We start from the raw sequence: 72,089 nt of genomic DNA, 5'->3' as shown, positions 1-72,089 counted from the left end.
CGCACCAGCATGGCACATGTATACATATGTAACTTACCTGCACATTGCGCACATGTACCATAAAACCTAAAGTATAATAATAATAATAATAATAATAAAAGAAAAAAAAATAAAAATAAAAATAAAAAATAAAAAATAAAAAAAAAATAAAAAGAAACTAGTATCCCATAAAGGGGGCATTATGAGAGATACTAGATAAGTAAGATTGAAAGCTTTTGAACTGGAGATGTTTCTCCTTGAAATTTATTTTCAGTAAGATCTTCTGATGGATGCTTCAAATTTTGTGAAACAGTGTATGCACATGAATCCTTCAAGACACTCTGTCCACCTTCATACATTGTACACTTCTTCAAGTTTTCTTCCACATCCAATATCCACAAGCATGACAAAAAACAAAACAAACAAACTCTTACATAAATCCTGCATATCAAGAAAGAAAATAAATGCTCCTTTAGTTCAAAGGATTAAATGAAAATAAATATTGATAATAATAATGCCTGGTGTAAACAGAAATATATAATACTAGACAAAAATGAAAAAAAGACAAATATACAGATTTGAATCAGAATATACTTTTATATTAACATAATTTTGAGAATATTATTACACTATTATTACTATATTAATAAAGTCTATTCATGTTACCTGCAAACCACCATTTTTATTATTTTTATTTATAATTGGTACACAATAATTATACATATTTATGTGGTTCCGTATAATGTTTCAGTGTTTCAATGCATGTATACATTTTTTAATGTCAAACCAGGGTAATTACCATATCCATCCCATTAAACATTTGTCATTTCTTTTTGGTAATAGCATTGAAAATTTTCTCCTCTAGCTATGTGGAAATATGCACTACATTGTTATTAGCTACAGTCATCCTACTGAGTCATAAGATACCAGAACTTGTACTTCCTGTTTAACTGTAACTTTGTGCCCATTGACCAACTTCTCCAGGTACTGCCCTCCCTTCTACTCTCCTCAACTTCTGGTAACCATTCTACTCTCTTCCTCTATGAAATCAACTTTTTCAGATGCTACATGTGGGTGTGATCATGTAGTGCTTATCTTTTTGTGCCTAGCTTATTCCACATAACATAATATCCTCCAGGTTCATCCATATTTCTGCAAATGACAGTATTTAATTGTTTTATGACTGAATGGTATTTCATTGTATATGTATACCACATTTGCTATATCCATTCATATGTAGTTGAGCACTTAGGTTGATTCTATATATCATTGAGTGGTGCTGCAGTAAACATGGGACTTTGGTATAGGTTTGCATAGACCTGCTCACCTCAAAACAACATCTCTTTGACATACTGATTTCAAATCTTTGGATATATATTCATACATGAAATTGCTGGACTATGTGGCATTTTGAATTTTTGAGGAAACACCATATTGTTTTTTCATAGTGGCTGTACTAATTTACATTCCCACAAACAATGCATAAGAGTTTTCCTTTCCCCACATCCTCACCAGCATTTGTTATTTTCTTTACGGTAGCCATTCTAGTTGTTGTGAGGTGATATCTTGTTGTGCTTTTAATTTGCATTTTCTTGATGATTAGTGATGTTGAACATTATATGTTGGCCATTTGTATGTCTTCTTTGGAGAAATGTCTATTCAAGTCTTTTGTCCATTTTTTAATTGGATTTTTTGGTTTCGTGCTATTGAGTGGTTTGAATTCCTTACGTATTCTGGATATTGTCCTTTTGTCAAATGGACAGGATACAAACAAATACCTTTTTCCATTCTGTAAGTTATCACTCCACTCTATTAATTGTTTCCTTTGCTGTGAAGGAGCTTTTTAGTTTTATGTAATCCCATTTTGTCTATTTTGCTTTTGTTTCCTGTGCTTTTGTGTTCTTATTCAAAAAAATTATTGTCCAGGCCAATTTTATAAATCATTTTTCTATGACTTTTTCTAGTGATTTTATAGCTTTGGGTCTTACATTTAAATTTTTAATTCATTTTGAGTTGATTTTTGTTTATAGTGAAAGAACGGGGCCTAGTTTCATAATTCTGAATGTGGCTACTAAGTTTTGCCAGTATCATTTATTGAAGACACTATCCTTTCCCCAATGTGTGATCTTGGCATTTCATTAAAAATCATTTGACTGTAATATATGCATTTATTTTTGAGTTTTCTCTTCTGTTCTATTAATCTATTTGTCTGTTTTTATGCCAGTACCATGCTGTTTTTGGTAACTATAGCTTGGCAGTATATTTTTGAAGTCGGGTAGTGTGATACCTCCAGCTTTGTTCTTTTTTGCTCAAGATTACTTTGGCTATCTGTGGTCTTTTGCATTTCATATGAATTTTAATTATTTATATTTCTGTGAAAAATGTCACTGGTATTTTTATAGGAATTGCATTGACTCTGCAGATCACTTTGAGTAATAGGGACATTTTAATAATATTAATTCTTCTAATCCATAAACATGGGATTTTTTCCATTTAATTGTGCCCTCTTCAATTTTTTTCATCAATGTTTCATTGTTTTTAGGGTAGAGATCATTTACCTCCATGGTTGACTTTATTTCCAGGTATTTTATTATTTTTTGTAGCTATTGTAAATGGAATTGCTTTCTTGATTTCTTTATCCAAGAGTTCACTATTGGCATATTAAAAACACTATAGATTTTTGTATGTTGATTTTGTATCCTGCAACTTTACTGAATTCATTTATTATTTTTTGATGGAGTTTTAAGTGTTTCTCTCTCTATATATATATGATCATAACATCTGAAAACATGGACAATTTGACTTGCTCCTTCTCAATTTGGATGCCTTTAATTTCCTCCTCTTGGCTAACTTCTCTGGTTAGAACTTTCAGTATTATGTTGAATAAAAGTGGTGAAAGTGGGCATCCTTTTCATATTCCATATCTTAGAGGAAAAGGTCTCAATATTTCCCGATTTAGTATGGTGTTAGCTGTATATTTGTCATATATGGCCTTTGTTGTGTTGAGATATGTTCCTAATATACTCAATTTGTTCAGGATTTTTATCATAAATATTAATGAATTTTATTAAATGACTTCTTAGCACGTATTAAAATGATCATATGGTTCTTGACCTTGATTCTGTTAATGTGATGTATCACATGTATTAATTTGTATATGTTGAACCATCCTTGCATTCCTGAAAGGAACACACATGATCGTGGTGAATGATCTCTTTAATGTGTTGATGAATTTAATTTGCTGGTATTTTGTTGGGGATTATTGTATCTATGTTTATCAACATTTATTTTTAAAATTATAAAACATATCCCATTGTTTAGAAATCCCTCGTTACTAATCATTGTTTCTGTAGTCTATAAGTTATACTTACCATCACTAATACTTTCTTGTTTTTATAAAAATGGTGTTTATCTTTTTCATGTCTGATGGTTTTTGTGAGTTAAAACACATGAGGATTGAACAGACAATAACTTGTTTCATATTTCAGAAGCTAAAATCTATTTGTAATTACAGATAGAAGCTGTCTGTATGCATACTTACAACTTTCTTCTGCTGCCTACTTAAAATTTCTTTGCTTAACACATTTGTTTCCCCAATTATTGTTTCTTGTATGCATTCTCCATGTAAATTAACTCTTCTTGAGTCACATAATTTTGAAACTGTTCCATACTTACTAGTTTCTGAATGTCATGCTGTGATTCCTTCTGACTACCTAACTTTAACTTAACAAATTATAATTTTCTGACTAGAAGTTCTTTTGATAATTCATTGTCATCTATTACTTTACTCACTACAAAATGTCAACTTTCTCATAACTGATTTGCTGACATTTTCAATAGATCCATTAATTTTTTGTTGACACATTTCAATCAATTTTGGAGAAAATTGTTTAAAACATATACTTTGTATCTTTGTCTACTTATCTCAGTTTTATTAATTTTGCTTTTATATATTGTTAATTCTGTGTCTAGATTCAGACAGATTGATTAATAGATGAATAGACAGATAGATGATAGAGAAAATGAACTATCCCTATTATGAACTTAAAAAAAGATAAGAAAGGATACTATTACATTTAACTGTACTACTTCTAAAATCAGAACACTTGACTTGGAATCCAGACTTTACCATTTATTAGCTGCATGATTGGGCATGCCCATTACACCCTTGGGGGCCTCAGTTCCCATCTCTGTAAAATGGGATGAATGTAATAACAGTGTTTATCTCAGAGCTTTGTTATAGATATTGAAAGACTTAATACTTAGAGCATTACATGGGCTTACTAAGCTCTCAATAAATGTTAATAATATTATTATAGATTATTATTCTTTGACACTTTTACAGCTTTGTGCCCACAATTCTATTTTTGGTATAAGTATCACCTGTTTTCATTTTGTTAGCAATTGCATAGCACATTTTTTTCATTTTCTTTGTATTCAATATTCCATTTTGGCTTCAGGCAAGTCTCTATAGATAGCACAGTTCAGAATAATTTTGAAGTTACATTTATTTTCTAGTTCTGTTATTTCTGTGGTTAACTGTTGTTATCATCAATACTTGAAATTATCTTTCTACCAGACTAGAAATAAAGTTTTCTAATCTGGTAATAATCACCAGATAATTATTTGGTATTTTGGTTCCATGTTACCTTTATATAATTAGATAATTGGGAAATAACAATGTTTTACTATTTTTCCCCTTTCCATTTCTCCTTGAGTCTGACTTCTTACTCTAATTACATTTTGTCTGTATAATATATTCTCTGGTAAATTTTTCAGAAAAAGTTCAGTAACTTTAAAGCATTCTGAGTTTTTGTTATGTCTAAAATATTTACTTGGTTTTCATATATAATTGGGCATAGACACCTATATTCAAAATTATTTTTCTTCACAAATGTGCAAGCATCTCTCCTCTATCCTTTAGTATTCAATCCTGCTTTGAGAAGTTTGATGTTAAACGGATCCTCATTCCTTTGTAAATAATCTAGTTTATTTTCTGGAGAAACTTTTAGTTTTCTATTTTTATTGTGATGCCCTGAAACCTCACTATAAAATGTTTCAGTGTGTGAGTATTGAACACTTCTGCACCACTGTGGTAGGCTATATTTTCAGATGGTTTCCATTGTGATCCTTTCATGGAAAGAGAGATTTTGCAGATGTAATTAAAGTTATGAATCAAGCGATTTTCAAATAGGGAAATAATCTGGGAGGATGGAAAGTCTTATGTTAGCAGAACTGGAAGTTAGAGATTTAAAGCGTGAAAGATATTTGACAATGGAAGCCCTTTATTGCTGCACTAGAGGTGACCATGTGGCAAGTACCTGAGAGTGGATACCATGAGCTAAATCAATCCCCAACCCAGAGTGGACTTCAGTCCTACAAGGATAATGAGCTTAATTCTACCAAAAACTTGAATAATCTTAGAAGGAAATTCTTCCCCAGAAGCTGCAGATAAAAGCCTAGCTTGATTTTGGAACTGTAAGACCCTAAGCAAAGAACCTGGTTAAGTCCATGTGTACTTCTTACCTACAGAACTGTGAACTAATAAATAGGTGATGTTTTAATTCACTGCATTTATAGTCATGTGTTATACACAATAAGAAATAACAAACGCACAATGCATCCTCTTGGTACGTATGTTAGCTATCTCTTATGCCCTATTCTTAGTCAATGTTTAGTCCTATCATTGTTGTGGCAATCAGATTTGCATAGATATAACCTCACAGCTCCTTTTCTCAACTACTTGCCTCTTACTTTCAGAATCAGGCTACCTCTGAAACTGGTGTTGCACGCTTATGGAAACAGGCTTAGTAGTCATTCATGTGCAACCTGGGGGTAAAAGGGACTTATAAGGCACCCTTGATTATTGGGGCAGGAGGCAGAAGTAAAATGTTCTTAACTTTTATTATCTAGTGATTAATCTATGATATGCTCTGTGGCTTATTAAAAGATCCCTACAGGATGGTCTCAGTTGCACAGATTTTTGACCACTCAACAATGTATCCTTTTATTGATTCATTATCAGTTACCTAGTCCAGATCTCTGGAACCATTGACCAAAATCAACAACCTTTAGGAACCCCCTACTTTCAGAGTCTAATTTCAGCTAAGGCAGTGGGAAATGAGCAATGACTCCTTTCCATGCCTCCTTTAGGCACTGGTTTCTTTCTTTTGGGAATACAGAATAATCTCATTTTATTATATTCATTGACATTTTGGAACTGCCATTATTTTATATATTTCAATCATAGTATTTGAGTATTTAGTATTAGAAGCGGCTAAATATCTGTCAGCTCAGATTTTTTGTACCCACATGATTTGAACAACATAAATTACATTACAGACTTCCTGATACCATTTCATTTTTCTATTTTAGTATACTAAATATTCCTGAACACATAGCTTTATTTGAATAATTTTTTGCATCAGTGTGTATGCGAGTATAGACAAATGCATGTTGTTCATTGTTCCCTGATCAATCAAACTGAGTTCAAAAGTTTATATGCTATTTTTTAAAAGCAGTCTTTTAGGTTCTTTGCTGATATGTCTTTACATGATTATCTAAAGAGTAAAAAAAAATACTATTTATATGTTCTATTGTAACTTCTCTATTTTTATCATCCTAATTGGCCAGTATGTTGGAAGCCTATAGGGTTTAACTGTATTTCAAACATCCCAATTTGTAGCAGACACTGTTGGTTACCCACAAAACAGACATACCCCAGGGCCCCTTCTGAGATCCAGAGGGAAAATTCTGCTTAGCCTAAATCAACAATGGCATTTTCATTACCTTTGTCTATTAGTCTGTTCTCACACTGCCATAAAGAACTACCTGAGACTGGGTAATTTATGAAGAAAACAGGTTTAATTGACTCACAACTCTACAAGCTCAAAAGGAATCATGACTGGCAGGCCCCAGGAGACTTATGATTATGGCAGAAGGCAAAGGGGAAGTAAGCACGTCTTACCATGGTGAAGCAGGGGAGGGAGAGAGAATGGGAGGTGCCACATACTTTTAAACCATCAGATCTCATGAGAACTCACTCAGTATCATGAGAACTGCAAGAGGGAAATCTGTCCCCATGATCCAATCAACTTCTACCAGGCCCCTCCACCGACACTTGGGGATTACAATTTGAGATGAGATTTCGGTGGGGAAACAGGACCAAACCATATCAAGTTGCCAGGTATATAATTTGGTATTTGACACAAATTTTACCAGTAGAAGGTAAGAGCACATCAGCCAGGAAGCTTCTAGGAAAATATCCTGCTCTTGAGCCCTGGACATAAGTAAAGTATACCCCTTTTACTATTTCTTTGAGTGAGATTGTTTAAAATTTTTAATTAAGAGACTTTATTTCTTAGACTACTTTTAGGTTTACAGAAAAATTGAGTGGAGAGTATAGAGAATTCCCATATACTCCTCTTTTCTCCTCTCCTGCATAGTTTACGCTAAGGCTCATTCGTTGTTTTGTACATTCTATGTGTTTTGACAAATGTGTGGCATATACCCACCATTACAGGATCACCCAGAATAATTTCAGCTACTGAAAAATCTCCTGTGTTCCACCTGTTTGTCGCGCCTTCGCTCTCTTTTCCTGAGCCCCTTGCAACCACTGATGTTTCTGGTCTTGCCTTTCCCAGAATGTCATATAATTGGAATTATACAGTACATTGTTTTTCAAGCTTAGTAATATGAATTTAAGGTTCCTTTATGTCTTTTGTGTGGCCTGATGATTCATTTCTTTTTATTACTGAATAACATTCCATTGTATAGATGTAACGCAGTTTATCCATTCACTTATTGATTGGCATCTTGGTTGCTTCCACCTTTGGCAGCTATGAATAAAACTGCTGTAAACATTGACATGAAGGTTTTTGTGTGAATATAAGTTTTCAGTTCATTTGGGTAAATACCAAGGAACATGATTGCTAGACTGTATGGTAAAGGTATGTTCAGTTTTGTAAGAAACTTTTAAACTGTCTTACAATGTGATTGTACAATTTTGCATTCCTGCTAGCAATGAATGAGAGTACCTGTTGCATAACATCCTCACCAAAATTTAATATTGTCAGTGTTTTGGATTTTAGTCATTCAAATAGAAAGGTAGTGGTATCTCTTTGTTCTTTTAACTTGCTCTTTCCTGGTGACATAAGATGAATATCTTTCCATAAGTTTATTTTGTATATATATATAATATAGAAAATATATATGTATAAGGTGTCTTATATATAAGGTGTCTGTTCTTATATTTAATATTTTAATTTGGTTGTTCATTTTCTTATTGTTGAATTTTAATAGTTCTTTGTGTATAAGTCCTTTAGCAAATGTATATTTTGCAAAAACTTTCTCTCAGTCTCCTTTTATGGAAGGTTTTAATTTTAATAAATTCTAACTCATCATTTTGTTTCTTTCATGATCATGTTTGTTATGAGAATAACTTAGAATTGTAATGTCCCCTCCTTCCCCAAACTGGAAAGGTGCTGAGAGAACAAAGAATGACTTGGGTAAGTCTGGTTTGATGAGTAGATGAGTTTATTAGGACTTATATATAGGGCACTCCTGGAAAATGGTAGGACAGCTCTAGACATCTATGCCACCTCCCTTCTCTAAATTGTTTTTGGGCTAATTTTCTGGCTCTTTGTTCATTGTGTTTGAGCAGTGAAACTGTTTTCCTTGGTAGGTTCTCAGATACTCTCCAGGATGTTTAGGTTCTCAGGGACACCTGTCCACACCTGGGCACCATTGTCTTGGTTCACTGTATAGCCTTCAGGGTTCAGGCAAAGGACACACATCTGTAAATAAGTTAGTCAGGGGCCTATCACACTACAGTGATTTTAGTGTTTTCTCTAAATACTCATTGCCAAACCCAAGGCCACCTAGATTTTCTCCCATGTTGTCTTCTAGGAGTCTTGAAGTTAGGGAGTGCCAGTTCTCTAACTTTAATTTTCCCCTTCAATACCATGTTGGCTATTTTGGGTCTTCTGTCTTTCCATATAGACTCTCAAATCAGTTTGTTGATATTCACAAAATAAATTACTGGACTTTTAATTGGGATTGTGTTGAACCTACAGATGAAGTTTAGAAGAACTGACATTTTAACAATATTTAGCATTCTCCAATTTTAAACATAAAATATTGTCTATTTACTTATAATAAATCTTCTTTGATTTTAAAGTAGGTTTTTAAAAACACTTTTGCCGCTCCTTACTTTGTGAGCTAGGTGTTATTCATGCTAAGTGCAGGACTCTGTCACCCTGGACATTCTAAATTTAGCCCAGGCTTCTGGTTCCATGACTAGTATATAGACTGAATTTTTATTTCTGTTTAATTCTTACATGTATCAGTGATATAACAGGGAGAGAGCTGATTGCACTAACCCTTTCTACTATAATCTCTAGTCCCAAGATCATACTTCCTCTGAACCCTTCACTTGACTGCATTTTGAGATTCATCAGGTCATTGATTGTGTTAAAATTCTTCACATTCATAGTTTTCTTGACAGTCTGATGGATTCACTTGTTCCTCACGTTAGCAGTCTTTGCTACAGTGAATGAGAAAAGGAGGAAGGGAGGAAGTGTGAAAAGGTAAGCTTGAGAGTGAAAGGTCTCTGGCACCTGTGTGTGGGTTGTTATTTACATTCTAAGTACACTTCTGCAAGCTTAGTAATATTCACTATTCTGCAATGTGCCATAAAATTAACTAATGGAGAAACATTTTATGAGTATCCTCATTGAGATTCACAGACTTAACCCAAAAAACAAATAAACAACAAGAATAACAACAACAACAACAACAACAAAAACCACTAGACACCATCAACAATATCCCTAATAAAATAAAATAAAAGAGTTTATGAAGGTTGAGAATAATTTTACACAGACATAAACTTTCTATTTCAAATAAGTGATAAATAATTTTTTAAAAAGGCAAAGTTCATAATGTTTTCGTGGGTTGGATTAGAATTCTATTTCTTGTCAGCGCTGCTTGTGAATGATGTCATTTATTGGTAAACATTTCCAAGATATTATTACATTGACAAGGAAAACAGGTTAGATATGAGTTGTTTTCCTTGATACCAGTAATAATGTTTGAAATATATCAAAAATTGTCTCAGTTTGAGGTTCAATTTAGGATTACTTTTCTTTCTGTGTATCAAACAGGATTATTAATTTTCTGGAGAACAGTATATATATGTCCATATAACCAGGTGAATCTTCTGTGTTTGTTCCATGTACCGCAGAAAAACAAGATCATTGACAAACTGTATAAAATGTGCAAACATGGACAATTTTGCCCAGTCTCACCTCTCTACTGGACCAATGAAATTCTCCTAGTTGCCAACTCTATATAAGCCCTGTCTGAGCAGAATTGTTCCTAATAATCCTTGCCTGAAATTAAGTACCCCATGGCCTAATCCTGCATGATAAAACTTTCTAAAACCCAAGTACTCAAGTTACTCCAGAATTTCATGTGAATAAATTCATCTGATCAGTGGCAAGTTTCTAATGAATTCAATTTGATGTTTGATCCCTACAGATTTTCCAGTGGTCTTTGAGGAGAATTTGGCATTAATTATAAATATGCCATTATATGATTTTTACACTACTTTATCTTGCAACTTTGTAGTTTTAAGAGGCTTAGAAAAATTTTATTGATGGTATGAGGTTTTATGTTTTAAAATTTTACTGCTACTCAGCATTCCATAATATTACTAGTATAATTTATTGACCAATTTCCCTACTGGGTTTATCTATTCTCAGGCTAATGCCACTTTTTATAATATCTATACTTTATAAAATAGCTTGAGAACTGATAACTGTTCTACTTATTTAAAAAATTGTTTCTTCAATTTTTTTTCTTTTACTCTTCTGTGAAAAGCTTGTTAAAATTTAAGAAAATCTTGTCATGATTTGGATTCAGATTGTATTGCATTAAAGATAAATTTAGGAAAAATAGTTCTTTAACGTTGAAACTTCCCATCTAGTAACAAATTCACATTATCTTTATGCAATTCTACTTATGTATTTAGAGTGAGTCTTGAAAGAAAGAAAGTTATCAATACCATCAGTTTCAGTATTGAGTGAAAGATGTAGAAAATAAAAAAATCAGCAACAAAAGCCAAAACTGACAAATGGGATCTAATTAAACTAAAGAGCTTCTGCACAGCAAAAGAAACTACCACCAGAGTGAACAGGCAACCAACACAGTGGGAGAACATTTTTACAATCTATCCATCTGACAAAGGGCTAATATCCAGAATCTACAAAGAACTTAAACAAATTTAAAAGAATTTAAAAGAAAAAATCAAACAACCCCATCAAAAAGTGGGGGAAGGATATGAACAGACACTTCTCAAAAGAAGACATTTATGCAGCCAATAGACACATGAAAAAAATGCTCATCATCACTGGCCGCCAGAGAAATGCAAATCAAAACCACAATTAGATACCATCTCACACCAGTTAGAATGGCAATCATTAAAATGTCAGGAAACAACAGGTGCTGGAGAGGATGTGGAGAAATAGGAACACTTTTACACTGTTGGTGGGACTGTAAACTAGTTCAACCATTGTGGAAGTCAGTGTGGTGATTCCTTAGGGATCTAGAACTAGAAATACCATTTGACCCAGCCATCCCATTACTGGGTATACCCGAAGGATTATAAATTATGCTGCTATAAAGACACATGCACGTGTATGTTTATTGCGGCACTATTCCAATAGCAAAGGCTTGGAACCAACCCAAATGTCCACCAATGATAGATTGGATTAAGAAAATGTGGCACATATACATCATGGAATACTATGCAGCCATAAAAAATGATGAGTTCATGTCCTTTGTAGGGACATGGATGAAGCTAGAAACCATCATTCTGAGCAAACTATAGCAAGGGCAGAAAACCAAACATCGCATGTTCTCACTCATAGGTGGGAATTGAACAATGAGAACACTTGGACACAGGGTGGGGAACATCACACACCGGGGCCTGTCATGGGGTGGTGGGAGGGGAGAGGGATAGCATTAGGAGATATATCTAATGTAAATGACAAGTTGACCAGTGCAGCACACCAACATGGCACATGTATACATATGTAAGAAACCTGCACGTTGTGCACATGTACCCTAGAACTTAAAGTATAATAAAAAAAAGAAAATAAAAAAATCCAGAAAATAAATAAAGGCTAGACAATGTATTAATCTTTAAATAAAAAACATATGTATTTATTAAGAGTCTACTTGTTAAGTGTATTTTTGGATATATATAGAGAGAGATATGTGGATTTTACCAATATGTTCTTTAAAATTTATTTTTAGGTAGTGAAATTTTAGGTTATTTTAATTGTTCTACTCATTGTTTAAATTTTTGAAATGATTGTAATTAGAATATTTTTTATAATACAGAATCATAAAACTATCTTATATTATACTCAATGTTAATAAATAATTTTTTATATTATCAAAATGGCCATATTGCCCAAAGCAATTTACAGATTCAGTGCTGCTCCTGTCGAACTGCTAACGACATTTTTCACAGAATTAGAAAAAACTATTTTATAATTCATGGGGAACCAAAAAAGAGCTCAAATAGCCAAGGCAACCATAAGCAGAAAGAAGAAAGCTAGAGACATCACGTCACCCAAGTTCAAACTATACTACAAGGATACAGCAACTAAAACAGCATGTTACTGGTACAAAAACATACACATAAACCAATGGAACAGAATAGAAAGCCCAGAAATAATGCCATATACCTACAATCACTTGATCTTTGACAACGTTAACAAAAACAAGCAATGAGGAATGGACTCCGTATTCCATAGGTGGTCCTGGGATAACTGGCTAGCCATATGCAGAAGTGGGAAGCTGGACCCATTCCTTATACCGTATATAAAAATCAATTCAACATGAGTTGATTTGACTTAAATCTAAAACCAAATACTATACAAACCCTGGAAGATAACCTAGGAGATACCATTCTGGACATAGGACCCAGCAAAGACTTCATGACAAAGATGCCAAAAGCAATTTCAACAAAAACAAAAATTGACAAATGAGACCCACTTAAAACTAAAGAGGTTCTGCCCAGTGAAAGAAATTATCAACAGAGTAAAGAGACAACCTACAGGATGAGAGAAAATATTTTCAAACTATGCATCTCACAAAGGTATTTTATCCAGAATCTATAAATAACTTTAACAAGTTTACAAGCAAAGAACAAACAACCCCATTGAAAAGTGGGCAAAGGACATGAACAGATCCTTTTCAAAAGAAGACATACAGGAGACCAACAAGCATATGCAAAAATGCTCAACATCACTAATCATTAGAGAAATGCAATTTAAAATGACAATGATGTACCATCTCACACCAGTCAGAATGGCTGTTATTAAAAAGGCAAAAAATAGCAGATGCTGGAGAAATTATGGAGAGAAGGGAATGCTAATGCACTGCTGGTGGGAATGTAAACTAGTTTAGCCATTTTGGAAAGTAGTTTGGCAATTTCTCAAAGAACTTAAAACAGAACTACCATTCACCCCAGCAATCCCATTATTGGATATCTACTCAAAGGACTATAAATTATTCTACCATAAAGACATAGGCATGCTTATATTTATCACAGCACTATTCACAATAGCAAAGACAAGGAATCAACCTAAATTATCCATCAATGGTAGACTGGATAAAGAAAATATGATACATATACACCATACAATACTATGTAGTCATAAAACAGAATGAGATCATGCCTTTTGAAGCAAAATGGATGGAACTGAAGGCCATTATCCTAACCAGACTAATGCAGAAACAGAAAAACAAATACCACATGTTCTTACTTAGAAGTGGAAGCTAAATATTGAGTACATATGGACTCAAAGAAGGGAACAACAAATACTAGGGCCTAGTTGAGGGTGGAGGTTGGGAGGAGGGACAGGATTGAAAAACTACCGATCAGGTACTATGCTTATTACCTAGGTGACAAAACAATTTGTACACCAAAACCCTGTGACATGCAATTTACCTGTATAGAAAACCTGCACATGTACCCCTGAACCTAAAATAAAATTAAAATAAAAATTAACCAAGTTTGTTTTATTCTGCTTGTTATTATTTTTTCTTCATTTATAATTTTAAATAAGGAATATTTCATTTTCTTTCAATTACATTTCAACATCAATTAAAATAATATTAAGCTGGGCACAGTGGCTCATGCCTATAATCCCAGCACTTTGGAAGGTCAATGAGGGAGAATAACTTGACCCCAGAAATTCCAGACCATCCAGGGCAACAGGGAACGTGTCTCTACAAAAAAAAAAAAAAAAAAAGCATGGTGTGGTGACGCACACCTGTGTTCCCAGCTACTCTGGAGGCTGAGTTGGGAAGGTTGCTTGAGCCCAAAATTTGGAGGCTACAGTGAGGTATGATCCCACCGCTGCACTCCAGCCTGGGCGACAAAGCAAGACCCTGTCTCAAATAATAATAATTATAACAATGATAATAAATTTTATTTTATTCAAATTTTAATAACAAAATTCATTCATATGTTTTTGAACGTTTAAGTATGCCTGTATTTCTGAGATAAGCTGCATTTGGTTATTATATTTATTATTAGTTATTAATATTTTACTTACATTAATATTCATAATTTGCATTACTTTTTAAAATTTCATACTTACATATTTTGATTGGTAACCAGTCAAAAAATATTTCCATCTTTTTCCTAGGATAGTAATATGGTCTGAATGTTTGTGTCGCCCTAAAATTCACATGTTGGAACTTAATTCTCAATATGATAGTATTAAGAGATGTGGCCTTTAGGAGTGATTAAGTCTTGAGCAGGGAACCCTCATGAATGGAATTAATATTCTCACAAAGAGATTTGAAGATCCTCCTTTCTCCTTCTGATATCTCAGGATACAAAGAAGATGCCATCTAGGAAGAATGAGTCCTCATCAGACACTGTATCAGCTGGCACCTTGACCTTAAACTTCCCAGATTCTAGAACCGTGAGCAATAAATTTCTGTTGTTTATACATTACACTGGTCAAGGCATTTTGTCTTAGCAGACTGTGTAGACAACGACAGATAGGTACTACTTCAATAACAAAGGAATTATCTCTTTCTTCAAAGTTTGCTAAAACTCACCTGTAAATTATCTTTGTCCTGACACCTTTTTAAGAGGCATATACTCAACTTTTCTTTCAATATCTTCAAAAAATTTAAGCCATTCACTTTTTTTTTTGAGGGAACTTTGATCATTTAATTTTTTGAAAAATAGATGACTAATCCAGGTTGATGGCTGTCGACTTTGGCAACCCACAGAGGATGTCTGAGAGTGTACGAGAGTATTTTTGACTTTTACGATAACTAGGTAGACTCACTAGATACCAGTAACGTATAGAAGGCCCAGTAAACATGATCAAATATATTGGACAGCTTTTACACAAACAAAAAAAATAATCCTCAAAACTGCACCTATGAGAAACATAAACCTAATAATGGAGATTCACTGGTGTAATGATGTACATAATATTCTTTCATACATTGAAATAGGTATCATTTAAATGCCTTTATTATTCCTTTTCATCATCTTAATAAGACTTGCAAAGTGGATACAGAGCAGTTTCATCACAAGTACAGACTCCTCTATTGCTCTACCGCTTTTTAACCAACCATAGGCAGCCATTAAGCTGTTCTTTATCTGTATTATTTTCTCACTTCGAGATTTATATAAGTAAAACCATACAGTCCATACTTTTGTATTGGCTTTATGTTTCATTCGGCATAATTCCCTTACAATGCATTCAAATTGTTGTGTTCATTTTTTTACATCGCCAAGTATTACATTTTGTTTAATCATTAACAAGTTGAAGAGCATTAGTTGTGCAGTTTTGGCTATTATGAATGAAAACACATGTAAAGATTATTGTGTTTTCTTATCTCCAGGACACCACCATGAAAATGCATGTACAGATTATCGTGTTTTCTTATCTCTGGGATAAATGTTCAAGAGTGCAATTGCTGGATAGTATGATAAGGAAGTGTTTGGATTGTAAGAAGTCACATATTACTTTCCAGAGTGGCTGAATTATTTTACATTCCCACCAGAATTGTTCAAGTGATCTGTTTTTTCTTCATTATTGCTAGCATTTGGTTTTGCCATTATTTTTAAAGTTACCTATATAGAAGCACATTGATCTCTCATTGTGGTTTTAATTTGCATTTGTCTAATGACTAATGATGTTGAAGTCTTTTAATGTATTTGTTTCTCATCTGCATATTCTCCTCAATGAAATTTCTTCTATCTTTTGACAAATTTTGTCAAATAAACATTTGTTTTTATTTTTTATACTCTAGATACAAGTCTTTTGTTGCATATAGGTTTTTATAAATATTTGCTCCCAGACTAAAGTTTGTCTTTCCAATCTATAAACAGACTATTTCACAAAGCAAAAGTTTTTAATTTGTCTGAGGTCCAGCTTATCAAGTTTTACTTTTATAAATTGTGCTGTCAGTGTTAAGCCTAAACACTACACCTAGCCCCAGATTATGAATATTGCCTTCAGTATTTCTTAAACATTTTATAATTATACATTAAGTCATTGATCCATGGGAATTAATTTTGTATAAGGTGTGAGGTTTAGATCAATGCTCATATTTTTGGCCTAGGTATGCCAATTTGTCCCAACACCGTTTTCTGGAAAGGCTATTTTTTCCTCCATTGAATTGCTTTTGTACCATTGTAAAAAAATATTGAACATATTTTTGTGGTTCCATTTTTAAGATCTCTGTTATGTTCTATGGACCTATGTGTCTATCCCTTCTCCAATACTACCCTGACTTAACTACTGTAACTATGTAGCAAATGTTAACATCAGGGAAAGCAACTTCTCCCATTTTGTTCTGCTTTTAAAATTTATTTTATTTTGTGTTGTATGGCTTTCCAAATTATTATAGGTTTGTATAGTCTACAAAAAACCCTGACATTTTGACAGACATTGCATTAAAACTAGAAAAAGAAATGAGTAGTAATTATTATTCTATGTTGAGTCTTCCAACCCATAAACGTTATATGTTTCTCAATTTTTTTGATTTTTAAAAAATTTTCTTCAACATCATTTTGTGATTTTCAGGATGCACATTTACATGTTTTGTTAGATATTCACCTATCATTTCATATTCTGTGGAGACACTGTAAATGGCATTCAAGTTTTTATTTGATTTCCACGTTTGTTAATATATAGAGGTGTGATTGATTTTTTTGTGTTGATCCTGCATCCTGTGACCTTGATAAAGTCACTTTTTAGCTCTAGATGTATATTTAGCAGATTCCTTTGAATTTCCTATGTAGATAATCATGACATCTGTAAATATGAATGTTTTATTCCTTTTTATTATCTTTATGCTTTTTCTTTTCCTTGCCTTTTTGAACTAGCTAAAACATCCAGTACTATGTTAAATAAGAATGGCAAGATTGGACATCATTTCTTTGTTCGTGATCTTAGAAGGAAAGCATTTGGTCTTTCACCACTAGATATCAGGTAAGCTGTAGGCTTTTGTAGGTGCCTTTCATCAAACTGAGGAAATTATCTTCTATTCTTAGTTTTTAAGAGATGTTATTGTATATGGGCAATGACAGTTAACATTTTTTGTCTCCTTTTTTAACATGATTGTGTTGTATTTTTCTCTTTTTTAATCAATATGGTAAATTTTGTTGATTATTTTTCTATGTTAAATGAATACTCATTCCTGCAACAAACCCTAGGTGGTCATGATGTAAATCATTGTCTTATTTTGTTGGACTTGTGGATGTTGGTATATATTTTCATAAGACTTATATCTGCTGTTTCCTGATTTTTATAGTGCTTTTATCTAGTATGGTATGAGGGTAATGAGGTCTTATGACATTATTTAAGAAGTCTTCAATACCTTCTATTTTCTGGAAGAGTTCAGATTGGACTAATTTCATTTCTTGCTAAACAGTGTGATAAAATCCACCACTGAATATAGTCCAACATCTGGAACAAAAGTTTATTTTGTTGGAAGATTTTAGTTACAGGAACTATAGTGATATTCTTTACCTCTGAACATTGATAATGTGATTTTTTTTTCTTAATCAGTCTGGCTAATGTTTGATTATTGTATTGATCATTTCAAATAAATAGCTTTTGGTTTACTGTACATTCTATAATGTTTGCTCATTTCCTAATTTATTAATGCTATGATCTGAATATGTCCCCCCAGATTCATGTGTTGGAAACTTAATTCCCAATGCAAAAATGTTAGAAGATGTTTAGGTCATGAGCAATCCATCCTCACGAATGGATTTACACCATTATAAAAAGGGGGCTGTGGGAGCGGGTTGGTTCTCTCTTGACTTCCTTCCATGTGAGAACACAGCAAAAACAAATGAACAGACAAAATCCCTCATCAGATCTCGGACTTCACAGGCTTCAGAACTGTGGGAAAATAAGTTTATGTTTTGTGTAAATTATCCAGTTCCAGGTATTCTGTTATAGGAGCACAAAACAGACTAAAACAATTTCTAATCTTATTTTCAGTATTTTTTCTATTGAATTTAAGATTTTTCTCTCATATTTCTAGTGTCATAACATAGACTCAGATTTTGATTTTAGTCTATTTCATTCCAAGTGCTAGGTTAGTTATATCTCACAAAATTTAATATTTTCTGTGGTAAATTTTATTTTAGTAGAAATATTTTCAAATTTTGATTATAATTTCATCTTTTACTGTTAAGTATTTAGGAGAATATTGTTTAGACTCCAAATATTTGGTGATTTTTCTGGAAATTATTTGATTTTCGATGTCTAACATAATTTCATTTTAGCCATTTTGCTAAGACAATATCCTTTTATGATTTTTAAGTTAGTAAATGTATCACGACTTGTTTTATGTACCAAAATCTTGTCCATTTTGGTGAGTATTCCTGTGCACTTTGAATGAATGCCTACTCTGCAATTTAGGGTATAGCGTTTTATAAACGCCAACCTGATTAAGATGGTTATGTTGTTCAAGTCCTCTAAACACCTACCGATTTTATGTCTGTTGATTCTATCAATTACTGAGATAACAGTTGAAACATAAATTTCAACTCATATTTCATTTCAAACATATTTGCTGACTGATATATTTCTCATTAATTTAGCCCATTTTTGCTTCAGGTATTTTGGACATCTGTTACTAAGTTCATACGTATTAAGGAACACCATATCATATTGATGACTTTACTTTTTTTTTAATATTTTTTTTGAGACAGAATCTCACTCTGTTGCTCAGGCTGGAGTGCAGTGGTGTGAACATGGCTCACTGCATTCTTAACCTCCTGAACTCAAGTGATCCTTCTGCCTTAGCCTCCCATGCAGCTGTGAGCAAAGGCATGTGATATACATATATATATATTTCCATATATGCATGGAATATTACTAAGGAAAAAGAGAAACGTACGTATATAAATAAGGAAAATCATATCTATATCAATCTGTATATATATAGATGATCTGTATATATAGAGAGTGATATATATCTATATGCAACATGTATGTATATATCCAGACTGATATATATCAATATATATGCACAACATATATATATGCATATATACACAACATATATACATATACACACACACACACACACACACACACATATATACAGATTGATGCCACTTCACAAATGAGGGTTTGGGTCATCTTGCCAAGAAAAAAAACCACGACCAATGGAGGTGCATACCAAGTACAAAGGGAATACAACATGGGAAGTAGAAGATGATGATTAATAAATATCAGCTATGACCACATAACCAGTTCCAGAAATGAAGACTATAATTGTCACCAGTTTTTCTTCCAATTTTGTTATGAGTATGTTTGTGTATGTATGTATAAGAAAAATTTTTGTTTTCTCTCTTTTATTGTCTTACCATGTAACATAAGATCCATTAATTTTACATCATAGTAATTAAGTTACTGGATGTCAAAGAAAAGAGTGAACATCACTCGAAGATTTTGCATCCTCACTTTGCTCGATTATGGTGCCTAGTTGTTTAGTCAAGCATAAGTCTGGTGTTGATGTGAAGGTATTTTTCAAATGAGATTAACTTTTAAATAGCAGACTTTGAGTAAAGCAGTTTACCCTCTATAATGTGATGAACCTCATTCAATCAGCAGAAAGCCTGAGGTATCCCAAAATAAAAAGAATTTGCCTCCAGATTGTCTTCAAACTCAAGACTACAACGTCAACTCCTAGTGGAATTTCTAGCCTGCTAATTTGCTCTGTGGATTTGACTTGTCAGCCTCCATGATTGCATCTGCCAAAATCATATATACAGTCATGTGCCTCATAACAACGTTTCAGCCAGTGGTGGACCACATATACGACTGTGGTCCCATAAGATTATAATACAGTATATTTACAGTATCTTTTCTATGTTTAGATATGTTTAAATTCACAAATTCTTACCATTATGTTACAATTGCCTATGGTATTTAGTAAACCAACCTGCTGTACAGATTTGTGGTCTAAGGGCAATATCCCAAACATATATCCTAGGTGTATAGTGGGCTATACCATCCAGGTTTGGGTAAGTACAGGCTATGATGGTCACACAATGACTAAATCACCTAACACCATATTTCTCAGAATATATCCCCATAGTTAAGTGATGCATAACTGTTTATCCAATAGGATTTGCGTGTGTATGTATATATATACACACATACATACATATATAAAATGTATATTATATACTACATATATATTACATATAATTTGTATATTATATAATATATATTCACTTGTTACCCCAAATTACACAGATTATGCAAAAGTTTCTCAACGGTTTGTCAACATATTTGACTAGGATAAAACCACCTGACAGGACTGTAGATTGAGCAGTTCAGAAAGAACCCAGCTGGGAAACAGGAATCCAGTTTCCCATTCTTGTAGTCATGATAGCTTCTTTGCATGATTTTTTTTTTGTCAGTCTCCCTGACCTATCTTGGCTTAGAGGTAGGGAAAGCCTCAGAAATGTGGTATTCTTCACAAGCGCTGTTACTCTCAACTCTCTCTCACTCTCTAGTTAGGTGTTTGTTTATTTTATTTTATTATTTATTTATTTATTTATTTGAGACGGAGTCTCTCTCTGGCCCCCAGGCTGGAGTGCAGTGGCGCGATCTCGGCTCACTGCAAGCTCCACCTCCCGGGTTCACGCCATTCTCCTGCCTCAGCCTCCCGAGTAGCTGGGACTACAGACGCCCGCCACCACGCCCGGCTAATTTTGTTTTTGTATTTTTAGTAGAGACGGGGTTTCACCGTGTTAGCCAGGATGGTCTCGATCTCCTGACCTCGTGATCCACCCGCCTCGGCCTCCCAAAGTGCTGGGATTACAGGCGTGAGCCACCGCGCCCGGCCATGACATGTCACTATATTGAATACTATGGGCAATTATAACATAATGGTATGTATTCGTGTATTTAAACATGTCTAAAGGAGAAAAGGTGCAGTAGAGATACAGTGTAAAAGATTTAAAATGGCACACCTGTGTAGAGAATTTACTATGAACGAACCTTGGAGAAGTGCAAGTTGCTCTGGGTGAGTCAGTGAGAGACAAGTGAATGTGAAGGCCGAGGACATAACTGTACACTGCTATAGACTATAAACACCGAATACTTATGCTGCACTATCTTTCTAAAAAACCATTTCTCTCTTCAATAGTAAATTAACCTTAAATGATTGAACACAGCTTAAAACGCAAACACATTCTATAGATGTACAAAAATATTTTCCTTCTTTACATTCTTATCCCATAAGCTTTTATCTATTGTAAACTTTTTTATAGTTTTTAAATTTTTTTGTTAAGAACTGACATAAACACAATCATTAACCTAGGTCTTTACGACATCAGGATCATCCATAGGACTGTCTTCCACATCCACATCTTGTCCCACTGGAAGGTCTTCGGGGGCAATAACACCCACGAAGCTGTTGTCTTCTCTGATAACAATGTCTTCTTCTGGAATATCTCTTGAAGAACCTGCCTGGGGCTGTTTTATAGTTAACTGTTCTTTTTTAATAAATAGAAGGAGTACACTCTAAAATAACAATAAAAAGCATAGTATAATAAATACACAAACCAGTGACATAGTAATTTATTATCAAGTATTATGTACTGTACATAATTTTGTGTGCTGTACTTTTATACGGCTGGCAGCATCATAGGTTTGTTTACACCAGCATCACCACAGACATGTGAGCAACGCATTATGTTATAATGTTATCATAGTTACTATATCACTATAAGAATTATTCAGCTTCATTATAATCTTATGGGACTACCATCATAAAGGCAGTCTGTCATTGACTGGTCTTTGTAAGGTGCATGACTGGATTTACATAGTTCATTAAAAATAAGACCATAACTGGCATTCTCATCTTTTTCTTTCTCATTTAATAATATATTTCGAATGTAATTTTAATTTAATTAATGGACTTTCAGAATATCATTATTTTATGGCTATACTATATCCAATTGCCTAGAAGTAACGGAGTAAATGTGTTCCATATCTGTTTTAAAGCATTTTGGCCATTGTTTTCCAGATATTCAAAATATATGTGAAAAGCCTAGTTGTATCTACCTTTTATGACATCTTTACTTGTGGTCACAGGGCAATTTCACAGAAAGACAAGTGTACAGTCAAATTTTATGTACATTATTCAAATTAATAAATTACAATTAATTTTGTTTTAACAATATTGCAGTTATTGTGAGCTAAGTAGATGTGGCCAAAAGACCGTTAAATATATACGCTAAAGCTCCCAAAATAAAGGCAAGATACACATGATAGACCACATGATTGTTGACGTGATAACTCAGGGAAGGCAAGGGAAGCGAAAGAACAGAGAGGAAGAAGGACAAAGAGAAAACTTTAGGGATAATCCACATTTAAGACAAGAAAAGGGAACTGGTAAGGTAAGTGAATGAGATGGTGTACTTTCCGTAAAGTAAAAAAGAGAGAGTTTGAGGAAGGATGTGAACAATAGTCTGAATGATGTATAAACATCAAGGAACTATGAGTAGGCCATACGTTCAATCATTGAGAGTTTTTTTAATTCAACAAGTATTAATTGAATGCCAATTATATATTAAGCACCTAGAGAAAGGTGCAAAGATAAATCAGAAATGCACTCTTCTTTTCAAGAAGCTTAGAGTCTAACCATTCCTATTAAAACAAGAATGCAATTAACTCTAATACTAGAGAGAAAAGTAAATGTGGCAGAATAGTGACACTATTACATAGTCAAGGAATTCTGAGCTCATATAAAGGAAAAATATTTTAAATAACATTAATTCTTTTGAATAAATGTTTGGTATCCACTAAGTAAAATCCTCCCACTTAACCAGTCAAACCATAGCACTGTCTCACAATTTTATATTTCCCCAATGACAAGCTTTCCAAAATACTGTTAACTGATTTATTGATTTATTGTATTAATTTACTGTATTATCAACAAATCTAATAGTAATGCATTCATTGAACAACTTTAAATGTTATTGAATTGTAAAAGGTCATGAGTTTACATAAAACAAACTGAATGTATTGGTAAATGAGCCAAAAGAGGAGAAAGTCAGTGAAAAAAAGTCTAAGAAATAAATTCATAGCATAATTTTAGATTGATTTGTCTTGTGTTACATTTATTAGATGAGTCCCAAATAGATTCCATATTATTTGTAGGTAGAATTTTGATAGATAGATAGATATAGATATAGATACATTTTATATATATGTAAGTACGTATTGAGAGAGGGTCTGCTCTGTCACCCAGGCTGGATTGCAGTGGCGAGATCATAGCTCACAGGAACCTCTGCTTCCTGGGCTGAAGCCATTCTTCCACCTTAGCCTCCCAAGTAGATGGGACTACAGGCATGCACCACCAGCTCCAGCTAATTTTTGTATTTTTTGTAGAGATGAGATTTCAGCATCCTTCCCAGGCTGGTTTCAAACACCTGGGCTCAAGTGATACACCACCTTTTTACACATCTTAAAGTTTATTGTTCTTTCTGAAAGGCCTTTTCAGAGATCTATAAAAATGAGTGCTCAAAAACCAATAATAAATTGAAGAAAAGTAATTTCAGAAAAAAATGCACCAAATCTTCACTGTTTCTACTGTTTGGATCAAAATAATTCTCATTTGTCAGTGTTTTTTTTTTAATATATGAGAAAATAACAAAAATAAACAAAATAAAAACCAAACCCCTCTAAAAACATTTGAAAAGATCCCCCAATATTTGTGATTTTTACATTCATTTTGTTCTCCACCCTCAACATTTTAATTTATTTTTTAATAGAAATAGTTTTTGCAATGATATTTTATTCTTCCAGTTACATAGACTCAGGCAAATAGATGCTTATATTTTCATTTTTCTTAAGTTATATAATTCTGATATTACTCCACAATTCAAAGCATTAAAAAATAAAATTTTTGAGGACAAGTTATACTAATTTTTAGGATCGAATTTTTTTAAAACTATTCTCACTAACATGTTAGTTGCTTAAAACTTTACCAGTGAAGTGACTGATAAAGTTCCATGTCTCAAGTGACATGCTTTGGAGCTTAGCTGAGAAATTTCACAGAACTTACTATGTAACCTGTCAGCCTTTTGGTCTCGAAGCACAGTACTTATCAAATTAACAACAAAAGAATAAGATGTTTAACATTCTGAGAATGAGGAAAATAAGAATTTTTTTACAAAATGTGTTTTCTTTTTAGTAACCGTAAAATGCTTTTAGACTTAGATCCATAAACCTAATTTTGTGGTTCTTTGTTATACAATGTGTCACTTGTTGTGTCAAGGAAAAGGTGATGCTTTGGGCTTGATTTTAAATTTTGGACATGATATAACTTCTATGAATACCAAAGTAAAAATATTTTAACAGAATTTCTATTTCCACAACAAAACTCTTAAAGAACAATTATCGGCCACTTGTTGACAATTTTCCTTGCCGGTATCTTCTCTCATGCTCTTTAACTAATGTGATAAAGAAAAAGAAAAATCAAGATACACAATGATTTCCTGAAAACTTTTGTATTCTCACACAAGGCCTACTGAGAACTAAGGAGAGATTTCATCCCCAAAAGGAATTACAGCATCCCCAAGACAAAATTTACACCAGGAATTGCACACTTATAAAGTGGGGAAGGTAGGGTTTGAACCAAGCCATCTGGCTTTAGAGATGATATTATTAAGAAAAGTTCCACAAAACCCTCAGTAAAAATCTTTTTAGTTGATTCACTTGTCCTCGTTTATTCACAAATTATTTGTAAGGTTTTGAAAATGGAACTTGACCTTGTTTCTACACTCGTCATATGCTTTAAAGTGAAGTTTTTATTTTTGCAGTCTTGGAAAATTGAGGGAAGATGTCTTAGTGAAGGACTCTTCCATTGCATGTTGTACAGCTAAATGCTACTTCAATATCTCTAATAGAGGTGTAAGTGTCGAAAAGCTCATTCCTTGATGTTTAAATATGCACTTCCATTACTCTTCTTTTGACAGATTCTTATCTTTAAAGCTAGATTTTATTTCTGCTATATATATTTTCACTTATGCTAATCTAACAGTGGGAGGGCTATCTTAAATCTTTAAGGTCAAAATACAATTCCAAACACCTATATCCAAGCTGCCTAAGAGACATGGTATTTTACCCCAGATACAGATATGTTTTTAGATACTTAATGGCAAAGCACAAGTTTGAGAAAAAATGACCTACGTGTAATACATTGAAAAATAAAGAGAATACTTGACATGTTGGTATAATGTTCCAAGAGCCTGAATGAATTGTAGTTTCTAATATTTAAATTAAATAAACATTCTTACATCCCCAAATTTTGATTTTAAAAATATTATTGTGATTTGCTTATAAAGATGGCATTTCAGATTTGTATGGAGTGTACTTCCCTTGCCAATCAATAATGTGTTGACTATTCTGACAATGTAATACTGTTATAAACAGAAATGTGCTACACTCACTTATATCACTATATCTAATATTGTTTGTAAAATGCACATTGGGTATGTAAACAAGGCACTATATATTGTAATAAGGGACATATTTACCCACTTTTGACTTGGATCTTAAGTTCTAAAATCTAATTATTTGTCCAAATCACAAGTTATTTTTACAAATGTGTAATTCTTAAAGAAAAGTGTACTCTTTAAAGAACACATTTTAGACATCCATGTTAATAAGTAGAAACATATGCATATTGAATATTCACGGTTTTAAATAAAAAGGAAAGCACTTAACAAAAATAGATTTTGTACAATGCTGATTTATGCTACCCAAATACATGTGGGGGAATTAGCACAATATAGTCTTCTGTTTATAAACAGAAATTTCAGTAATTATGTAATAGCTCACAGAATAGTTCACTTGTATTCTGGAAATATTTTGGAGAAAAGCTTTGACATGCTGCAGTAAGGTGTATAAACTATACTGCTGCTCAGGAATATTTAGAATATTTCAGATAGTAGAAATGGCATAGTCTTTGTGTATGGTGTGTCTTTAGTACAATTTAGACCACCATTTGTCCTCAAGTAGGTCTATTTAAAGTATAATTGACTGCCCCAGCAATTATTGTGAATAGCAGCTGTCTGCTGGTAAAAAGGCATATATATAATGAGGGAGAAAGGATCAAATACATGCAATAGAAAAGAAAAGCATAAAGAACATATCTATATGAGGTATTTTAGTCCAGATTTTATATCTGAAAGGGACAAGGCCTATTAGCCATTTCCAATTAAGGACTATAAAAAAAATGAATGAAAGTACTCATCTATTTATGAAAAGCAGCTGGGACTCCCTAAATCCAAAACTAGCAAAAGTTTATTTGTTCTAAAATTGTTGCAGCTTACAGCATTTCATTTATTTTCATTAGCTATGTTAGGGCTTGTGAAAACCTTTCTTGTATCATGTACCTTCTGCAACACACAAAAACACCTTGCTTTGTTTTTCTCCTAAATAGCTACATAATTAGGTAGATTATTTCATGTGTCTGTGCCTGTGTTTGCTGAAGAGAACAAGCCAGATAAATTAGCACTTAGCAGAACTCACAATAGCGCATAATATGTCCTTGTGTTTCATATAAAGCTTTATTTGTCATTCACGGCTGGTTGGCAAAACTGACTTTGCTTTTGAAAATGACAGGTGGTACTCTGGTGAGCTCTGTATAGAGAAAGAAACAACCTTCACCAAGACAGTTTCTGTCAATAGCTTCCATGATTTCGTATTCAATCTGGGCCTGTGTTTCTTCTAAAGTTCTGTTTCATTTGCATCTCTTAGGTCTGGAATCACCAAAGCTCTTTAACAACTGGGATTCTATACCACAAGGCTACAATGGCAGGCTTCCTCTCTTCTCCACAGGCCTGATTAAAAGACAGGTGAAGTTCAGTATATTTCAATAAGCCTCAACATTCCATGTCAGGAATCAATAGCCCTCCTTCTTTTTTTAGGGGTTATTAAATTGCAGCTGTAACATTAGCCTTCTTTATCTAATTGATTGTCTTTTCACAGGGCTAAGAAAATCAATAGCAGTCAATGGGACTGCCCTGTTTTTACCTAATAGATGTTTTCTCCTAATTGGCTGCCTGGGTGGCTTCACCGAGCTCAGTATGTTTTCAGAAGTCCACAGTATGTTGCAACCCTTGTAAACTATTTTACCCTGTGCAACAGTTATTGATTTTATAATGAAATCTAGAAAAATCAATAGCAATCAGGAATATAGATCAGGATTCCTAGGTACGTTATGACAAAGGGCAAACTCACTTTGCTACCACTTCAAACTGTGATTCAATTAAACTTGTCCTTAAAACATTACATTTTCCAAAGATTTTGATCAAAGTCACTTGATTAGTTGTCCAAGACCTGGCTCAAAATCTAAGAATCATAAGATGCTAATTTAAAAAATAACATACAAGTTTTTAATGGACTATTTCCTTACAAAATGAGGTAAGTCAAAATTATTAAGGGTAAATGATAAATTTTCTAGGGAAAATGTGACCTATCAAAAGTCATTGTACACAATACAGTTAACTATATTAATTCCTGAGAATTAGCAATAAAATGTATAACTTTAAGGAAAAAGATTTGGTTGACTTGCCAAATTCTTTACATTCATATGATCTCAGTGAGCAACACTGCCCCAATATGGGCGAAACACAGGTGTTTTCCAACTGGTCTGACATTACAGAATCTGGGTGGAATTTGCATTCCTTCTCTGAATATTATTAGATTTTTGCCTCTGAATCTATTTTGAACACTTACCTGTACAAGTAAGACAATGTTATAAATCTGTCTGTTATAATCAGACTGCAAAGTTCCTAAGAACACAACCATTTCTATTAAAAAAAAAACTTCACAAATTAAAACACATAAATATTAATTATGGCTTTAAAAATGTTCAATTTCCCTCTGGAGAGAAATAAATGGTCTCTACTCCTAACAGGCAAGGAGAATTGCTAACTTGTTATATTTGTTCCTGCACATTTGCTTTGCAATTGCCGACTTCTATTGTTTCTTGCTCAGTTTTATACAACCCTGATTTTGGAATCTCATTTTTCTTGACATCTTGAACTAGGCTGGATATATCTTTCAGATATATTCTTAGTATTCATTTTTATTCCCACTCTGGAGAAAATTTTCATATCTATTCTTAAATCCTACTGTTTTTTATTCATATTTAATAATAAACCAAAGAGTAAAAAGGCAGACATTTCTATATAAGGCCTGCAATTTTGTAAACAATTCTCCTTTTTCTTTTGTCATAATAACAAACTGGACGACACTGTCATATCTCAAACTAGAATCCTTGGCTGCAAAGCAGTTTCATAATACTTTCCAGATTAGCATGCATGTAGCTTAGTCTTTATTATTCTTCACTGACTTGACATGCCCTGCTAAAGAGTCATGCCATTTAATAGGCCTAACTATGATGGGGATGACAGTTCCGTAGTCAGTGACAACCAACCCATATCTGTGGAGCTGTCTTCTGCTCTAAAATCACACATTTATGGTATATTTCGATTTGACCTCAGCTCTACCAGTTGATCCTCCATTATCTGGCATATGAATAATTAATTAAATAAATAGCACCATAAACAAACACTCTTACAAGAATAAGACTTTCACTCATACATCCTATTCTGAAAGAATCCAGAATCAAGAAAACACCAAGTAAAAATCTTTTTATTTTATCAGGATTTATAGAAAGGGGGATAGGTATTGAGAGTGGGGGAGAGCATTGACGATAATGATACCTTTCTCAAGCTTAACAGAGACAAATGTCAAAGAAAAGCACCAAAGTGTCAACCAGACATTGTCAATATCTTCTAAATGCCTCAGAAAATAAAGCTGGTTTTTCTAGTTTAAAGAGTAAATCAGGGTCCTTCCTTGCATTGCAGTGTGGACTAAATAACAGCAAAAATTGTGAAAAAAAAAAACAGTTAATTTCCAATTTCCTTTCCCCTGCCCTATGGCAGTTTTTAATACCCCTGACATTATGCATTATGGTGTGCTTTTGCTCTCCTGTCTCCTTCTTTGTAGATTCTTGGGACAGAGCATGATAAACTAATTCATGGTAAGTATAAATGACTGATAAATGTCATCTCTCCTAAGCACAGTAAGATTTAATAAGGATCAAAACCTAATGCCAAAAGTTGAATCGTTAATACTGAAAGTTTAGAGCTTTCATAGCGGGCTTGGTATTTTTCAGGCTAATTTTATATACAAACTATTAAGTTCTCATGGCATTTTTGAAGTAAGAACACAGTATAACTGTATTCAGAAGGTTACAACCAGACGTAATAGAAATAAGTATACAGGAAACTAAAATATGTCAGTTTTTAATGGGTTATATATGTATATATGAGGTTGTTGTTTTATTGATCAAAGCTGCTTACAAATGTGTGAAGTGCTTTTTGCCTAAAATAATTTCTGACTTGGTTTTTGTGCTAGTCAGGGCCTTACACATCATCAAATGTGTTAAAGTTTATGAGCCAGTAAATTAACTTTAATTACCCCAACATTCCTCCTCATTTTGATCAGTAAACAACAATGTGGATTCCTGAAGCAAAGAAAAAGCAAATTCTGCCAGATCTGATCATCAGTCTTTGCCATTAGAAGATTTTGGCTGGACCTTCTCTATTTCTTTCATTTATGCATGCAGCATTCAATAAATCAAACTCATTCCTCTTTTATCCCCAGATTGATGGGAGCCCTTTTCAAACAAAAACACTATTTTTAAGCCTAAATCGAAATGGATTAAACATACATGTGGATGTATTGTATGTATGTATACATATATGTGTATTTAGGTATATGTATATAGGTAAATATTTCACTAACTCGTTGTATGCACATGTACATGCATATATTCATATAGTAGTTACTATGACACTTTAGACAAGACAAATTTTAAGGAAAAGTTTATTCCCCCTACATTTATACTGAAAAGTGAATAGCAAATACAAAAATGATATTATCAAGTTATAAAATAATGTTCACACTACAGCCACTACTTCTCTATCTCCTACTCCTACTCCATTGACACCATTACTCTCATAATTATTGTTATAAATTCAATGTGATTAAAGTTTTAATGATAAGGATGTTGATTTCATGGCTTATTTCATTTGAAGGACTGTAGTTACCTTTTTATACATTTTCTCACATCTCAATTAACCCAACTCAAGAGACCTCTTTAGATCCCAAAACATAAAATATTTGTATCAGAGAGCAGGGGTAAATGAAGGGAAACACTCATCTTTGTTCTTTTTTTCTTCTTTGAGTGCCCTTTTTAGGATTGGAAACAAGTAAACTGCATTGTAATCCAAATAATTGACACAATTTTAGTTGCTTTTTTAAAACTTCTCTACATACAAAAATGGATCATCACCCTTAAACTTTTATGGAATTGCATTTTCACATTGGAGAAGAGGAATAGTTTTAAACTAAGCAATTTTACCTGTAAGCTTAAATTGAAGTCTTATATTTCAAGTCTTGTGTGTCAGATCAGAAACACTATTTATCACTCAGCCATTTTATCTGTATTTCCAAAACAGGATGCTTTTACCAGAAGCATATGAATTGGTGACTGTCACGCAGTTATTCACTAGTGCCTGCTTAGCCATATGAAAGAGCAGGCTCCAGAGTAAACAAGGTCATAGGAGGTGGCTGTAAATGGACAAGGTGCACAGCCAAGGAGGTGAATGAGATGCCTTAAATGAAAGATCTTATTGCTCCTTCATAGAAGCTAAGTTAAAAACAGTGTATGCCATTTGGATTCTTACCTCTTCTTCTGTTTCCTCCCTTCATATTCTTTGCTAGATGAAAGCCATAGGTAATTTGAAGAATGTAATCATTAGAAAAACATGTTTATTATGCTGAGAACTAAGAGGAGAACCCTTAAAGAATAACAAGAATAAGGGATTTATTTGAGATCTGTGAAAAAAAAAAAAAGCTGGATAATTTAGGAACTGAGACAAAATGATGACAGTGTCGTGGCTAAATTCTAACCTCTGCAAGCTGGATTGTCACAGGTTATTGAAAAGCCTGTTGGCAATAACACAGTCTGTCTTGAGTTGGAAATAGTTACTGAATACAGGTCTCTCTCTGACAACATAATGAGCCATAATTTTTACAACACTTGGACTTCACATGAAAATTAGGGTAACCTTATGCAGTATCAGTCCTGAAGTGGGTGTTCATGATTTTTAAATATTTCTTAGATTTTTGCATCCAAAAGAATTATAAATCATTTGTCTAGCTGGTGTATTAAAAGAGAACATGTTGGATCATGGCCCTTAAATGAACATAGGCAAGATATTAAAATAATAAAAATAATTTTTCCAATAAATTTCTTTATAATCTGCTTATATCACAAAGGGAACATGATTTCAAATGAAATTAATAGCTCCATTGGGATACAAGCTGTGACAAAGACACTTTTTGACACTATGTTGATGCCGTGTATATGTTGAAAATGGAACTAACACCTCCCAGAGAACTGACATTGAGAGATGTATGAGAATAACTGAAGATGAAAATCCATTTCACCTTTCATGAAAAATCATTTCTTATTTTAGGGATTTGCTTCCATGTACACTAGAAGGTTGGTGTGACATGTAAAGACCAGAATTTCTCTTTAAATACGAAATAAAAATAAATGCTCTATAGAAATGAAAAAGAAAAGCCAACTCTGCTTCCAACAGGGAAAGTGACTGCTATGTAGGCTTAAATCCCCACCAGATCTATTATTCCTTGGATATCTAGAGATTAGGACAAAGTGAAAAGAAGTGGAAAGTGCAGGAATAGTGCAGGGGGTCAGAGTAGGGCGGTATGATACTAGGGTAAAGTGAAATTTCCGAAGTTCTCTTCCTTCTGAAGGGCAATCATTCTGCCTTAAAAACCTCAACAACTGATATTTTCCAGTGTGTTATTATATCTTATTATTGTTTTAATATAATGTTTAATATGTGTGAAGATTTGGTGAAATATTTGACGGGAGTTCACTAGCATTATGTATTCATTCATTTAATATATACTTATAGCAGGCCTAAACCCCAGATACTCTTCCACATACTAGGTAAAGATCACAGTCTCCACCCTCATAAATCTTACATTATAGAAGGTTATTGTGAAAAAGCATATTGTCATAAAAACTCACTGTTCAATGACCATGAGCAAGTCAGTATGTCTCTTAGTCTCAGTTTTAGACTCTATCATATGTGAACTATTTTTCTACTCTACTTCAGCACATATTATTTAAATAAGTATGTATTAAGTATCTATGATATGTTAATATAACTCTATCTGGTAGTCAATCCCCTAATCGACCACTTTGCCATAAGTCAGACCACTTTTCAGGTTGTTGTTATGGTATTAGTACTCTTCTGTAATCATACTTGCAAATCCCAAATTATTTGAAGTTGCTCTCCATTTTCAATATCCAGAAGTCCATCAATGATCAATAACTGTTTATTTCTGTAAAATTATTTTTCTATTCCATTTTTATGGCAAACATCCTTTTCAAACATCATGAATAACTTCTTCAAAAGTCTCGAATTAGTGTCTTTAGAAATTTCAAATGATTTTTCAAGCAAGTTTTCTTTCATACTAAGCAAAATCTACCAAGCAATTGAGATATGCCTAATTACCTAAATTTTTTGGAACATGTCCTCTTTAAATAAATGAATATATTCTGTTTTGAATTTATTGATAACAGTTATTTTTATCTAATGGATATACAGATTCAGTAGAGGAAATTGGGAAAAAAATCCCCTGAAATCTAGCAGAATCAAAATTATCTATAAGAATACTGTGAATTATAATAAATGTTCGTTTTTAGTGAATGAATTCTCAGCTTAATTTTACACTTGTAAGTGTAAAATTTTACACTTAAAAAGTGTAAGTTTTTTGTAAAAACGGGGATTATGACATATATATGAAATGTTTAAAATGCACCCATTTAAGTTAGTAGATTGATGAATATTGAAAATTCTATACCCTTATATAATCATAATTCCAATCAATATCTAGAACATTTATGTAATTTCAGGAAGCCCCCTTCTGTCATTTTTAAGTTAACACCCACTCCCAGGTTCTACCCAAGACAACCACTGATTTCCGTCACTAGAAAGTATGTTTGCCTTTTCTAGAGTTTATATAAATGAAATTATACAATATAGACTCTTCTACGTCTGGCTATTTTAGCTTATCATAATATTTTGAGACTTATTCATATTGATGTGTTTATCAATAGTTTGTTCTTTTTATTGTTAATTAGTATTCTATTATATGAATAGAACACAGTTGTTTATCCATTCACCTGTTGAAAAACATTTGCATTGAGCCAAGACTTGGTATATTTTATCTTCTAAATTTTAGCTATTCTGGCACATGTATGTTGTTAATATGCATCTTGCTGGGAACCAGCGGAGTATTTTTTGTGTTTATTGGACATTGATTCTTTTGTAAAGCACTTTGTAAAGTCTTTTGCCAATTTTTATTGCATTATCTGATTAATTTTAAGTACTATACATATATTCTAGAAGGAAGTTATTCTTTCAGAATATATACTTTTTTTCAATTTGTGGCTTATCATTTCATCTTAATAGTGTCTATTGAAGAGCAAAGGTTTTAATTTTGATGATATACAAAAGTTTCCATTTTTTTGATTATTAGTTCTTTTTGTTTTCTAAGAAATGTTCTTCTACCTCATGGTTGTGCAGATTTTCTCCTATGTTTTCCTCTAGAAACTTTGTACTTTCTGCTTTATATTTAGTTATATGATTTATTTCAAAACTATTTACTTTTGCATATGATGTGAGGGAGGGGCTAAGGTTCATCATTTTATTTCATACTAATATCTAGTTGTTCCAGTACAATTTGTGAAGAAGACTTTCCTCATTGATTTTGATATGTCCCTTCAACAAAAATTAATTGACAACATGTCATATCCCTTGGATTCTCTACTCTGTCCCACTGATCTGTCTGTTTGTATTTTTTTAAATAGTTGGTTATTTGCTGTCTTTTGAATGTCTATATATGTTTCAGAATCCGCATGTCAATTTAGAAAATTTTATTTTTTTTTATTATACTTTAAGTTCTAGAGTACATGTGCACAACGTGAAGGTTTGTTACATATGTATACATGTGCTATGTTGGTGTGCTGCACCCAATTAACTCGTCATTTACATTATATATTTCTCCTAATGCTATCTCTCCCCCTCCCCCTACCCCACAATTTAGAAAATTTTAAAAAGCAACATGGGAACTTGGTTGAGATTTATTTTATTTTGCTTATCAATTTCCAGAAAATTTGTACTTTAGTAATATGGGGTTTTTCTAATCCATGAACACAATGTATTCCTCCATTTATTTAGATCTTCTTTATTTCTCCTACCAATATTTTCTATTTTTTAGTATAGATGTTTGCACATAAATTTTTATATTAATTCCTACTTAATATTCTTAAAACTACAGTAAATTTTAAAATTTATCTTCAAAGTTTTCAAGATATAGAAATGCAATTGATTTTTGTATATTGAGCTTATATCCATTGACATTGCCAAATACCCTTATTAAATTTAGTAGTTTTTTAAATAGATTCCTTAAGATTTTCAACATAGACAATCATGTTATCTACAAATAGGGACAAATTAGAATGCTAGTTTTTCAAACTTTAATTGTTTGCTTTTATCATTATTTTTCAATGACACACAATATTTATACATATTTATAGGGTACAGTGTGATAGTTAGAAACATACATATAATATGCAATGATCAAATCAGGCTGATTAGCATATACATCACCTCAAACTTTTATCATTTATTTGTGTTGGGAACATTCAAAATCTGCTCTTCTATTTGAAAATATACAATAAATTTTTAATTATAGTTACTCTTTAGTGCCACAGAAGATTAGAACTTATTCCTCCTATCTTACTGTACTTTATTATCTGTTAACCATACTTCATCTTTCCCTCCTTCATCGCTTTCCCTGCCTCTAGTAACCGCTAGTCTACTCTCTACTTCCATGAGATCAACTTTTTAGCTTCCACGTATGAATGAGAACATGTGGTGAACATGTGGTATTTACCTTTCTGTGCCTAGTTTATTTCACTTAGCATACTGCCTGCCAAGCTCATCCATGTTGCCAAGAAGGATATAATTTTATTCTTGTATGGAATAATAGTATTCCATTGTGTAAATATAACATGTTTTCTTTATCCATTCACCTGTGTATAGACACTTGGGTTGATTCCATATCTTGGCTATTGTGAATAGTGTAGACACTGCTTCGATATACTGATCTCCTTTCCTCTGGATATGTACTCAGGAAGGAGATTGCAGGAATATAGGGCAGTTCTATATTTACTTTTTTATTTTTCTTTATTGCAATAGTTTAAACCTTCAGTACAATATGTAATGGAAATGTGAACAAACATCCTTGCCTTGTTCCCAACTACTGGGGCAAGATTTATAATTTCATTATTAATTATGTAGTTTTCATAGATTCTTTTTATCGGTTTGAAAAAAAAAACTCTTCTTTTTTTGATTTGCTGAGTTATAAATAAGTGTTCAAATCTGTCAAATAATTTTCATGCGTCTTTTGAAATGAACACATTCTTCAATATATGTGATGGAGTATATTGATTGATCTTAAATGCTAAACAAACTTTTGTAGAATAAGTCTTACTTGCTTATGATCCACGATAGTTTTCTATCTATGCTGGATTCCATTTGCTAATGCTTTCTTAAGGACTTTGTTTCTAGGATTATTAGAAATATTTGTCTCTATTTCTTTTTCGTGTTTTGCTTTGCCAGATTTTGGTATCAAGGATATGGCAGAATCATAAAATTACTTTTGATTTTGATTTTCTTCTTAAATAGAATTCTCTGGTGAAGTTAGCTTAGTCTAGAGTTTTTATGGGACAATTTTGTATTATTAAGTGTATTGTTTTAATAAATATTAAAGGTTTGGTTAAATTTCCTAGTTTTTCTCCAATCAGCTTTGGAAAATTCTACTTCTCAAGGATTTTGGCCTTTTCATCTTTGTTTGCAAAAATTGTTCATAACATTTTCTCATTACTCTTTTTGTGCCTGTCAGAACTCTAATGATATTTTCTCATTTATTTTTGATATAGGTAATTTATATTTTCTCTTGTTTTTCCCTTCATTGGTCTTTCTAGGGTCTTTATCAGCTTTTGCTTTGTTAATTTTATTTATTATCTGTTTTCTATTTCATTGCTTCCTACCTTGTAATTATTTCTTTCCTTCTACTTACATTGGGTTTAATTTTAATTTTCCTTTTTGTGACTGTGTTCTTCCTTCCCCTCTTTTTTAAAAATAATTTTCAATGGTTTCTCCAGAGCTAATCATATGCATCCCTAACTTCGTAGAATTTATATACAGTAAATCTTATCTTCCTTCACACTTCACTTCTGGCCCGTCTACCTGCCTGCGTCATGCTTCTCAGTTCTCAATGCCGACTTGACATTGCCCATTGTCCAAATGTAACAAATTTAGTGTCCGTCTAATAACAACAATTTTTTTCTCAACATTTGTTCATCAAAAAAATGTTTTTCTTCTTTCTCATTTTGAAAGATATTTTCTCTACTTACAAGATTTTAGGTGACATTTTTAGCATGGTTTTTAGCAGTTAGACTAAGAATTGCTTAAGTATGGTTTTCTTTGTACTTTATGTTTTAGGGTTTTGCTGAAATCTTGAGTCAATCAGTAAATATTTTCGTCAAATTTGGGAAGAATTTGGGCCATCATTTATTCAAAATGTTTAGCTCAGTTTGTTTTTATTCTTTTCACTATTGAGACTTTTAAAAACTTATGTTTTGACTCTTTTTGTATCTTAACTGTTCATTTTTCTTCAATGTCTTTTATCTGTTTTTCAGATTGGAGTATTTCTATTGATCTTTTGTAAAGTGTAGTGACTCTTCCATCTGCTTTCTTCAATCTCCTGTTAAGCACTTTCAGTGATTTGTTTTTTCATTTCTGTCTTATAATTTTCAGTTCTGAAATTTCCTTTTGAGTCGTTTTACACAATATCTTTGCTGATATTCCCTGTTCCTCACTAAGACCATATATTCCTTTAATTTTCTGAACATTTTATCCCTTATTTCTTTAAACATATTTGTAATAGCCTCTTTAAAGACTTTTGTTGCTAAATCCAACGTCTGGGCTATCTCAATGTTGATTGCTACTTAATATTGCTATGATATATATATTTTTGATTCTAGGTCACATTTTCCTGTTTCTTTCCATGTGTTACTTACTTCACATTATACTTTGTTAATGACGTGTTTAGAAATTCTAGTTCTATTTTCTTCATCTGAAGGAATATTTTTGCAGTTGTCGGCATATCTACAACTGACTGATCATCTTGAACTGATTGCAGCCTAATTATGTTTTTTTAGGGCAATTCTGTAGACATCTAAGTTTTCTCAAGTCCCTCTCGCTTGAGGAACTAGATGTCCGGAATCTGTTTCCCCAAAGATTTTTCCAGGATTTGATTTTAGACTTAGTTAGAGAAGAAATAGACTAGGCCTTACCTGAACATATTTTTACTCTTTAATTCATAGCCTTTCTGGTTCCTAAGCTGAATGCCCAGATTTTTCACAGTGTGTTAACCTAACAATGTCTGCACACTGCATGCACCTGAACTGCAAAGTTTCCTAGTATTATTTAATCTGTAATACCTCTGTGCTATTCTGTTCCCAAGCCCATAGGAGACACTTTCTGTTAAGTTTTATGTAGTTTTGCTCTGCTTTTGGCCAACGACTCACAGAAGTTTTCTGATGCTTTTCTCTGCACAGATCTCTACCATCTAGGGCCTTGCCCAGCCTATTAACCTACTTCAAACTCTTGAGGTGTGTTTAGACTCTACTTTGTTGTGACATGGCCAAGAGATTGTTCCCTGGAGGAGTCTTGAGGATCATAGTCTTGTTCTTTTTTGTCCAACATATTGAAGCAGATATCTCATGTAGTTAATCAATGTTATACTTTTCAGTAGGAGAGCTAGTCCCATAATAGTTACTGTCATAGGTCAAAACAAAAGTCTATATTTACTATTTGAACATTTTCTACTTCTCAAGAGATAATGACTATTTTATCCATGGCAACATGATTTTTTAAAGTTTGCATACTATTCTATTGCAAAGGTGAACTCATTTATATATTTCCTCTATGTTTGGGTATGTAGGTTAAATCTAGTAATTTTGAGTGTTTTCTAAGTGCCATACATTGAAACAAGTGTTTTACAGACACAAAAGCATGTAATCGTCACAACAAACCTGTGAAGTAGAAGTATGATAGCATTCTTAACTTTCCAGATGAGAAAACAAAAGCATGGAGAATTAAAATAATTTACTCAAAATCATCAAACTAGTAAAGTGAAGCTAACATTTAAGCTCAATTACAATATGCAATTTAACTCTTATATGTTCAACTATTAAGCTCCACAATCATTTTGGTAGATAAAAATAATCTCTCACATTTAATTAATAATTTATTAATGTTTAAAATATTTTATAGTTTAACTGGTCCTAAGTGTTTCAAATTTTATGACTTAGATTTTTATCTCATTTGATCAATGTTCCCTGGGATGTTCATATTTTATTTGTTTCTATGAGTTCTTTATGTGTAAAATATTCACCTACCAATCATTTCTTATTTGCTTGTATGCTATCTCTTCTTTTGGGGAAAAAAATTATCATATTGTGAAATTACATAGTCACCAGAATATTTTTAGGGTATTTTTGTTTGATTGATTGAATTTTTAAACTTTCTCCCCTCCCCCCCACCCCAAATTTTTAGTTGATTTAATGTGATAACAATTGCGTTTATAAACCATTTAAATATTTGTAGGTATGTTTCTAAGCTTTCTGTTTTGTGTGATTGATCTGGCTATGTTAAGTCTTTAGTGTATTGTAGTACATTTTTTGATTTTTGTATTAATACATCATAATATCTGAAAGTAAATGTCCCTTTTCAGTAATTTTTGTCAAATCTTTGATTATTTTTGTCTTTTCCACATTTCATTTGAATCTGAGGATAAGTTTGTCAAAGTATCTGTATATATGTCTGGGCATTTCTTTATATTGTGTTTCATGTTTACATTTCTTGTTAAAGAATTAGCCTTTTAATTTCTCAGAGGAGAAAACATGCATTTCTTCATATACAGTATTCAATATGTTTTAAATTTTATTTATACACATCTGCCATTTTTTATTAAGGATATTCCCTAGTTTATATTTTTGATAGCTAAGATGAATGTGATTTTCTTCATTTTCACTTTTTACAGATAACTAATAGCGTGATGAAAAGTTATTTCATTTAGGATTTTAGTGATATAGCTAGTCAATTTACTGAAGACTCAATTTTTCTTTTAAATTTTAAGTTGATTGTCTTGAATGTAATAAAGTGTATAATATTCCTAAATGAAACAGATTATATTTATAAATGTATTTTTAGCAGATACTTTACTTTTCTTACAAATGTGCAGTGGCTAAAACTTAGAAACATGTTTAATTACAGTTGTGGTAGAAGGCATGATTTTCTAATACAGTCATGTGTCACATAAAAACATTTTAGTCAAGGACAGACCCCATATACAATGATGATCCCTTAAGATTATAATGAAGCCAAAAATTCCTATTGTCTAGTCATATCTTGATGATTAACTCTGTGTAGGCCTAGGCTAATTTGTGTGTTTAAGTCTTCATTTGTTTTACGTTTAAAAAGTAAAACAAAAAAAATTTTTGAAGCAGTTAAAAACTTTCATAATTAGGATATAAAGAAAAATATTATATTTGTACAGCTGACCAATGTGTTTGTTTTTTAAGCTAAGTATTATTATTAAAAAGTTAAAAAACTAAAAATTTTATAATATAAAAGGTTACAGTAAGCTGATTAATTTAATATTGAAGAAAGAAAACTATTTTTATAAATTTAGTGTAGCCTAAGTATATCATTTATGAAGTCTACAGTACTATACAGTAATGCCCTAGGCCTTCACATTCACTCACCACTTACTTACTCACCCAGAGAAACTCACAGTCCTCTAAGCTTCATTCATGGTAAATGCCCTACATAGACATACCATTTTTTAAAATCTTTTTTTTTTTTTTTTTTGAGAAGGAGTCTCACTCTGTCGCCCAGGCTGAAGTGCAGTGGCACAATCTCAGCTTACTGTAACCTCTGCCTCCCAGGTTCAGGTGATTCTTCTGCCTCAGCCTCCCAAGTAGCTGGGACTACAGGCCCATGCCACCACGCCTGGCTAATTTTTTGTATTTTTTTAGTACAGATGGGGTTTCACCATGCTGGCCAAGCTGGTCTTGAACTTCTGACCTCAGGTGATCCGCCTGCCTGGGCCTCCCAAAGTGCTGGCATTATAGGCCTGAGCCACCATGCCTGGCCTTGAAAAATCTTCTGAGTCATATTTTTACTGTGCCTTTTCTATGTTTAAAATACTTACCATTGTATTACAACTGCCTACAGTATTCAGTACAGTAACATGTTGTACAGGTTTGTAACCTAGAATCAATAAGCTGTACCATATAGTTTGGGCATGTAGTAGGTTCTACCATCTAGGCTTGTGTAATACACTCTATGATATTCACACAATCGCCAAATCCCATGATGACACATTTCTCAGACTGTATCCTTGTCATGAAGTGATGCATGACTGTATTTGATTTTAGTAAGCATGTTGCTAAAGTCATATTTATAAAGATAATGTTGGCTGGTAGTTTAAAACATAGTATTTACCATGTTAAAAGTATATACCCAAAGGATTATAAATCATTCTACTATAAAGACACATGCACATGTATGTCTATTGCAGCACTATTCACAATAGCAAAGACTTGGAACCAACCCAAATGTCCATAATGATAGACTGGATAACGAAAATGTGGCACATATACACCATGGAATACTATGCAGCCATAAGAAAGGATGAGTTCATGTCCTTTGCAGGGACAAGGATGAAGCTGGAACCATCATTCTCAGCAAACTAAAACAAGAACAGAAAACCAAACACCGCATGTTCTCACTCATAATTGGGAGCTGAACAGTAAGAACACATGGACACAGGGAGGAGAGCATCACACAGCAGGGCCTGTCGGGGGGTGGCGGTGAGGGGAGGGATAGCATTAGGAGAAATACCTAATGTGGGTGACAGTTTGATAGATGCAGCAAACCACCATGGCACATGTATACCTATGTAACAAAACAGCACGTTCTGCACATATTACCCCAGAACTTGAAGTATAATAAAAAAAAGTATATATATATATATATATATATTCTTCTATATCTAGTTTCTATCATAATGATACATGAAATTTACTCAAATTCATTTTAGCATCTATTTGGGTGGTCTCACAGATTGACATCTATTTTATGGTGTGGCTAATTTTATTAAAACATATGTTGGGCATTCCCAATGTAAACATTAAAGCTTAAAATATCCAAAATTTTTAAACAAAAATAAGATAATTTTATTTTTATTAAACTAGTGTAATATAATGAAATATTATAAAATTAAATTATCTATTGAAAAAGTCCCTTTCACATTTTAAGTAAATTATATCACTCTATGTTGTAAGTATATTCTTTTACTTTTTGTCGTTTATATTTTCTTTGTTAATGTGTTTTTTATTATATTAGTTGTTTTGTCTTTCACAATGTTTTACCTTTTACCAAAAATTATATCAAAGTGCATTTATCAATTTGCAGTATTGTCCTTAACCTGCTTTTTAATTTATACATCTTTTACTCCTGCTTCGTTTAGGTTTATTTTGTTGCTCCCTTTCAAAGTTCTTTAGATGGATGTTTAATTATTATTTTATTTTCACGTATTTTTACTTGATAAAAAATCACATTTGTGTCTTACGATAACTTTGTATCTAGCTCATTGACTTTATGTGGCCTTATTAGTTTTCATGTATACTTTTTATTTGATGAAAAATGCTTGAAAGTAGACCTAACTATGAGAAGTTTTCTCTTAAAATTCATATAACTTGCCATTTTTGTTCATCTTCTTAATTCTTAATTTTGTGTCACTAGTGCCCACATAAGTATCTTGTAAATTTTGCTGTTTGATTTTTGTGGCTTATTACATGCTCAATTTCTATAAATGTACGATGAGCATTAGCAGCAAAATTATACTTTCTACTTGAAGGACACTTCATTCAAGTCACATACCTGAAATTTCAGCATGTTATTTAAGTTAATTAAATCTATTATAATTTTATTTATTGTTTTACTACTTGATCTGTCAATAACTAAGAGAGCTCTAATAAAGTATTGAAGTATTACTGTGTTTCTATTATTTTCTTCATTAATTTTTTCTTTTGCTTTCTATACTTTGCTGCGAGATTATTTAGGAAGACTGTGTGGGTAGTATAGCTTTCTGTACTTGAATAGTACGAAATGTTATCTTCACGTGGAAATGATTATTTGTCTAAGAGTAAGCTTATCAGATTACAAATTTTCAGTTTGCACATGACCAAAATTTGTAGTCTTCTGATCTTTGCTGTTTTAAGTAGTAATTGATTTATACATTAGGATGATAGATTACTCTTGTACTTTAACGTGTTTTTCACACTATGGAGACATCTTAATATTTCTGTGAGTATTGTAACCATATTTCCAATTTCACCTCCCTCCTCAACCATATAGACCTCAAACTGCTCTTCACCTGTGACCCTGCAGGAAAGCCCTGTATTTGTTGCTCCACTCAGAGCTCATCACAATTGCATGGAATTCCTAATGTAGCCGGTCCCTCTAAGTCAAAGTTGATCTCACTGTTACCTGTGCAACACATCAATGAGTACAAAGAAGAAGAAATTTAGTGTTTTCTTTTTTATTTTCTTTTTTGTTTGTTTGTTATTTAACTTTTATTTTAGGTTCAGGGGTACCTGTGCACGTTTGTTATATAGGTAAATTGTGTTCACAGGGATTTGGCGTACAGATTATTTCATCATGCAAGTAACAAGCCTAGTAGTTTTTTGATCCTGAGCCTCCTACCAACCTCCACCCTCAACTAGGCCCCTGTGTCTGTTGTTCCCTTCCTTGTGTCCATGTGTACTCAGTGTTTAGCTCCCACTTTAAGTGAGAACATGTCATATGTGTTTTTCTATTCCTGTATTAGTTTGCTTACGGTTATGGCCTCCAGTTCCATCCATGTTGCTGCAAAGAACAAGAGCTATTTTTTTTATTGCTGTGTAGTATCCCACAGTGTATATGTACCACATTTTCTTTAACCAGTCTGTCATCCGTGGGCATCTTGATTGATTTCAGGACTTTGCAATTATGAGTAGTGCTGTGATTAACATAAGCATGCATGTGTTTTTATGGTAGAAAAATTCTACTTCTTTGGTTATATACCCAGTAATGGGATTGCTGGGGTAAATGGTAGTTCTGTTTTAAGTTCTTTGAGAAGTTGCCAAATTGCTTTCCACAATGGCTGAACTAGTTTACATTTTCATCAGCAATGCATAAGCATTCCCTTTTCTCTGCAACCTCACCAGCATCTGTCATTTTTTGACTTTTTAATGATAGCCATTCTGACAGGTGTGAGATGGGATCTCATTGTGGTTTTGATTTGCATTTCTCTAATGATTGGTGATGTTGAGAATGTTTTTATGCTTGTTGGCCATGTGTATGTCTTCTTTTAAAAAGTATCTTTTCATGTTCTTTGTACAATTTGTATGAGGTTCTTTGGTTTTTGCTAGTTATTTTGTTCAAATTCCTTATAGATATTAGACCTTTGTCAGCTGCATAGTTTGCAAATTTTTTTTCCTATTCTGTAGGTTGTCTGTGACTCTGTTGACAGTTTATTTGGCTGTCCAGAAACTCTTTAGTTTACTTAGGTCCCATTTGTCAATTTTTTATTATTGTTGCAATTGCTTTTGGCATCTTTGTCATGAAATCTTTGCCAGGGCCTATGTCCAGAACAGTGTTTCCTAAGTTATCTTCCAGGGTTTTTATAGTTTTTGGTTTTAGATTTTAGTCTAATTAACCCACATTGAGTTGATTTTTGTATATGGTGTAAGAAAAATTTCCAGCTTTAATCTTCTGTATTTGGCTAGCTGGGTATCCCAGGACCAATTATTGAACAAGGAGTTCTTTCCGCATTGTTTGTTTTTGTCCACTTTTTGAAGATCAAATGGTCACAGGTGTGTGGTTTTATGTATGGGCTCTCTATTCTGTCCCACTAGTCTGTGTGTCTGTTTCTGTACCAGTACCATGTTGTTTGGATTACTATAGTCTTGTAGTATATTTTGAGGTTAGGTAATGTGATGCCTCCAGCTTTTCTTTTTTTGCTTAAGATCGCCTTGGCTATTTGAGCTTTTTTTGTTCCATATGAATTTTAAGATATTTTTCTAATTCTGTGAAGAATGTCATTGATGATTTGATAGGAATAGCATTGAATCTGTAAGTTGCGTTGGGCAGTATGACCATTTTAACAATATTTATTCTTCATATCTGTGGGCATGAAATATTTTTTCCATTTGTTTGTGTCATCTCTGGTTTCTTTGAGCAATGTTTTGTGATTCTCATTGTACAGATCTTTCATTTCCCTATTTAACTGTATTCCTAGGGATTTTATTATTTTTGTGGCTATTGTGAATGGGGTTGTATTCTTGATTTGGCTCTCCGCTTAGATGTTTTTGGTGTTTAGAAATGCTGCTGATTTTTGTACAGTGATTTTTGTATCCTAACACTTTGCCGAAGTTATCAGATATAGGAGATTTTGGGCAGAAACTATGAGGTTTCCTAGGTATAGAGTCATAGTGTATGAAAACAGAGATATTTTGACCTCCTCTCTTCCTATTTCGATAATTTTTATTTCTTTCTCTTGCCTAATTGTTCTGGCTAGGACTTTCAGTACTTTGCTGAATAGGAGTGGAGAGAGTGGGCATCCTTTTCTTGTTCCATTTCTCAACAGGAATGCTTTCAGTGTTTGCCCACTCAGTATGCTGTTGGCTGTGAGTTTGTCATAGATGGCTCTTGTTATTTTGAGATGTTTCTTAAATGTCCAGTTTGTTGGGGGTTTTTAACATGAAGGGATGTTGAATTTTAGTGAAAGCCTTTTCTGCATCTATTGAGATGGCCATGTGAATTTTGGTTTAAGTTCTGTTTATGTGTTGAATCACATTTATTAATTTGCATACATAAACCAGTCTTGCATCCCAGGGATAAAGCCCACTTGATTGTGGTAGGTTAGCTTTTTCATGTGCTGCTGGATTTGGTTTACTAGTATTTTGTTGAGGGGTTTTTTTTCTGTGTTCATTAAGGATATTAGCCTTAGACATGCACCACTGTGTTGATTAATTTTGTGTCAACTTGACTAGATTCAGTGATACCTAGTTAATTAGTAAAGCAGTACTTCTGGTTATGTCTGTAAGTGTCTCCAGAAGAGATTGACATTTGAATCAGTGGACTGAATAAAAAAGATGTCCTCTCACCCAATGTGGGTGGCCATCATGAAACTGGCTGAGGACTCAAATAGAAAAAAAGGACAGAGGAAAGACAAATTCACAATCTCTCTGTCTTCTGGAATTGACACTCTTCTTCCCCTGCTCTCGGACATTAGAACTCCAGTTTCTCTGGCCTTTGGACTCCGGAACTCACACCAGCAGCACCAGTTTCTCAGACTTTCAACTCATACTTCCTTCCCTGCTCTTGGACATTAGAACTCCAGGTTCTCTGGCCTTTGGACTCCGGAATTTGCACCAGCAGCCCCAGTTTCTCAGACTTTCCACTCAGACTGAAAGTAACACCATCAGCTTCCCTGACTCTGAGGCCTTTGAATTTGGACTGAGTCATGCTTCTGGCTTCCCTGGTTCTCCAGCTTGCAGACAGCCTATGATGGAACTTCTCAGCCTCCATAATAACATGAGCCAATTCCCCTAATAAATGCTTTCTCCTAGATCTATTTCTCTCTCTATACATATCCTATTGGTTCTGTCTCTCTAGATAATTCTAATACAACCAGCATAGATAAATAATATGCTAAATAATTAATTTTGTTGGGTCTCCACAACTGAGGACTTGTTGCTTTTGAATAAAGGAGTATATTATGTTTGGAAGTCACATTTACTATTCCCAGGAAGAACGATCTTGTTAGAATATAGTAAAACACTCCAAAAATAATTTGTGCCCTCTTGGTACCAAAAGGCTGTATTAAGGACCAATTTTTTAAAATGTGTATGGCAGACAATAATAGGCCTTTAATGGGCCCAGTGAAAAATCAAACATGAAACCAACTAACAATGATATAAGTGGAAAGTAAAGATATTAGGAACCCCCTTGAGTGATGACATTGTTCATTTTCCAACCTAAAGGTACAGAGGACAAAGATCGCTTTGATCTTTTCTTTCTGACTTGGAGAGTTTTTCTCTCCATTCAGGTTGCTTTCCTCATTTAACTTCAGGCTCGGCTTCATGAGGAACAAAGGAAGAATCAGAAAACTGCTCCTGCTCCCCAGTCTCCATGCCTGGTGTATTTTACATGCACCACTTTGACATGACTTGATAACAAACCAAAGGAAAAATATCTTAATGAGAAACCTTGTGAATTTTAACAATTTTCAATGTAGGACCAGCCCATTATTGTTAGTCCTACATTAGAGCATTTTAAAATGTGATTTAGAATTATATTATTATTTTATATTTGCAATGTTTATAGATTTCTGATATGTACAAAACTATGTGACACGGCTGGTATTAGTTTTATTTCTGCTACCACAAAGAGAAGTTATTGCTATCAGTTTTGTATCATAACTCTGTAATTTCAAATATAATAGGCTGGCCATTTGCAAACCATGTTTTATGGAGCCTACTGAAGGTTTACTGTTTCACGTTCATGACAAGTTTTACAAATTTTGAATGAAGATATTTCTAAAGGGAGGATTTAAAATACTTGTGGTATACTAATATTTAATCTGTTTTTTCTCTTCTCTACAAATTACATTTTCATTTATTTTTACCAAGTAGCTGAACATGAAAGATTAAGCGTAATATTCAACCTGAAGTAGACAAAATAATGCCTGCCCTCTCCCCACAAAAGCTATCCACATCCTAATCCATGGAACCTGACAATATGTTACCTTACATGTCAGAAAAGATATGGCTAATGTAATTAAATTGAATACTTAAAAAGAGAGGATTATCCTCGATTATCTGGTGGGCTCAGTAGAATGATTTTAAGTCTTTAAAAGGAAAGAACCTTTCCCAGTTGTGGTCAGAGGAAGATGTGGCTATGGAAGAGTGGTTGGAGAGATATAATAATGTTGCTGGCTTTGCAGAAAGAGGAAGTAGGACATGAGCCAAAGAATGTGGGGAGCTTCTATAAATTTGCAATGAAAAGGAAATGGATTCTCCTCCAGGATTTCCAGAAAGAAAGGCAGTCCTGTGCACAACTTGAACTTAGCTTAGTGAGACCTACGTTGAACTTCTGACCTGGAAAACTATAAAAAAAAAACTTGTAGTGCTTAAGCCAGTAAGTTTGGGGTAATTTGTTATAGCAGCAATGAAAGCTAAATACATCACTATCAATAGGAAGTTTATCACATTTATTTAATAATTGCTCAATTTATATCTCTAATATTACCACATATTAAGATATTTTAATACTAATATTTTAATCTCCTTTCAACACTAATTTTCTATATAAGGATAAAAGAGATTCTACATATAAAGGACCCAGTTCAGTTCAGAAATAATTCAGATGAAAACACAGGGTATTCACGAGAAAGTGTTTCCTTGGTTGATAAGTGCTGTGGCTGAAATATTGCTAATCATATTGACAGACATGAATCCCTGCATAATGCAATAGTAAATACTAGATGTAAAGGGAATTTTCAGTGCCTGGTAAGTAGGCACCGAGAATAATGACTTGAAACATGCATGCAATTGCCACTTTAGTACAACTTGCTACATGGCATAGGATAAGATAGTCAAGTTTAAAAAAACAAGTAAATATAAAAATAAACCATCCATGTTTTAACCCAAATGACACTTCAATAGGAAAGCCTTTCCCAATCCCTCCAACTAGATTAGGAACCCCTGTTACATATTTCTAAATCATTTGTTACCTATTAAGCATATTTCTCAAAACTTCTAATTATTTGATTACATTTATCTTCTGTGATAGAATGTAAGTCCCATGGAGGCAGCGATAGCATTTGCCTTGCTTACAGTTGTATCCCCAGCATCTACTGTAGAATGGCATATAGAATACACTCATTAAAAGACTTTAGTCTAATAGATTGACTGAGTCAAAAGACAGGGTTTCTAGTGCTGGCTGTATCAAAACATACACACATGAACTTTGGAAATACAATTGATTTTCTAAGCCAGTTTTCTGGTCAAGAAAATTACAGGGATTTGAAATGTTGAACATATTAATTCTTACTTGTATTTTATGTATAAATATATGTTTATCATGTAATTATATGATTATAATTTTAATATATAACTATGGCACTTACTTCATAAAACCAATAGTATAAAAGTAAACATATTGAGAACTCAGAAATTTTAGGGCCTGACTTTTATAATTTTTTTCTAAATGCAAAGGTAATGCAGTTTGTTATAAAAATATTAACTGAATATAAAATGTGAAAATATTTCTCCTTCTCCATCTTTACTTTTTAGAGATAAATATTATTATAGTTTCTGTTACAGCCTTCATGAACAATCTCTTTAGATGACATTCTCAGAGAAAAATACTTTAAGAAAATTCAAAAGACAATTTTTTCCTAGCAATTTGGAACTTTTTAAAAAGCTATAGATCATCTAGCTTAAAGATTTATGATTTCTTGTGTTTTGTGGTAAACATTTTATGGTAAATTATATATTTTTTGGTAAACTCTCTGTCACCAAATTTCTTTCTTCATAAATGTGCATAGTATATAATATTAAACATTTAAATAACTATCCTTAATTTTTTGAGATTACTGCAAGTATAATATATGCAAAGTATATTCAATCAGTGGATGAGAGCAGTGCAAGGTAAATGTGGCCCTGGATGACTACCTTGATGCATCAAAAATGGTGGCAGCTGAAAGCTGTCAGCTAAATTGCCTTTCTGCAAAAGGTTATTTGAGGGGAATTCTGAGCATGGAACGTTTGTGGTTGCTTCATCCTAGGAGAATCCTTTTCAGAAATATATTGACTGGCAACATTCTGGATTGAGAATATAAACATATTTATTAACATTAACATGTAAGTTGTAAATAGTTCCTTTAAAATTCTATTTTAAGTATTTGAGTCATTTAAAATCATAATAAAGGCATGACACAAAAGTTGCAAAGAACATTTAAACATTGCCAACAATCTCCAATTTCATCTTAGGCAGAGGGCACTTTTCTCTCTCTGCCCAGCTACCAGTTCTTCTTTAGAGACTATTCTAAGTTCTATCTTTCCTCGAGTCTTCATCTAGCTACTCCATTTACCTTGAAAACACACTTTCCCAACCCTTCCACACTGACATGACCCCTCAGGGTTGTATCACTCTCTCCTCCTTTGAGTTAGCTTTCATTCTGCAAAAAGTTACTACAAATGAAAAACAAAGTCAAATTCTAATACAATTCAAACATAAATATGAATGCAATAATGGAAAATGTTTTGCTGAAACCAATTACATAAGCACTTTGCAAGGGAATATTGTCACTGCAGTTTCCTTTCATCACTATTTTATAGTGAGTCCTATGCTGCTTTGATTCCTCCCACCCCTGACTTTGCTCTATTTGATTTTTTGTGAAACTTTCATTTGCAGCGTTGGATTGTTGTTTGGCCTTAATCCCTCATGTATACCACTCATCTCAGGTCTTTACTTTAGAGTCTGTGGTTATTAAACAGTACTGATAAATTCCAATTTGATTAAAAATGAAATTGTTAATACAAACACTGACATCTGTTATAAGGTCACTAGCTGAATGATCTAGAATATGTTTACATATTTTGGTATTATCGTTAATATTAAATAGATACAATGATTATAAATATATAAATAAAAATCTATAGCTATCTAATCATAATAATACCATTACCTTACCGACTTCCCTCATGTTTTGCCTCTGTTGCCTCAACAGCAGTGGCCCCATCATCTCTTTGATTTTAGAATTTGTTGCCTGCATAGAGTAGGCAACACGTGCATGGTATCTTTTTATCCAAAGTATTACCAAAACCTATACATTTAAAAGTTTCTAATTCCTAAAAGTCATAAAATCCTAAGCTTTATCCTGATTCTGTAACTTGTTTGGATTGCATCATTATTATTTGAAAAGTTTAGAGATTATAGCCATTTAATGATAAAATAGCGATCTTTAAAATTATCTATTTCTGCCACCTTGTTCTACCACTGAGAAAGGTACGATGATATGCCTTTGAAGAGTCACAAAGTTAACCTTTGGAAAAGGAGAGGCCAATGTCGCTGTCTCCTATGACCCTTTTATTATACACGTGAGCCACAACGTGCAGGGAAATAATTCAAGGGAAGTAACAAACTTTTTATACAATTTCAGATTTTTTTTTAAACAGCTTCTCACTGTGTTGTCCAGTTTGGAGCACAGTGGTATCATCACTGCTCATGCAGCCTCAGTCCCCTGGGCTCAAGCAATCCTGCTGCCACATCTTCCCAAAGTGCTGGGGTTATAGGCATGAGCCGCTACGCCCAGATAACTTCAGATTTAAAAATTTTTTTAAAGACCCTTTGTGGTCAAAAATGCGATGCCATTTGAGTTAATCTATTCACATTTTCTTAGTGCTTCCATTGTGATGAGAACTGCTGAGACCATACATGCCATTTAGATTCAAAACTCATTTTTAAATATTGTACTTTATACTGGGTTTTAAGATCATAGTTACCATACCCAAAAGGACTGGCATGTATAAGATACATTTTTTCTCTATTTTTATCATACTTCTGTCTGGTAGACGTGAGAGGAAAATCATATGATTAAGTTACTTCAAATCTAGAATATAAATATATAGATGATTGCAAAAATAAATTTAAAAGGAGGGTACTTAAGAATCTCTGTTTGCCCTGCCAAAATCCAGATATGTACTTGTTTGTAAAATACAACACCTTCAGGTTATTGCTTAGCTGATAACATTGACAGGCTGTTTTTTAGTATCGTAAAAAAAATCAGATATCTGAAACAATTGAACAGCAAATAATTTATGCAAAATTGTATTTTATTCACTCATAACATATTAATCTAGTTTCTAGAAAACTTCATGCAACTGATAAAATCTTACTGTACAGATTATATTTGTTATGCAATATGAATCCAGAATATCCATTTTTCTCCTCCTGTCTCTGTTTTTTTCTATAACAAGGTCAACTGTAGAAGAACAGTAAGCTGCTAGTGTGCCTGCCAAGTTTTAATTGAAATGTTGTGATAAATTTCACTGCCAGGTCAGATGTTATTTTCTGGTTAAGGAGGGTCAAGTTGGTCTCTTAAAGAACCACTTTTGATTTTTATAGTGTCCAGTGATTTGTTCCTGGAAGTTGATTTACCACAGAGTTGACCTCTGTCCTCTCAGTTGACCTTCGCAGCATTGTCAAGTCTCCAGTTCACCTATGGCCACTGGTAGAAAAAAGTATTTTATTAAACGAGCCTTCCCATTTTATTAGTGTGAAAATAGGTCTTTCCTAATCGATAGGACAGGAAGCATTCACTTTATTGCTTTAGACTAGAGACTAAAGGTCATTTAACACAAATAGAATGAAGCACATAACAAAAACAGCAGTAAATATTTGATAAGTCAGCATAAATAACTTGGTTAGTGTAAAAAATGCCTGCCCTCTTCAATATATGTATTAAGTTAATAAAAATATTTAAAATTGTTGAAATTTAGAACAACTATATTTTAGATGATAATCTTTAAAAACAGTTTATATTAAATTACAATTTTGGTTTGATTTTTGAATACATTGATCCCGAGTTCCTACTTAGGATTTAAGTAACATCAATACTTATAAAGAAACTAGCTTCTATTCTACAATTTCCAAGTGCTTTATTACTATAAATACTATAAAACTTCCTTAAGGAGAGAGCGTATTTTGGAGAACATGAGTAAACCGTATAGTGAGAGAAACAAAGATGAAAATGGCAATAGCTTTGCATTCACTGATGAAAATACTGTGGAGGTGACGTTAGGAAGCAAGGAATATGCCTTCATAATCTATGTCTTGGTGAAGTATTGCTCAAGGTTGGTGTGCTGGCTGTAATCACTCAGCGTCATCTACATCAATTTTACAGCCTGGCTTTGCAAGACCTACCTTGTTCTATTCCAAACATACATCTTAAGCATCTTTGCTTAGTAACATTTTCTTAGTAACATCTTATTAACATCTTAGTAACATTTTCAACTTTTCATTAACACTTGAAAAATCACTTATATTACCTGAATAACACCTTTACTTTTACCATTTTAAGACAAGTTATTTAGGTCCTCTGTATAACATATAAATGTATATAAATGCTAATATAATGACCACTTTAATATAAATTTACAATGTATTATCAATATTGTTTGGCACATGATTTACTGTAATATCATGTGTGCATACACACCATAGCGAAAAGTTTCTACGGTAAAGGTTTTAATCAGCAAGACAACAAAAAAGGATGATAGAAAGTACATAGAAAAGCCCCTTTTTGAATAGTGGATAGAAGTTACTGCTGAGAAATGTAGACATTTTAAACAACTTACTTAAAGCAAAACTTTACTTAAGTTTTTTTAACAAACTTACTTAAGATTGTTCTTAAGCAAGTGATGATGGCAACTTCAGAATACATACCTTTTAGAATTTGAATTTGAATGATTACTTCTGAATTTAGAATTACATGAGCTAAGGTACACAAAAATATAAAGAACAATCTGTGTGTTGTTATTTTTATGATTTCTTGGTGGATTTTATTCAGGATGCTTACTTACTAAGCTAAATGTAATGGTTCTTTCATTCCCTAGAACTGCAGTGTATGCATTTCAATGCTCTTGTTATTTATGTAAATTATTGGCAGTCATAAAAAGATCAGAAAAGTTTACTATTCGACAGTATAGTAGTGAATAGAGTGCTGTGTCAGATTAATTCTTTTATCATGAAAGATAAGCAAGAAATTTGACTGTATAACAAAGGAGCAGAATTTTACAGCCACTGGCATATGGTTCTTCAGAAATAATCAGTCTCTGAGGCTTCAAATATGCAAATTCAGTTTGATTAACTTCCATGAATTCCAAAATTAAAAAATAATTATGCTGGTCTACATGACAGGACACACAAGTAACAGTAATAAATTTTTCATTTTTCACCCACTAAGCATGACGTCATTACAAGCCTGAAGCATGTGGTGGGGAGCCCGTGGCAGTGAACAGGATGACCTTGGGCTTTATTCCCTTCTGAGAGTAGGCTGGGCTGGAGGCCTAAGGAAGTCGGAGTTGGGAGCTGATTTCACAAGAGCTCTTATGGACATAAGGAGTTACAGGCATGAGGACTGTTCCAGGCCCAGATGACCAAGTGTGACAGAGAAATAAGGAGGTATGCTTTTCTCCATGTCTGCTAGAAACCCACTACAAGAACAGGATGCTTGAATGGCCTTGAATGACAGACACTTGAGATCCTGTAACAGCAGTGGCAACAGAGAAGCCTGTTCAAGTTACTTTGCCAAGACTTTACATAAAACAGGGTAAGCCAAAGTAGGAGGGAAAGTACATGGAGAGTGTCATGTGGTAATTGTCGTGGGCATACTGGTGACATTGTCTTGTAAGTAAATGTGAAGATAAACTGCAAAGTCTCTCAGAAAAGCACATAGAGGATTGAGAGCATGCCACGTGGTGGCATCCCTGCACAGGTGGGGATTACAACTAATAATATTTACTATCACAAGTAGGTAAGGTCTCAAAAGGAGCTCAAAAATTCCTAAATAGCTGGTAATAAAAGCACATTATAGTACAGATTTCTTATGTTCCAAGCACCATTTTAAGGGCTAGTGAGTGACTCAGTTTTCCTAACAATCCTATAAAGTAGTTATAATATTTGTTCCCAGTGTAAGGTGAGGATACTAAATCAGAGATGTGATAAGTAACTAAGTAAATCATGAAACTGTGATTCAAATTTAGGTAGTTCATATTCTAAAGAGGTTAGACCTGTACATCTCACTTTTCAGGTGAAGAATATGAGTTAAAAAGTTTAAGTCATCTTTCAAGGCACACAGAAATAGCAACCCACAAAGCATGGACTTGAATGTAGGTCATTCTGAAATCTAAATTCACTACTTTTAACCATCCCATTATCCTGTAAAGCATGTGAGGAATGCCTGAAGCGCTGAAGGTTCTGGGCCTCAGACATTTTGAGTGTCCTTGCCTTAGCTGATAGGGTATCTACTGGTGGAGAGTATGACTTGCTTACCTGCCCGTACTTACCAAATCAGCTATGATTCAGCCCACTCTGTGTTTCTTAGTTGTCTTAAATAGGCAGTTGCCTCAAACATGAGTAATTTATTCCAATTGGCTACCAAAACCACTATTTACTGAAAGCCAAGTATGCATTGAGCACTATGTTAAATGAACGTATACATTACATCTGTGACTCCTCACACCAATGCTGAGAGAAACGTATGATTAACTTTATTTTACATATGAAGAAATTGATTCTAGAAGTCTAATTCACCTAAGGCCATGCCCCAGGTGACAAGAAGCTAACCAGATCTATTTGACGATGCCATTAATGCTACATTACTCTCCCAAAGACACCCAAATCCACTTGATTAACTCCATGTCCTGCAATTGTATGGACATTGGATTCTATGACACAATCTCATCTGAGCTTGACATAATCGTGTCTGCCACTCCACTCCATTTAACTACTTTTTTTGCTTGATTTTCATGCATAATCAATGAAAATCGGGATAAAAAAGATAAAAACAAAATGAAAATACATATATACATATATAAGTATCATATATGAAATATAAATATCAATATATAAATAACATTCTTATTAAAATTTATTTCATGCTATTATATTTCAAGGTAGGTCACAAATAAATAACATTCTTATTAAAATATTTCTTTCATGCTATTATATTTCAAGGTAGGTCACAAAAGCCAATGATTATTTTGAAAAATATATCTCATATTTTATTTAATTCATATTTATTTAATAAGGGACCTAAACAATGTACTTCCATATTTTTCACCTGCTTTCATGTACTTTGTCCTCTGGCTTATCAATTAATAAATTACCATTTGAGAGCATGTCTTTTTCTTTTCTATTTGATGTGTAGCAGATGCCACCTGTTTCCAGAGGACAGGTTGTTTGTTGTTAGTAGAGCACAATAGTGAGTACAGAGCGTATAAACACAGTTGTTGGAGTATAATTACTTGAGCCCTTTATGGAGGTGGATCATCTCACAGTACAATGCTCAACAGGACAAAGTAAGGCCAACTGTCTTTTACAGCATCAGCTGCCACACTGAGTTTGGTGTTTTGCCACGACACCAAGTCCTTTTTGTTTATCAGGTAATTAACAGTAATGATGTCTTGCTGCTTGGCTTTGTTTCAGAACCAAGGCTCCTTCTTTGCAGATTTGGGTGAACTCTTAGGCTCAGGCCCATGGCCTGAATGTCATAAGCACCAGCAGGCAATTCTAGGTTTAATTACTTCGCTGTTTTGTTCTTTACATTGGGCAATAAACATCCAGTCTAAAGGCAATTTGTAGGAGAGAGGGGAGAGGAAAGGGAGGGGGTGCCTCCTCTCACAGCAATGCATCCATCAAATAAACTAACTTAAAAACTGTTTTGACCTTGAGTTCTTAAACATTATTGTAATTCCCCATCTTATAAGGAAAAGCATTTTAAAGAAAGTTATTGAAATAAAACACAACCCTACAGATAGGCAGTCTGTTTATGAAATATGAGGGAATTCAATTACCCATGAATGGATGAATGGCTTTTTTTTTCCCTCTCTTTGTCTGGTCATCATTGTTACTGTGGATTTCTTTAACAAAAGATATCAAAATAAACAGAAATGTCTCTGATGAACTGTGAGCCTGCAGTTAAGTGGCATATGTATGGGAGAGTGCCTCTTTTGGATGTATTTAGTATAAGTATTATTTTTTTTAATGGTACATTATTGAATTTTTAGCAAAATCATACTAAAAAAAGAAATTACTACAGAAGAATGAGGAAAGCTCTAGAAAAATACAACATGTAGATATTAATTTTTTCTTACACAAAGCAGGAACACATTTCATTAGAATACAAAATTTGAGATAATTTTGGTTAAATGTTGATTATAGATAAATGTATATGAAAATTATATACATTTGTTTTAGTACTTGTAATTTTTGAATCTCATTGAGTACTGATTTATAGCTTTTGTGTTATGGAAACTGTATTTTTAAATAAACTTTAATATGCAGTATTTGTAAGTAATTTTCAGTGCTTGTTAGTGATACTTGGCACATTTTAAATGCCAAAATCCTAAAATTGTTGATGTAATTGTATTAATTATATAATATCCTGACCCCTATTATTTTTGCTAGATAGCTCTTTTGAATAAAATGATCAAATATTTAAAATGAAGTTTGCCTATTCTGTATTTACAAAGCATTTAATTATTCTACAAAGTATTCCATATTTTGGTCTCTTTTCTGCTTAATAAAATGTCTGAGTTACAAATACCAGACTAAAAGGTCCAATACATAGTTCAAATAGCAATAGTAATTTGAAGTATGTATTGGACCTTTATGATAATAATTTTTTATTACATTTGAAGAATTTAAGCAAACCATATGGAAGGTTTCATACGGAAAGGATGGGCATGGAAAGTAAGGAAAAGAAAAGAATAGGTATAAAAAGGTGATTTTTATGTTTTCTAAAGAAATTTTGCATTAAATATATTCAGTCTTGTGAAATTCCTCCAGCATAGTTTTTTGGAAGTGTTCCCGCTTCTAACAAATGTTCCTCAGATTTTTATGGATAGGATGTTCCACAGAGATGATGCATGGCCTTCTCTCCAATATAAAAGCAAAGAAACTACTGCTTTCCTTGGCATTCAGGTAGTCTTTTCCATTTGTAAGTACATTTTGAAAAAATACATTTTACATGCTCTAGTAATTTTATTCCACTTTTATATGTGGATTGAAAAACAAATATTTAAAAAACATTAATGGCACTCAATTTTTTAAATACAAAATATCAGAAATACCAGATTTTCACTGATTCTGTAATTTACCAGGTTATAGTAAGACTACTGGGAACATTTATATTTAAAAAGGGTTTAAATTATTTTTCCACTAAATTTGCGTATTACTGGGTTAGCATGTTTAAAATTGATTTTACTGAAAGAAGAAATGAATGGATTGATTTTTCAAGTGGAATAGTATGAGGAAGTATATAGTAGTAGTGATTTTGAGCATTCCCATAAAGGTGACAGGATATTGATAATCTACCAGAATTTGTCCACAGAACTCTTAAAATATAATGGTTCTCTTCCTCTTTTAATGTGAAAATTTTTCTAACCTCAAAGTTCGTAAAAGAACCAACAAGCCCTTCACACCATTTTTTCATGTTTCTCATGCATGTAACAAAGGGCTCAGACTAAACTGGCACTTAATAAATTATAGCTATTTTATTATTATTAATATCACAATGATTGTTATTATGTATTATTAGTTTCTTTGGGGAAAAAGAAGCATTATAATAATTATAATTGAAACTATATTTTCAACTGGATAAAATAGTTTTACATCTAAGAAGAATAGTTGTGACTCTTACCTCTTAGAAATAGCATCAACATCATTGTGGGTCTGGATGAAGGTTGGAAAGAGAAAAATGTAACTGTCCTTTTCCTAGGACCTATCAACTATTATGTCAATTGACATGATTCGAGCAGAGTTCATTTTTTTCACTCGAAAGCACAAAACAATACTAGGAATGGTAAAGTATGTGATAATTTTTAAACTAGGAACCTATAATACACTCTAAATGCAACAAAGAGGTCCCTAAACTCAATTCTACCTTAAGCCACTTTTTCTGAGCAACAAAATGTCTTGGCAATCAAATAATTCATTGAAACAGTAACAGCAGTCTAGTCAGATGATGTTTCTTTGTTTAACCCAATTTTGCAGGATGAAACTGTTTAGATGTGGACTTAGTGACTCCATTTGAACCTTTGTAGGCACATGCTTTGTTGAATTGGATGGTAAGAGGAGATTCATATGCACCAAAGCCCATACTCACACTCTTACTTCAATATTTTTTAACTGGAATTTAATTTTAAACTTGAATAGAAATCTGAGAAAATTAACATGTGGTCAAGGTTTTAGGTGAACATAAAATTACCTAACTTGATGAAGACAGTGTACAAATTCTTGATAATCAGCAAATATTAAGCAGAAAATTTGAGCACTGTTTGGGTATTTTTTGTCTTGTTCTTGCATTTCAACACCAAATTCCTTTAACATTTTTTTCACAAATCATGGAAGGAAAAGGAAATAATAATAATGACAGCAATGATCCATTTTGACCATCTTATTATTTTCACCTTATTCATCTGGGAGCTACAGTGCAGTCTTAACCATCCCATAAATACTGATCTAGCCAAAGGAAACAGACTGTATTTTCCCTCGACTCTCTGCATTGATATATTGAAATAGCAGGGAAGAAAAAAAAAAGGCCCATAATGCTTCATTAGTTAATTGTGCAGAGTACAGCTCTTTAGGGGTAAACAAGTGAAGGACATTTGCTGAATGGCCTGTCCTCGTCATGCATATTATGGCCTAATGATGCTAGTAATGGTAGGAGGCTCCTGGAGAGTCATCTGTCAAATTAGCACACTGAATTATTTATTGCCTCAGAGTAAAATTGTTGAAAGGTAGCAGCTGAGACATGGTTTTTATAAATCTAAAATTCAGAAAAAAATACTAAAAAACTCATACAGCTGCTTTGAGGGTATATTCGTTTTTTAACACTTGCATTTATGAACACAATAGTCTTTACTGAGTAAACAGACTGTTTGTTTCTACCTTTAAATCTGATTTTTTGTGTGTTTGTGTGTGTGTATGAAGTCCTGAGTATTTTATGTCATTAGTGATATTGTAATAACCTAAAATTCAGGTTAGTTGTTAAGTCTTCATAACTCATTTCATCTGTATCACCAATGATAACCATAAGACAAAATGCCAATTTTTACTAGGCTCTGTGCCCAGAAACAAACATGGAGAGCATTGTTCTTGACTTCCACGTCTCAATTGTTCATGTTTTTGTTCTACCACAGTGTTGTCTAAGACAGAAAATCTGCCCTCCTAGGACTTAGGGAAAAAGGCAAACCTATGCTAAACTCAAAAAAAAAAAAAAAAACAGTAAATATAAGAAACATAAACTCAGAGAACTCTAAACGTTAGAAAGCCTAATACAGTCAAGGTCTTTCAAAACATATTAATTATTTGTTCAGTATTTACTTAGTGGGTATGGGCAGAAAGTGTTTTTTCTATTCATAAATATTATGTACAGAAATAAATTCACTTACTAATTTCTTCCACTGGCCAATGAAGAGTCACTGTTCTGAAAGAAATTAAAAAAAAAAAAAAACAGTTAACCAATTTTATATGGTCCCTATTACCTCTTTATTTCTTTTCTTTTTTTTTTTTTTTTTTAAATTCCTGCTCTAAACAGATAACTAACTTGGGAACACTTAACATTTTGATTATAAAATAGATCACTAATTTCAAATAAGCAGAGTTACACTATGTATTCTTTGGCCTCAAAGTAGCAATGTAATGAATTTCTTAACATTAAACTTAAATCACTATGAGTAATTGAGAACATATATGTGTGTGTATATGTATCCATTTGGGCAGAAACAACTCCAGTTAATTCTAGTAATATTCTGAGTGGTAGAAGAAACTGGCATCTGGCAACTTCTGGGTGGCTGGCCTGCTCCTGGGAAATGATCATAGAGAAAATAGCATCAAATCGGGGTGTTGAAATATGAATGGACTTTCAATACACAGGGAGAAAGACATAACCAGTTATCTTGGAGAAAAACAGGTTGGAACAGGATATTGGGCAGATATAAAGAAAATTAATCTAAAAACCAAGTTGTATAAGATCGTGGAAGGTCTTGACATGTTAAGAAGCATATAATTTAAGGAAAAAAATTCAAACAGATATAGAGAAATAGATTCAGCAGAAGAATCTTTAGAAAAAGTTTAAATAATGTTGGATAAATTCTAAAATAATATATACATTCTAGTTTTCATCATTATCACTACCATAAATATGGTATGTGGTTTTCCACATGGGAAAGGTGAAGAGAGAGAAAGAGGAAAAGTAGAAGTACAAAATTAAGTGGCCACTGTCCTGGGAGAATAGTGATGCTAATTATCAAGTAAAAGAATCAGGGAGAGAGGGTCAAATTTAATAATGAAGACAACAAAATTTCATTATTGACATTTGGAGTTGAAGATTTTGGTGAGGTATTTAAACCGAAATGTCCAGAAAGTTGTTGAAAAGTGAAAATGTAGCTCAAAGAGAGGTGAGTTAAAAATTTACAGCTGATAAATGGAAGTTTCTTTCATGTGGACAGAAAGTCATGCGAATAGCTAAATTGTTTATTTGGTGTGGTTTGGCCAATGCAAATGTTGTCTGCCTGCATATTTTACTTTCTTTTGATAATATGGGCATCATGTTGAACAATTACTGTTTATATTACCCCACCAATTTTCTCATCAAGGTCTGATTTTTCTTATCGCTATTGCTATTTTAATTCTTTTCATCTCAGCTCTTCTTTCCAAAGTTCTTTTGTATTGACCTTCCTTTTCATCTTTATTAATTTTGTATTTTTCTTTTAAACTCTTTATTGAAATGATAAATGTTTACTCTATGTTTCAAGAGCTTCAGTGTTTCATAGATACTCTCTAACTTAATAGAAGTAAAAAGTATGGGGAAATTGTTATTCCCAGCTTGTAGCAGTTGAAGCAGACCTGCTGATGACCCAGGACTATGCAATTCCAAAGTTTTGGTTTTGCTCTTTTGTTCTTTCTATATCACATTGCCTCCTCCGTAGACACTATCTCAGCTTTTTACCTTCATTTCTAATAGCTATCCTTAATCCCTTACTCCTATCCCATTTTCTCTTATCAGTCACCTCTCTTATTATGGATCTACTCCTCCAGTTGGCACTCTTCCTCATGCTGCTGTTCTGTGTCTTTAAATCCTCTTCTCATCTTTCCTTATGCTCATCTGCTCAAACCATTAAGTTTTATCAACCCAATAACATTTATAACAATTTCACCTTTAAACTTGATGATGGAGTTGTAAGTGGTCTCAAATCCACCCTTCGTTCAATATTCAAAAGATGGCATTGAAATCCCTTGCTATGTTACAAAAGTCTACACTGTGACAACAGAATGGAAAAGTATAATTTTGGCTGTATGCCATTTGCCTAGATGAATCACCAACAGTTTTGCTGCTTATATGAATACATTTTAAATTGTAGTATTATTTTTCTTGTTCACAAACTTGTAATATGTGGTCAAAAATATATTTCAAAGGTGAACACTTTTTAGACAGTAAAACTGCTCCAAGCATTCAAATTTTTTAAATATCATGCTACTTTTTTTTCTTTTAGAATGGTTATCTATTAGGTAATAGCTGGGTTTGATTGTGACAGGATATCAACTGATGCCTACCTGGCAATTAAGAAAACCAGAACTTTGTCTATCATACCCCCAAAGAACTGTAGGATTGATACCTGGAACAGGGAGGAGTAGCAGCTGACAATTGGAGCAGGTCATATTGAGCTTACTTCGGAGGAAAAATACACTAATTTCATATCTAGGAGTTTGTGTTGAAATAAATGTGGGAAGGTATGTTATTTTAAAGGAGCCATATTTACATCTACCATAAAACCTGAGGGAATGGTGCTGGTATTCCAGTAGGTGGCAATCTTCCCCCAGAATATGCAGCTAACCAAGGTCCTAGTGCAGGTTTGGGATGTGCGGCTTGCCTAAATTAACACCAAGGATTCTGTCTCTAAAAGTTCAAAACTTCAACAAAAGAACAAACCTCTCTGTGTATTAGAACACTTTCCACGCTCTTAGTGGACCAAATCTTAGTGGATTTACCTTGCATCACCAAACTAAATCAGGCATTCTTTGGGCCTTACCCTTCCTTTTCATGAGTTATACATGTACAGCCATATAAGTATACCATCTCCACCATCCTTCTCAAATTTTTCGTGTATATTAGAAACTGCTGTTTGCCAAACATCAATTTATAACACTATCAAGATAGTTAATGAGAACCTGTAAAATGTTATCACCCTTGCAATATGTTTAAGAGAGAAAATTTAAATGATTCTGTGGACTACATGTGACTCTCCGCTATATCTATCTCATCAATTAAGGAATTGTAAGTTGAAGGTTTTGTAAAGGCTTTTGCAAAATAACAAGTGTTTCTCAGTGCAAAGTTTGAGAAATAGATTTTATGGGGAAATGCAAAGCAATCAGAATGCCTTATCTGTGGAGAGAAAGTTTATAGGAACATTTGCTATGCTGTGATACTAGATTTTTGTTGTAAAATCTTCTAAGTGATGTGTAATATAATGGTTACTGCTGTCATTCTGGGATTTTAATGCCATTCTTCCAAACAACCACAGCATAGGCTAGGTGCAATCTTTGGTCTTCTCATGTTTTTTTGTTTGTTTTGTTTTTAAATAAATTTATTATTTTAAGTAATTATTTTCTAATTTGGCATATAGTCTCATAAATATGGACTAATATAGTAGCATTACTACTGTTAGGTAATATTAGGTTCTTCTTAACTTCTGAGTAAAAGAGAAATGTGTGTTTCCCTGTTCCCTTGATGTCATATGTGTGTGTGACTTACTTTAACAAAGAAACGAGTGTGGGAGTGATCTATGTCACTTCCAAGCAGAAACATGGAATTCTCAAAATGATAGTTTCCACACTGTGGCTTCTTCATCAGCCTCAATCATTTGGTGAAGTCAAAGTGGAAGAAAATCCCTAGTTTACCAGAACAGATATGTAGCATGGTCCAAATGTAGATCTTTATTGTTTTAGGCCACTGAGATTTTGGACTTGTTTGATAGCTTAATATAACTTAATCAATCCTAACACTATAAAAAGGAATTAAACTTAGTACTATAAAATAGATGATAAGTACTATTAAGTCATATATTCTGCTCAACTCTCCTCTGTTAGGACAGTAAATAAATGCAATGCATGTATAGACAAAATATACTATGGAAGTATATACCTGGGTACTAAAATTATCTCAAACTAATAAAATGCTTTCCTAATGTGGAGCCAGCTTCTACATTCTCCTCCTCTGGGTGAAAGCTGGACTCCTCTATAATTGAGAATCTTTTAGTAAATCATTTTCTGGATCAATATTAGAAAAATCAAAGGTTTAACTGAAAGTGTAGACAAGTTAAAATTCAGGACTTTCTTAGGTAAAAAATGATTATAATTGGTATGTAGCTAATACATATGCTTTTCAGATCCCTACCAAGCTGTATCTCAACTGCAAGACTTTTCAGATACTTCAACATTCATTGTGAATTTCCAAGAATGAAAGATAACATTACTGGCAAAGCCAAAGGCCTAATAAATTCCAGGAAACATAATGCCAATCTGTCTTGTGCTTAAACAAAAATGTTTCGTCATGTAAAAAACAGTAGTGCATTTAACCATTATAGAGACAATTTCCTTCATAATCATTTCCTTTTAGAAGCATACCTCTGAAGGAATTACAAAAAATTTAGAAATGATTTTCTTATTTTTTAAAATACATTTTCACGGTTATTTCTAAAGATCGTAACTCTTACTCACCTGCATTGTGGTATGTTTCCTGATTAGAAAGGGTAAAAGAGAGGAGTTGGGGTTAGTACCATGCCATCCTGGGTACACTCTTGCTGTATGTTGAGTATCTAAATCCCATCCTTCATTCATCAGGACATTAATCGAAGGTTTAAACCTACTTTGTTGGTGCATGGCTTCACAGCTCTCATTGATTTCTATATTTGGTTAATAGTTGGTGGTCTAATTTACTCATTTACTCAACAATCCATTATTGCATTCCTAATAAAGACCAGGCTCCGTGTTATGCACCCGAGATACAAAGTTGAAAGTAACATGATTCCCGTTCTGAAAAAGGTCATTATTTATCAGAGAATAAAAGTTATTTGAATGTACTATAAATGTCAAGAATAAGATATTTTCAAATACTTTGAATACCAAAGCAATAGAGCAATTAATGACATATCAGGAAATATAAGCAGAATGATCAGAAGCACATTGTCAAAGTTTATGTCCTATTTGGAGAACTATGTGTGATCTGGTATAGTTCAAATGACCCAGGGGCATTTGGAATACAGGACTTAAAAAACAATATTTATTTATGTACATAGTCAAATGTATAGCTTGCTTAAGATGAAACACTTTAAGCAATTAAAGGTAGAAAATAAGGATATTTGAAACTCACCAAGTAATATGTCTTGTAAAATACTGACCTCAAATGGTCCAAATAAGAGGCAGATTAGACAAGTAAGGTGGAAGGAAGGGGATATAGTGGAGATGAGGTGAAGAAATAAGTATTTATTGATCACCTAAATTTTCTAGACATTTTGGTGGTAGTTTTCACATATCATCACATATCTTATTCACAGCCAGCCAGTCAAGTATGCATTACAATTCCTACTTCATGAACACTCTCAAAAGCTCTTGGACACAAAAATGAAAAAAAAATTATTTTCCTTAAACTAGGAATAAAGTCCTTTTTCATAAATTTTATATTAGTTAAGTAATCTCCTTTTTTACTTATGATTCTTACACAATGATAATCATAAGTAAATGTAACTAGGGTATTGAACAATTTCAATGAAAAAAGTTAGCACTCTACTTTCTTGAAAATAAAATATATTTTCATAGAAATGATGAAAATATATGTATCTCATATTCATGTTTCATTTAGTTAACCATATCTAAGAAATTCTTCTGGCCTTAAATTAACCTAAACAAACTCTTAAGGGCAGAAATAGCAGTTACCTTTTTAGAAGTGGAAAGGTGTGATACCTTTCATCACCCATCATAAGGGTCACAACTGATACTCCTATGACAAAAGATTAATAAGAGAAGAGTGTAACAAATGTATTTATTCAAAGTTTTACATGACATGGGAGCCTTCAGAAAGGAAAGACCCAAAGACCCAAAGAAAAACTGCCCTTTGTTGTGCTTAGGTTCAATGACAAATGGATAGTCATGTAGAAATGTGATTGGACAAAAGGAAATAATCGAATGGTAATAGACTGAGGGGGGAACCAGGCAAAGCCTGGCTATTCATGTTCTTCTTGGCCTCTCTGTGTAGCATTCCTTCCCCCAACATATGGCATGGAGCAGGGTCCCTCTGGAACAAGGATCTTCAAGAGAGAAGAAAGAAGGGAGGAAGTGACCTTTCTAGGTTTTATGGATTGCTTTCGGGAAAAAGACTTCTAGTTTCTATGATCCCCCTAAGGGAAGAGGAATTCTGGTTTCCATGACTCTCTTCTGACGGAAAAGAGAGACAGAAGACAAGAAGGCAGGAGAAGGTAAAGAGAACTTGCTTCTGAGGCCTTCTAATCTCCTTTAGTTCAAAGTACTCAGCATGCCAAGACAACATACTTTGGGGTATCATGTTCTGAGCCCCATCACCTTCGTAGACATACTCCATTAACCAAGATACATTTTTTCATAAAAATCACTCAACTCTATTTTTTAATACATTCTATTTTTTTCTGGCTAATATGTCTTGTTATCACAGTCATTGAAGCAGAAGAAATTACTGTTACCTATCTTACATGTTTTGATCCAATGTAAAAATGGTTCCCTAATAAATATCTACCCCCAAACTTCTGTTCAAGTTTTACAGAAACACATAGGTATAAACCTTTCTGATATCAGACTAAGACTTTTAAGTTATCAGGCTTTTAGACTTTAACATTGGCAGATTGATAACTTCTCCTCCATGTCTTATTCTCATTTTCTTCTACTCTCATTCACTGACTCCAATTCCAACCTGAAGCACGAAAACCTCCTGTAGGCAACACATTCCCCATTGTCACGCAAACCTTGGCCATGGGTATCAATCCTTGTTTCACTGAAATGTCTTACCTTTGGTTAATGCATCACTAAAGCTGTCTTACCACAGCTTACACACACTGAACAAAATCTCATGATATGTATAAATATAAAGTAATACCATTGGGTGATAGAACAGCCTACAGAAGAGGTAGTATCAAGTGGTGGTTATGGCTATTGACTGCCTCCACCATAAAATATGGCTTTATAGCAAAGGTAATAACAGAATTCAATAGTTCAGTTGGAGTAGCACCCTCCATACATAATCCATACACTGCCAAAGCAGCATAGCTCACGTGGGAAGAGGTAACTATTTCTCAAGTGTTGCCTCTATGACAGTGAACTCCCTAAACAGTCAATGAGCTCCTGGAGTCCAGATTCAGCCTCTATCTAGCTTCAGAGAAGATGCAACAAGATATTCCACATCAGGAACAGGTACTTAAAACCCTTAAAGTTAAAAGAAAAAAACAGCCCTTAAAGATCTGTTTGAGATTGCTAGAAGGTTTTGCTTGCACCAATAAATGTTTTTACAGATGATACACAGGTGTTTGTGGTACCTGATGAATCCCTGGAGAATGATGCCAGCCGACTTCATGGACAGACCTATGAAAAGAGGACAAAGGAGATTCATACAGACATTAAAATCATGCATTAAAAATACAAATTAAAAACCTGATAATTAAATAATTCCCTCTGATTTATTCTTTCACAGCAAATTTAACACAGATAATGATTACACAAACTCTCTCCCTTCAAACCAAAAAATAAACAGCAACCAAAAAATAATTTTATGATACATTACACTCAAATATCTAAATAAGTTATTTATAATAAGTACAAATTTGAACATTTCATTCAAACAAATTGAAAACAATTCAAGGAAATGATCGAACACAAGAATCTATGGCCTTGGGGGGCACTGCAGGCCCTAAAACAGATTTCATAATATTGCTCTAAGAGATCTTGATTTCTTGTGCTACACCATGCATTCCTCTGTGTTACTCAACTCTGCAAAACCAAATAACAAACTTTGGTGGAAAATAAATGCATAAACTGATTTATTTGTATAAGAAGGAAAACATAAAGTAAAAATTGCTGATCTTAGAACATTTAATCAGCATTTACATTGCTAAAAATAAAAATTATCAATGGCATTAAATTAAGAATTTCTAATCACCAATATGCTGCAATAGCAAATTTAATTTCTACTTATTTTTAACAATCAAAAATATACTAGTATCACTAGGGTTTATAGAATGGGTATGTCTAAAACCCCATTTTAGTAATCAGCTACATTAGCCCAATGTACTATAAGAGTATAAAGAGGAAGGTGTGATTATACTGTAATAGGCAATTCTCAGCGTATTTTCAACAAATGTATTTTGAGTCCTTATTAAATACTAGCCTCAATGGGACCTAAACTAACATGGACTAGTCCTCACTGGAAGCAGAGAATTATAGTTCAAATAGATATGAAATAAGTTTGATAAAGCTTATATTTGAGATTATAAACTGGCAGCCCACAGGCTACAATGGAGACTACAGATATTTGGTGGGGAGGAGGGGCCTATAAGGTTTTCAAACATTTGAATGAAATTTGAATAATGAATGATTTCACATGCTAATCTGGCTTTCTGGCTTCTTTTGAAATACCATAAGATGACCACAAATAGGTGGATCTGAATAGCAGGCCACGTGCTTTCCAGTTTTCCAGTCTCTACTTCTTGCCAACAACCAGCTGATTTCACTCCTTTATATCACAGGCCTGGCCCCCTGACACACTTGAGTTTTAGTTCCTTGTCTTACATAGATTCTTTCACAAAACATAAAATGAGTTATGCACCAAATATGTGTGTCTTCCTCTCAGGCATCTACCTCTGAAGGAATTTTTTCTATCTCTCCTCCTATCCCAATTCTCGTTCAAATATTCCCTAGATTAGAAGCAATATATCTGTTAACAATATATTCAAAAGTATTCATGTGCTACTTTATAATTAAAATGAATTAAAGGTATTATCTATAAATTAGTTGAATATATGCTAGAAACAAAATCAAAATAATGTAATCTAAAAGTTTCAAGAATTCAAACTGATTTATTTATCACTTTTTATTAATTATTTTTATCTCCATAAGTATTTTGGTGTAAAGATTTAATAGTTAGTTAAGAGTTGGATCGGGTTAAATTGTTTGCTGTATTGTCTAAAAATTTATCACTGCTGTCTTTTTCCTGCTTGTGCCCAGAGCTGATCCCAGAAGCAGAGGCTGCAACTTAAATCCTACAATATCAGGGGCAGTGGCAAGGTTGCAATTTCTCCTGAAATGTCCATCCCCAAACTTATTTTACACCTAAACCTTTACAAACATAACTTCATGTGTAAAATTTACCGAAAGCACAGCTTTTTTTTAATGCCAAAAGTTAAATGCTTCATAAGTTGTTAGAGTGACTACTGATCAACAGTAAATAGACACAGCAAGAAAGACTCAGACAGTGAACTTTGTTCTGGAAACAAAGTTAGTGGAAAAACTTTAAAAAACATATATATTTGTCATTATACAGACAAATCTAGTCAGGTGAGTAGGTAGAGCTATGTATAAGCAAAGTAATGGAATACAGATTTACTTGCTCAACAAAAAGGAAAAAAGGTAGCCAGGTTGCGGTCGCTTATGCCTATAATCCCAGCAGTTTGGGAGGCCAAGATGGGCTGATCACTTGAGTCCTGGAGGTCAATACAGAAATTAGCTGGGCACGGTGGCACACACCTGTAATCTCTGCTACTTGGGAAGCTGAGGTAGAAGGATCACTTGAGCCCAGGAGGTCAAGGCTGCAGTGAGCCATGACCTTGCTACTGCACTCCAGCTTGGGTGACACAGTGAGACCTTGTCTCTAAAAATAAGAAAAGAAGAGAAAAAGAATGAAAGAAAGAAAAAAAAACGCAAATGACAATGACCAATGACCAACAAAAAAGAACAAAAAACTGAATGTTAGAACAAGTGAAGAGGGTGTTGCCCATCTGTGACAACAAAGAATAGTGAGATTAACTACCGAAGGGAACATTAGTCATACAGTCCAGGCTGATCTTTTTTTTTTTTTTTTTGAGACGGAGTCTGGCTCTGTCGCCCAGACTGGAGTGCAGTGGCGCAATCTCGGCTCACTGCAAGCTCCGCCTCCTGGGTTCGCGCCATTCTCCCGAGCAGCTGGGACTACAGGCGCCCACCACTACGCCCGGCTAATTTTTTGTATTTTTTGTAGAGACGGGGTTTCACCGTGTTAGCCAGGATGGTCTCAATCTCCTGACCTCGTGATCCGCCCGCCTCGGCCTCCCAAAGTGCTGGGATTACAGGAGTGAGCCACCGCGCCCGGCCAATTATTTTTTAATAAATGGAAGGAACAGCCAAATGGGATACTCAAAAAGCAATAGGAACTACAGGTATTCAGGTCACAGATACCACAATATAGAGATTCACAAAAGGTGGAGTTGAGTCCAAGGAAGGTGTGTAAGCAAAAGGGATTGTTGGATTTGAGCACTATTTGGTATGTGTTTTATTCAGTCTAACTAAATAGCAAAGTTACCACAACATCTGCCTATGTTCCTCTTCTTAACTTCTAGGCCAGTACAATGGATTTACTCCTGTGGAGCTCAAATAGCCACTTCCATTCGAGATTCATGGTAGGTATTCCAGATGCCAGAGCAAGGAAAGCAAAGAGTCTTCATTTTATCACGGGGTAATGAGAGCAACAGGTACACTGAGTACTAGGTTAACAGGGCTTTTATGATTACTCATTAATGTCTATTATGAGTTTGGGACAGTCTCATGAGACAAAAATGTCTGCTGTTTTACACTAAAGGGTATTTCTTCCCCATTTGGAAATGATGACTACAATCTGTACAAAATGGAAGAGAAGTGTAACAAAACACTTTGAATCTCAAAAATTATTCCTGCAGGATAGAACTGTTCATCTGATTCTTCCCTGGGAGCCTACGGATGTGCTTTATTGGCTGAGAAAGTCTGAGTATCTGGAGGCAACCTGGGAATGAACCCTTTGAGTGGAGAATAGCATACAATAGGGAAGACTTGGGACGTGGAACTTTTGCTCCCCCTACTTCAGGCTCACCTGTCACTGAAAGTACAAAAAGAAACATTGAGTCTGTCACCATATGTCTCCAGTTTTTAAGATTTTACCAATTGTATGTAGTTCTCTTTTGATACAGTGTAACCTTTTATCAGGAAAAATACTTACAGGAAAAACCCTTAAATTTAACATAAAATCTAATTTTTTTTGCTCCTATTGAAGCTTGGAAGGCTGGATCCTTATTAGAGTGCATTTCTACAAAGAGATAAACATTTTAAAAAATAAGCATGAATGGAATCCAGGATAAAATGCATCCATTTGTGCAGGAAAATAGCTTTTACTGAAGAAAATGGCACAAATTCATCACATGGAGAAAAATGTCATTTCAAGGCCTATTTCCAAGATCAAAATGCAGAACTTTTAATACACTATATTAGCTTTTTTCTTGTTCTAAATTTACAAATTTTTAAAGCCAAAGAGTTTTTAAAATCTTTTGGAAACATCAGCAATTAACCCTATTTTAATAGAGATTTGTCAAAACCAGTCTAAAACTGGTCAGGAATGTCACCAAAACTGGGTTCTTGAACATTGTTGCATATCATGGACCCTACTTTGAACAACAGTTTCATCAGTATATTTTAATTAATCTCTGTATATACCTTCATACTAAATGCAGATTGCAAACTCTATGAAACAAACTATCATGTCTGTCCTGCTAGTTACAGTCTCACTCATGTTGAATCCAATTCAACATGCCATGACATATAGCTAATAAAAGGGCATCTGTGACAAGGGACTAAGTACCAAAATCAACAATTTGCATAGTGAACAAGCTTTATATTGTGGTGACTCATGTAGCCTTGTTTCAAACAATAGGATGAACACTCCCTTACGGCCTCTAGTAAGTACTAGACATGTGGCCTTAGAAAAAGAAATCCCCTCTCATCCCACTTTTTCCCAGTGGTGCTTTGTTAGATCACAGCAAGGGTTTGACTTCATGCCCTGGTCTCTGTCTGAGAGGAAGTCCAGCTCAATTCAATTTGCATCTCTCTGCCTTTTAGTAATGAAACAGCATCCATTTGAGCAGGCCCCATGATAATGCAGAGCAGATGGGCAGAGTTTTGTCTAATTAGATTGTGGGCGGCCTGTTTGCTATAGTAAATGTGCATGTATTTGCTTATTTCACACTTATTTCAGTAACAACAGGTTAGTGGAGACGAGACAGAAATAAATATAGGTGGATAGCCTCACTAAACAGATTCTTAATACAAATCAGTAATTTTA

At 33.4% G+C, this 72,089-nt stretch overlaps 1 long non-coding RNA gene across 1 annotated transcript; it reads right to left on the bottom strand.

The window, feature by feature from the left end:
- Positions 1–27,126: 27,126 nt before the first annotated feature.
- On the bottom strand, positions 27,127–61,937 carry LOC129036039 (uncharacterized). Its single transcript, XR_008502488.1, has 4 exons — positions 61,891–61,937; positions 60,124–60,158; positions 58,371–58,402; positions 27,127–27,418 (listed from the first exon to the last, which is right to left on the bottom strand). It is a non-coding gene; the product is annotated as an uncharacterized LOC129036039 (long non-coding RNA).
- Positions 61,938–72,089: the final 10,152 nt, after the last annotated feature.

The sequence above is a fragment of the Pongo pygmaeus genome, chromosome 4 (genome assembly GCF_028885625.2).
Source record: "Pongo pygmaeus isolate AG05252 chromosome 4, NHGRI_mPonPyg2-v2.0_pri, whole genome shotgun sequence".
In the NCBI taxonomy this organism is placed as follows: Eukaryota; Metazoa; Chordata; class Mammalia; order Primates; family Hominidae; genus Pongo; species Pongo pygmaeus.
This window is presented reverse-complemented; position numbering and strand designations above follow the sequence as displayed.